This window comes from Octopus sinensis, linkage group LG2 (genome assembly GCF_006345805.1).
Source record: "Octopus sinensis linkage group LG2, ASM634580v1, whole genome shotgun sequence".
Classification (NCBI taxonomy): Eukaryota; Metazoa; Mollusca; class Cephalopoda; order Octopoda; family Octopodidae; genus Octopus; species Octopus sinensis.
The window spans coordinates 45582677-45654765 of record NC_042998.1 but is presented as its reverse complement, the minus strand read 5'-3'; the positions used below and the strand labels follow the sequence as shown (position 1 = coordinate 45654765).

General features: G+C 37.4%; 2 protein-coding genes across 7 annotated transcripts in view; one reads left to right on the top strand and one right to left on the bottom strand.

Moving 5' to 3' along the window:
- The window catches only part of LOC115223682 (rho GTPase-activating protein 19-like), a 31579-nt gene extending 22645 nt beyond the window's left edge, over positions 1-8934 (top strand). For 2 of the 3 annotated variants that reach the window (XM_036512893.1, XM_036512890.1), the window contains exons 10-14: positions 1015-1200; positions 1393-1437; positions 3114-3245; positions 4112-4366; positions 6345-8934. In XM_036512893.1, coding sequence (XP_036368786.1) covers positions 1015-1200; positions 1393-1437; positions 3114-3245; positions 4112-4366; positions 6345-6413 — 687 coding nt within the window. In that variant the 3' untranslated portion in view covers positions 6414-8934. The remainder of the gene's footprint in view (positions 1-1014; positions 1201-1392; positions 1438-3113; positions 3246-4111; positions 4367-6344) is intronic. The other variant, XM_036512896.1, reaches the window with a different exon arrangement.
- Positions 8935-19525: 10591 nt separating this feature from the next.
- On the bottom strand, positions 19526-64818 carry LOC118767772 (transcription factor Sox-3-B-like). Of its 4 annotated transcripts, none has more exons than XM_036512901.1 (7): positions 64172-64816; positions 49068-49322; positions 39753-40100; positions 30551-30790; positions 26415-26636; positions 21447-21552; positions 19526-19780 (listed from the first exon to the last, which is right to left on the bottom strand). In XM_036512901.1, exons 1-7 carry the CDS (start codon positions 64380-64382, stop codon positions 19681-19683), a joined length of 1482 nt encoding a protein of 493 aa, XP_036368794.1. In that variant the 5' UTR covers positions 64383-64816; the 3' UTR covers positions 19526-19680. The 4 variants fall into 4 exon arrangements, with proteins under 4 accessions (XP_036368794.1, XP_036368800.1, XP_036368804.1 ...); XM_036512907.1 differs by having other exon boundaries at positions 21447-21528; XM_036512911.1 differs by lacking the exon at positions 64172-64816 and adding an exon at positions 62607-62736.
- Between the last annotated feature and the right edge of the window lie 7271 nt (positions 64819-72089).

Genomic DNA, 72089 nt, shown 5'->3' with positions numbered 1-72089 from the left:
TGTTTTCATTATTAATGTTGGTGAGTGTCAAGACTGAATTGTCATTCTTGCAACCATATAAACCTTGAATCATCATTATTATTTTATTTATTATATATCTTAATTCGAGGAAGTCATTCAATGAGAAGATAAAAATTTGATGGGAGCAGGGAATAGTTGATGACAAATTTTAGGGGTTTATTTTTACATTTGGGCAAGTACAGACACAACTCAAGATGTATTTCAATTTTATTCAGCAAAGCATAACCTTCCCCTTCAGAGTAGTGAGGAATCACAATATATAAATTTTTTTTTAAATCTTATATATTAAGGATTTATTCATCTATACTCAAAAGTTTGAGAAACTATGCTTTACTAAGGACATCTGAGTAAGAGCAAAATATTTTTTTGTTTATTCATTCATTAAGATTGTTTATTTTCTTCTCTGTGCATATTTATTTCTTGTTAGCTTTTTATTGGTCCTAACATTTCTTTGTATGGTAGGCACAAGGCCTGAAATTTTGCAGGAGGGGGCAAGTTGTTTATATCAGCAGGTACTTAACACAAATCAACCTTGGCAGAATTTGAATCTAGAATGTAAAGCTGGAAAAAATGCTGCTAATCATTTTGTCTGGTGGGATAAAAATTCTACCAAACCCTACCTTTATCAGTCCCAATATTTAATATATGAAAGCTACATTGCTTAATTGTTTTTCAAGTGGGAATTGTGTTTCTGATTCACCTTTAGTTTAATTTGTTTTCAAATGATTGGACAGAAGATATAGAGGATGGGAGTTTATATTAAAAGAAAATTACCTAGAATTATTGCAAAGATCTAGTTATTTTTATAAACCAATACAACTAGATTTATCAAATTGTTTCTACACTTTCCTGGTTAATTAATTAGCGTGTCTCAGACATAGAAGGTACTTCCAGCTAGATCTATGCATTGATTGATTACAATCTTCTTTGATAGACAGCAATTTTCCTAAGCTATGCTATTTGAATTACTCTTCAATTTGTTGCATTTTATAGAGACATTTGCCTCGAATGAAAAACAGACAGAGAGATGGGGAATCCTATTTCTATGGCTCCAACTCAGTTTTCAAGTATAACAAAGTGAAAAATAAAGAGACCACCCCTTTTGCATGGAGTTCAGTTGTTAATAATTTAAGACGTGAAGAGGTGGCCTCATGTTGCTTGAATTCAACTTACAAGCCGGTAAGCTCATTTTATTTAAGTAATGCAGTATTTTGTTTTGTTTTTTTTAATTGATTTTCCTTATGCTTTAAAAGTTTTATATTAACACTCTCTCTTTCTCCTCCTCCTCTTCATCATCATCATCATCACCATCATCATTATACCATCCACTTTACCCTGCTTTCGTGTGTCATATGGAATTTGTTGAGGCAGAATTTCGACATCAGGATGGTCTCCTTGTTGCCAAACTATAACCAGGTATGTTTTCACTGAAGATTGAAAGCAGACACCACTTGAATAATGGTGATGCTCATTTACAACTATCACAGGATGTCAAAACAAGGGCACACATATATTTACAATGAACTTCTTTAATTTCTGCCTACCATATCTACTCGCAAGGCTTTGCTTGACCCTAGACTATAGAAAACACTTGCCAGGTTACACTGTGTGGCACCTGGTATGTGTATGATCATTTAATGTCCATCTTCTGTGCAAGCATATACTGGTTGGTTTGATAAGATTTGACAAGCCAAAGAGCTGTGTCAAGCTCTGTCTGCTTTGACATGATTCTACAGCTTGATGCCTTTCCTTATGCCAACCACTTTACAGTGTATTTGGTACTTTTTCATGACACCAATGAGGTTGTCAAGTAATACACAAAACCAAAAAATAGCTCACATTAAGATTTCTGAGATGTTGAATTTTATTATATTAATCATGTCATAGCACTGAACATTTTAATTTAACATTACATACTCCCAGAGCATCTTGTGATTATATGCTTCAAGATAAACATATCACATTGTGTTACTGGGAGCACATGTATCTTAACTTTCACACAAGTCTGTAGAAATGAATGGTATTTGATAGATTCCAAATGACGATTACTGACTTATATGGACTTGGGCTTGATTTGGAATTTCCAACTGAATTTGATGTTGTCATCAACTATTTAAACCAGCCAAATCTGGCCAAAATATTCTACCTGTTTTATGTTCAAACTGACCAGATCCAACTTTTCCAACATATTTTATAACAGAATAAAACTATCACATCATTGAAATCTCAAATTTATGAAATAATGCATGGTTAATACAAAACAATATGAATAAATAAGCATTACATTTAACATAATCACACTTATTATTTGTGTGTTATTTGGTCCAGAAATAAAATCTAGCAATCATGAGTGCAACACTAACCACTTGGCCACATGCTTTCACCAAACATCAGTTAATGTCCACTTTTCTGTGCTTGCATGGGTCAGATATTTTATTGAGGCAGATATTCTATGCCTAGATGCCCTTCCTGATGCAACCCTTACCTATTTCTAAGCACAGTAATGTTTTCAAGGAATATTTGAAATGATTGATATCCATTTAGAAGAATCATGCAATGTCCAAACAAGGAGACACAAACATGCATATTCTCATGTGCATACACATGCACACCATTTAATATAAACAATGCTCTTTTACTTGTTTCAATCATTTGACTGTGGCCATGCTGGAGCACCACCTTTAGTCGAGCAAATCGACCCCCAGGACTTAATCTTTGTAAGCCTAGTACTTATTTCTATTGGTCTCTTTTGCCGAACCGCTAAGTTACATGGATGTAAACACACCAGCATCGGTTGTCAAGCAATATTGGGGGGACAAACACAGACACACATATACGACGGGCTTCTTTCAGTTTCCGTCTACCAAATCCACTCACAAGGCTTTGGTCAGCCCAAGGCTATAGTAGAAGACACTTGCCCAAGGTGCCATGCAGTGGGACTGAACCCAGAACAATGTGGTTCGTAAGCAAGCTACTTACCACACAGCCACTCCTATGCCTGAATTTTGAAAGAAATTAATCTAAATTACGTTTTGTATCTTCAAGCTTGAATAATGTTCATTTCTTATTTAATTTATCTCTTTAAATTGTAGACATTTACTGACTACAGTACAAAGAATACAACAGAGTCTTCTTGCCAAACACTGGATGACACATTAATTCCTGAAGCACCAAGCTCTCTACTGAAAAAGAAGCTTGATTTTGACACTATCTTACACAGTGAGGTGAGTACTCTGTAAAAGTACCTTAGATCTGTTAATGTTGACTTTTCCTTTTAATTCTGTACTGTATTGCACAACTGTGTTGCACAGCTATCAATTTTTTTCTGTGAGAAGAGGCTGTTAATTCCTTCTTCATTTCTGAGGAAAAGGATTCTGTGAAAGCCTCCACCACCTCTTTCCCTACCTTCTCATAGTTCTGGTATCAACAATTAGAACTGTTTTATTTATAATACACAAATAATAATCCTTAAACAAAATTTCAGAGTGCTCGAATGAGATTAAATAGTTAAACCACAAAACTTAAAGACAAGTTGGCTTAATTTATTGTTCATCTCCTTCAGATTACCATTATCATCATCATGTCTTGTTTTCACATTGATTGACCATGTCCTATTTTTGTGTCTTAAATCATTATGGTTTATGATTTCACCACTTTTCAAAGTTATAAATAACAGCCTGTAAATATTATATTGAAAGCTCCTTTTGGAAAGACAATCAAAACAGTCTTCAGATTTGAGATCCACTGTTCCAAAAAAGTGGTGTTGGAGGGTTATTTCACATTTTCTCAAAAGTTTACAGATTCTTATGATGTTGACAATATTTTATTTATTTACACTTACAATACATTTGTGCAAGTCAATTTTCACAACCAATTTCTTTTATGCCTGTTATAAATTTGTGGCTTTGCCCATGTCACAGAAATTATTACTTCAGCAATATATCAATAAAATTTTTCCAAACACGAATTATAAGCATCTATATTTTCTTTGTATTGATTAGTTTAAAATTAATTTATCTTGAGTTTAAAAAGATTATGTGAAGTCTTGTAATCTCAAAATTCATATTTGTCATTTTTGTTTTCCTCTTAGACTGGGAGTCCACTTGTTCATGTGGTAGACCTCCATGAATCATCGGTCACTATGAATACTAGGAAGCGGAAGAGTGATGAATCTGAAGAAAATAAAGATAAAATCACAGAAATAGTTCCATCCATTGAGAATGAGATTAGCTACTTGGCTAATGACATCAAAAAGTTAAGAGCAAAATCATCGACACCACAGTGTAAAATAGAAGAGCTTACTTTTTACACTCCTATGACATCATTTCGAAAAAACCACTACAGAGTAAGTTAGGGCCTTTTTTTTTTCTGCTTGGGTTGTGGCTGTGTTGCTTTTGAGAAGCTTGCTTCCCAAACTTATGGTCTTGGGTACAGTGCCATTGCACACCTTATGCAAGTGTCTTCTACTATTGCCCCAGGCCAACCAAAGCTTTCTGAATGGATTTGGTCGACAGGAACTGAAAAGAAGTCTGTCATATACATGTGTGTGTGTTTGTGTGCACCCTTGCTTTGACATCACATGGTGGTTGTAAATGAGCATCACCATCATACGAGTGGTGGTGTCCATTTCCAATCGTTCATGAAAAACATGTCAAAATCTTAACCCCTTAGTATTCACGTTACTTTGTCAAGTGTAATTCTTATTTATTCACATTGTTTTGAATAAATCATACATTATCTTGTAGCTTTGAGATTTCAATGATGTGGTTGTTTACTTTTTAGAATGATATTGTAGGATAGGTGTGAGAGATTGGATCTGGCTGGTTTGAACATAAAACAAGAAGAGTATTTGTGTTGGATATCGCCAGTTTAATCACTAATGGTTTAAACACTAGTTAATATTAAGAAATGTAATATAAGAGGGTTATAGTCAGTAAAAATTGTAAGTGCTCTGCAAAGATAGTAAAAATTTCCACACACTTCAGTTGCTAGTGATTTTAATCAATTCATAACATCTTAAACACTTTTTTCTGTTCTCTGAATGCTAAAATAGATGCAGGGAAAAATATTTTATTGCTATTTGTCAAGTGCTTAGATTTTAGACCTTAAGTTACAACTTTGTCCATATGTGAACCACGGAGGCAATAACTAGTAACCAAGACCATTGGTGATAATCCATGCTTGACAAGACCCATCAAGCTAAGTGAAATCATAGTTGTAGCCGCTGTTGGTGTTGCATAACTGACACTTAAAAAGCACTTTTCAAGCATTGGGCCTCACAGAGGTAATGACAAATGATCGAGACCTTTGGCAATATGCTGTGCTTAAGAAGAAGACCCATCAAGCCAAGTGAAATCAGTCATGACTGATACTGGTGACAAATGACTGAGGCCTTTGGCAATATGCTGTGTTTAAGAAGAAGACCCATCAAGCCAAGTGAAATCAGTCATGACTGATACTGGTAACAAATGACTGAGGCCTTTGGCAATATGCTGTGCTTAAGAAGAAGACCCATCAAGCCAAGTGAAATCATAGTTATGACTGATACTGGTGACAAATGATTGAGACCTTTGGCAATATGCTGTGCTTAAGAAGGCCCATCAAGCCAAGTGAAATCAGTCATGACTGATACTGGTGACAAATGATTGAGACCTTTGGCAATATGCTGTGCTTAAGAAGAAGACCCATCAAGCCAAGTGAAATCATAGTCATGGCAGATACCAGTGGCATGTAAAAGCACCCATTACACTTTTGGAGTGGTTGCCATTAGGAAGGGTATCCAGCCATAGAAACCATGCCAAATCAGATTTGAATCTGGTACAGTCCTTCAGCTTACCAGCTCTGGTCAAACCGTCCAACCTATGCCAGCATGGACAACAGGCATTAAATGATAATGATATATATATGTATCCATTTGGTGTTGACTGTTGGTTAAAAAAGAATACTATAATAGAGATTAATAATACATTTTATTTTGGTCAAGTTATGCCTGAAGACTGTGCACCCAACGGTGAAATTCAGAATAGCAAGAGACTGACTCAAGCAAAATAGTATATATTTATAAAATGATCACAGGATCATCTTCATACACAAGTTCAAAAGTAATTGTCTTTACGTATCAAATTAACTTTTTACACTATAAACATTTACAATAATTATGAATTACATTGCATTTTTATTTTTTTATTCATTTTTTTTTTTTTATAAATAAAAAGATAACTTTGTCACTTTTAATATTTTCTTTTAGTCATAAATTTCTATAGAAACAATCTATACAGAATAAAATGTTTGGCTGTTATCTATCTCTTCATTTCTCTTGATAGACTGCTTGTAAACTTCCTCGTCGACCAATGGGTATTTGCAATACACCAGTGACTGAGAGCTGTGTCTGAAAATTTACTTTCACCTAAAAATAATCGATGTGCTGTAACCTATGAAACGAGGTAGTTTCCTTCTACCTTGCTCAAATCACAAACATGACAACACCACCACCACTTATTTCTTCTGGCTGATTCTGCAATTACTGTTAGCTGAAATGTCTAATGACAGTTTGCCTTCTTCCACATTTCCACAGCCTTTTTCTTTCTATTCGAACAATATCTTAATCTGCATTGTGTGATATAATTTTTTTTTTTTTTTTTTGACATATATATGTATAAACGTCTGCAATCCATCGCTTCTCTTTCCCACCTTTCATCAATATATTCGACCTTACTATCAGATCCCCATTCTCTCCTGTTGACTCGAATCTATTTAAGTGACACATGTGAGTGTATGTGGGTATGTGCATGCAATTTACACTACTGTGATGCAAGATGACATCCAAAACTCAATATAAAAATGTGATTTGTAAACTACACACATTGACACATATATACACACACATATATATATATACTTCATGTAAATTTGAATCTGAAACTGTTTTACATAAACCATATATTTCCATTTTAAATGTATCATATAACATACAATATCAGTTCATTTTCTTCATTTCTATTAAACATGTTTTTTTTTTTTTTTATCATTAATAATCCCTCACAGACTTCAGTGTTCATGTTTTTGCTGTCACTTCCCTTTTCTTTCATTTGAGATTTTGGTTCTTCAGTTAAATGGTTAAAACCATTGGGGACGTTCTGTACTACAGATAGCACTCTAATTATAGAAACAAAATGTGAAGAGTTCTTGTTGGAGAGTGTAAAATGTTTACAGATGTGAGCTGGGCTCCTGTAAACCAAATATCCAAAAAATTATACATTAAGAAACAACAGGTTATATTCAAAGACATCTTATTTACCTTATTTGACAGACTATACAGTGGAGAACTCTACCCCCCCCCACACACACACAGGAGTCCCAGAAGGTCGACCAGAGTTTTATAAACACATGGTCAGGGTGTGGGTTTCTGACATGTCATACTGTCAAAAATCAAGATGCACTGTATAAGCTTGTATACCTTGTAAGTCGTCAAATATTGTAGTTAGTTGCTGAAATTTAAATATGCTTTCTTCTTTGTTATGTATTTGTGCACAAAGAGTTAGCTATTTTACCTGTTCATTCCATGAGATTTGGTGTTTTAGAATTTTAGTTCTACATTTAAGTACAGCTAAGTATAGGGTAAATATTCTATAATGATTGCCCTGAAAATGTTTAATATCTACCCTTTGATATAAATTTCAGTGTTTTCATCTTTACTAACAAAAGAAAATATTAAAGCCTTTATTTGAATAATTATTCAAATCCAAGTATAAGACATTTTGGTGGAGCTGATTTGGTGCTGACTTATTTGACATCAGATGTTTAAATGTTTCCCTCCCTCTCTCTCTATCTATCTATCTACATGTGTGTGTGTTTGCCTCCTGTGCCAAAAAGTACTGTCACCAAAACATGCTGACTGTCCAGTCAGCCGAGCCAAGCCAGGCCAGATCATCAGCATCCAAATGGCTGCACCCAGTCATGTTGTTCCTTTCAAAGAGATTATTTTATCTTTCTATGAACTATTTCAGTAAAAACTGTCTCCCATTTTAGACAGATTCTTACAAAGTCTCTTAAATTAAGATGGTGCCAGGACTGTATGAAACAAATGAATATTTGTTCATTGTTCTTAGATTTTATCTTGCAACAAAACTCCCCAAATATGTAGCATCCTTCCAATGTTCTTTATTTCGTTTTTATTTATCAAGTATCCAATTCTTTTTTATATTTACAAATCACATTCTTCATGTATATAAACATGAAACCTGACAAATTTTTTAAATCCTTAATAAGTCTCTTAAAGGATATTATTAGTAATGTAAATTGAGAGAAATTATGAATTGGTTTTTCTTCTAAGTAAATATAATTAAAGAAACCATGGTTATGAATTGAGATTAAATACATTTCCTCTGCTCTTCATTTTGTTTTTCTGCTTTATTATGTTATTGAATATTATGATATAGAAGATGGCAACCTGGCAAAATCGTTAACATGCCAGACCAAATACTTAACAGCATTTCTTCTGGCTTTAGGTTTTGAGTTCAAATACCACTGAGGTCAACTTTTGCCTTTCCTCCTTTCAGGCTTGATCTAATTGACCCCACTTCACCAAAATTTCTGGCATTGTGCCTATAGTAGAAAGAATTGTTATTGAATATGTTTGCTTGCATTAATTTACAGCTGGTTACTTAACCTAGAGTAATGCTTTACATTCTCTAGTCAATTTCTTTACTTATATCATGTAATTATATCATTCACACCATAAATATGTGCAATATTCATTCATGTCTCACTGTGTAAATGAACTGTTGATTGTTACAAATTCTTTTGTAATGTTTCTGTTGTTTCTCATTGCATCAACACAGTATTATACCACATTTGTAAGCACAGTCTTGTACCATAGCATAATAAATTGAGGGACCAAAGTTGTTTGTTTTATTTTTCTTGTTTTCTGTTTCTTCCTGATAGAAAAGGTGTTTGATGGAAAGTATTCCAACTATGAACATCTCATCCTTTATTAGGCATAGCTGTGTGGTTAAGAAACTTGCTTCCCAACCATGTGGTCTTGGGTTCAGTCCCACTCTGTAACATCTTGGACAAGTATCTTCTGTTATAGCCCTCAAGCCAACCAAAGCCTTGTGAGTGAAATTGGCAGATGGAAACTGAAAGAAACCAGTCCTGTATGTATGTGTAGGTATGTGGTGTGTGTCTGTACCCTTGTCTAGATTGGAAATGAGCATCATCCTCACACAAGTAAGGTTGTTCGTGTCCAGTCTTCTATAAAAAAATAAAAACCTATTTGACCATAGGGAAATATTACCTAGCTTGGTAACAAATTCCTTCTGACCCATACAAGCATGGAAAACTGGGCATTAAATGATAATATACACACACATATGCAATACATTATGCCAATCTCTTAAAAGTTAAACTTAAAACAAAGTGAAATAACTACAGAAGAAACTGGGGCACAAATCTATTTACAAGATACAATTAATCTTTGTTGAGTGGTTTTTAAATAGTTCTCAAGATCAAGCTATTAAATTACATATATGACATAAATGTGTCTCTTTTTTTATATACTATTGTTCCCATTTTGTCCTCCCCTTCTATTCAAAGTGAAAGTTTTTTGGGTTTTTTTTAAAGTCTGTTGAAAGACACAGAAACATATACATACATGTGCAACAGGCTTTTTTCAATTTCTGTCTACCAAATTCACTCAACAGTTTAATTGCTCTGGAGCAATAATAGGCACTTGTTCAAGTATATTATATTGTCCAATATAATAAAAGGCACTTGTCCAAGGTGCCATGCAACAGAACTGCCCAAAATCATGTAGTTGGGAAGCAGATTTCTTAAACACTGCCCTTACCCAATGATTTATTGGGTAAGGGCACTTAACCAATGATTAATGAAACGTGTGCTAGTATCATAATGAGGTTGATTCAACTGATTCCTTCACTACAAAATATTACTGGAATTCACAAGATAATTTGTCTATATTCATTTTTCTCGTCTCTTAACCCTTTTGATACCAACCCGGCCAAAACCGGCTCTGGCTCTGTAGTACAGATGTCTTACTTTCATAAGTTTTGAATTAAAATCTTCCACCAAACCTTAGTCACAATTTATGTTCTCAACACTAGCTTAATGATAACTAAGTTCTTTTACTAAATTCTTCATTATATTTAAAATTAATTGAATGTAACACAGAGCATCTCAAAATAAATACAGTAACGAAAGGGTTAAAGATAGCCTGTCTGTTTCCATGCAGCCTGTTAAATCTAAGGGAGATAATTTTTCCATTGTTATAATTACTAAACTAAATGTAATTCCTTTTAGAAAAAAATAATAATCTAGGAAATCTTATCTCCAAATTAAATGCTCCAAAACTACAAGATAAAAAAAACAGTGCAGAATTTAATTAAATTAGACCTGTTTTTAAAGCTGCTTGAATGTTAAAACATAATACTTAACTGGCTATATAAGTTAAGAAATTTGCATCACAGATTTTTGGCAAATATTCTATACTAAAACCTCAGCTTGATTTGACCTCTACCTTGTGAATAAAATTTGGTAGATGGAAACTGTACCAAAACCCTTTATATATATATGTATGTATGAGTCCACTGCAGTTTATAGCAGATACAGCCGTAAGCTAATGACATTCATAAGATAATCATTTATTCCTTCATCATCTCATTCTGTTATATATATATTCTATGTGTTTATGTATTTGTTTCTGCATGTTTCATGTTGATACTGCTTGGGTAGTAATGTTATCTTTATGTCATGTATAAACAGAAAATCTAGTGGTTCAGCAATTTGATGTTGTAAAGAGATGAGAATAAGTGAAGGATAGTATCTAGAAGGGCATCTGGTTATTGAATACTGTCTCAATAAATCTCATCTGACACATGCCACCATAGAAGAGATAGACATACGATGGAGTGCTGAAAAGTTCCTGGTTTTAAGGGTATTGCAAAGGGCCTGGTTGGAGGCCCAACCTTCTGAATTCTTTTAGAGGGCTTAAAAAAACTGAAGGACTTCTGCAATAAGTGTGTGAATCTGAGAGGGGGATATGCTGAATAAAATCATAATTAACTGATCCTCCTGTATTTTCTTTTACCTAAAGCAAAGAACTTTTCAGCACCCCCTTGTATATAAGATATATATTTATTTTTCAGGCTTAGATATTAAATAATAATAATAATAAACATTGTGTACAGTGCTCAGGTGCACTACAACTCATCTAAAGTGCATATATAATCAGGTGTAGTTTCGACGGATTTCAGAAAGCATGAGGGCCTTAAAGGATGCAGTGTCATGGCAGTCAACAACTGACGCAGGCAGTTTATTCCATGCTTCAGCAACTCTGAGCGTGAAAAAATGTTTCCGAAAGTCATGGGAGCTGTGTTGTTTTCTGACTTTGTAGGCATGTCCATGTATGTTAGACACATGGAGATCAAAAAGGTGTTCAGTGTTGTTGTTGGTGAGGTGGTTGACAACTTTGTGGGCGTTTACCAAGTCCGTCCATATTAATCCTTTTGTTACCATATTTCTGATGAAATTCACTGCCTTTGTTGCAATTAATTTTAAAAATGACACTTTAATAAAATAACTTTGTCATTATTAACTTGATATCTGGCACAAAAGTTAACAGGAAATATGTATGGTTTAATTTAGAACATTTTAAAACTAGAATTTATTTCATAGAACCAGCAGTAGTTTCAGGAGGGCTGGTTTCAAAAAGAGCTGAACTGTATGTAGGTGTGAACCTCTATCCAGTTCAGAGGTTAAAGAGTTTGGGGGGAAGCATGGAATTACCCCTTAGTTATCACTGCTTCTGGGTCAGTTCTGACTTAAGGTGATAGTACTTATCAAGGGCTCCAGTTATGGGTCAAATTGCAGAAAATAGTCTTTTGGCTTGAACATATAAGACTCAGAGGGCACTGGTGTGTGTGAATATGTTCTGATGTTTATGTGAACCAGTCCTGCCTAGAGTTACAGATCCTGTACCTTAAAGGTTAGCTCAAGTAAACTAAATAAACTGACAGAAGGCAACAGAAAACCACTGCTGCATATTTCCCAAGACAAATCATAAATCTTCAGACTTTCACAAAGATTATAATCAATTATTTACATTCGACGGATATTTGTCTTCATCCTGTTTGTTAACACGTTTCGGCCTTCTTCAGGTGTCTTGGGAAAATTTCGAACCTGGGTTCTCATTCCTAAGGTATTCTTTGATATTATTATTATTGTTTAGGTCACTGCTTGGAATCGAACTCGGAATCTTGGGGTTAGTAGCCTGCACTCTTAACCACTACGCCATATGCCTGTAGTGGTTAAGAACACAGGCTACTAACCCCAAGATTCCGAGTTCGATTCCAAGCAGTGACCTGAACAATAATAATAACAACATCGAAAAATACCTTAGGAATGAGAACCCAGGTTCAAAATTTCCCCAAGACACCTGAAGAAGGCTGGAGGGTATATCAGCTGAAACGTGTTAACAACAAACAAGATAAGGACAAATATCCGTCGAATGTAAATAATGTACATAATTCCTCATCTCTTAAATATAGAACTGTATGATCACCATGCCTGTAGACATTCACACGCACACATATATACAATAACTGTTTGACTTAGCTACACAAATTAAAATAAGACATGTCAAGCTAAATAAAATCGCTGTCATCCATACATACACACTTGTCCATTACAGGTGCTGGTGTCATATAAAACAGACTCATACCAGTGCTGTGTAAACGCACCTGTGACACGCAAAAAGTACCCAGTATACTCTGTAAAATGGTTGGTATTAGTAAGAGCATCCAGCCGTAGAAACCATGCCAAAACATCAATTGGAGTCTGGACAGCTCCTATCAAACCATTCAACTCATGCCAGCATGGAAAACAGACATTAAACAATGATGATGATAATAGGTGACAGTGACTTTCATGTTTCAGCCTGCTGCTAATCTTTGTCAGATTATCTAACAGGTTGAACACTTTGGAGTCACTCACCCCTCTTGTAAAAGTATAATAACTATATACTTGACATAAAGTAATAAATAATTTAGTTGAGTTTGGGGAGAGTCGTACTACCTTAATATCTAACACAATCACCAGATCAATTTCCACTCTTTTTTTTTTGTGTGTGTGTCTTCCAAAAATTTTCATTGCTTTTGCAAGATACAAGGCAAAAAAAAAAGAGTGGATATTGAACCAGTGAATGTATTAGATATTAAAGCAGTATGACTCTCTCCAGACAACAAAATTTGTTTCAACACATAAATTCACATAAAGAATCTTGAAAAACAGATACAAAAACATAAATAATTCTTCAGTTTAATATTAAATTATTTTTACTGACATAAAAACAAACGTTTACATATGTGTGTATTATCAACATCATTTTTTATATCTCTGCTCTTATCTATTGGAAAAACACAACTTTACATATGTAAATTGAATTTCTTTATAATCAGTCTTAATTAGAAAAATCAATAAATACTGGAGCTGCTATCAGTTTGTGCTAGTCACCTTAGAGACATCAAGTCTTCTCAAACCCCATACTACTGATTTCTTCTGCAAAAGAGGGATAACTGCAGTCTTTTCAGAGAAGTGGGTCCTGCAAGGTAGAGTGTCACTGGCCATTCTCCTTGGCAACACCACCGCAATCATTACTGTGGGGCACGATAAACAACCATTTGTTCAGGGGTATATGACCCATCACCCCTTTCTTCTGCTGCTGCTTAACCACCCCCTCTCTTTTTTCTTTCTTATCTCTTTTCTTTCATGTTTCTCTCATAAGTTAAATTAAGCTAATATCAACATTTTTCAAAGGTCTTTCACCTTTAGGTAGATTTTGCCAAACATTTTCCTATCTATCACTATATTTATTTTTAAACTTAAGGAAAAAAAGCATTAAGGAGGTGTGTAGAAATGATATAATTTATTTTTACGACAACACTCAGAATGATTTATATTTCAAAGATAAAACAGAGCCTATAAGAAGAGAGCATATTAACACATTTCTTTGGTTGACTTTTGCTTACTTTAACAACCTGTTAATGAAGTATTGATGAAATTTTGTTTTTTTTTTGTTTGTTTTTTCTTTTTCTTTTAACAATTATGTCTACTGGTCATTTAGTTCTGAAAATTAATGTTCTGTTAGGTGCAAGCATGGCTTGTGGTAAGCTTGGTTTTGAGTTCAGTTCCATTGTTTGTCACTTTGGACAAGTGTCTTCTACTATGATCCTGGACCATCCAAAGTTTTGTGAGTAGATTTGGTTGGCAGCAATGAGAAGAAAGGCGGCGAGCTGGCAGAATCGTTAGCTCACCGGATGAGATGCTTGGCGTTATTTCGTCTGCCATTATGTTCTGAGTTCAAATTCCGCCAAGGTCGACTTTGCCTTTCATCCTTTCAGGGTCAATAAATTAAGTACCAGTTGTGCACTGGGATTGATGTAATCGACTTAATACCTATGTCTGTCCTTGTTTGTCCCCTCTATGTTTAGCCCATAGTGGGCAACAAAGAAATGAGAATGAAGCATCATGTGTGTGTGACTGTTTATCCCTCACCACCACTTGACAACCAGTGTTGGTTTGTTTGTGTCCCAGTAACTTAGCAGTTCGACAAAAGAGAATGACAGAATAAATACTAATCATTAAAATAAGTACTGAGGTCAATTTCTTCAACTAAAAACTCTTCAAGATGGTACCCCAGTATAGCCACAGTCCAATGACAGAAATGTTTCCCAATTACTTCTTACTTAGGCATGTAAACTGTGATCTTTAGATCACAGCTTTCGTTTCTGCCGCTCTCCCAGCTGAAGAAGATTGGCCTGCAAGAAACCTGTGCCAGTGCCACATAAAAGCACCCAGCACACACTGTAAAGTGGTTGGCATTAGCAAGGGCATCCAGCCATAGAAATTGCTGTCCAAGAATTTGGACCTGGATATCTCCATTTCCAGCAACTTTGAGGGCCACCTCCCAGTGGTGTCGGGCGTCAACGAAGAGCCCTCGACTGCAACAAGATGACCAAAGTTTTTTTTTTCCAAGGTCTGGGGTCTCCCACCCCTAAGCCCTAGACCATCACCTAATCAACCTTACCTGTCTTGTTGCTTAACGACAACAACAGCCATAGAAACCAACCCAAATCAGACAAACCTGGTGCAGCTCTCCAGCTTGCAAGCTCTGATCAAACTGTCCAATCCATGCAATCATGGAAAAACAGACATTAAAGGATGATGATATGTGTGTACCCTGGTCTGCATATTATGTGATGGTTGTAAATGAACATCATTACCATGCAAGCAATTTTGTTCATTTACCCCAGTCCTTTGTGTAAAATCTTGTCTGGCCATTGGGAAATGTTACCTTACCTAGAAACAGGTAAGAGCTGGCAACAGGAAGGTCATATTCAGGGTCAATAAATTCTGGCTGAAAAAATTCCATCTGACCCATGCAAGCATGGGAAAATTGATGATGATGCTGAGGTAACATAATGCTAGAAAAGGACTAGAGGAGTTATCATCATTAAAATTGCCAAAAACCCATATGGTCAACATAGAGACCAAATAATACTACAAAATTGATATGTATCATAGATTGATTTTTTTTTTTATACTAACCTGCCAGAAACTGCCTTCTGTTCTATGATACAAATTTCCTGTTTTAAAGTGAACTAAATTAAAAACATTGTTGTATTTAGGAATGGTCATTTTGCCAGTTTAGCCAATAAAAACACACGCACTATATATTTGGTGTTAATTTGCTTTAGCGTTATTTATTTTTTACATTAATCTTAATCTTATTTCGGCCAGAGTTCTTTTGTCACACTTCTGTGACCTCATCAGTGGTCAGCCTAATGGCTGACCGTTAGTAAGGAGAGACACACAAATAAGAAAGAAGAAAGCAAAGGACCACTGATGAGGTCACAGAAGTGTGACGAAAGAACTCTGGCCGAAATAAGATTAAGATTAATGTAAAAAATAAATAACGCTGAAGCAAAGTAACACCAAATATATAGTGCGTGTGTTTTTATTGGCTAAACTGGCAAAATGACCATTCCTAAATTCAACAACATCTGTTTCAACACACGATTTCACATCAAGAATATTGCAAAACAAATATATAAACGTAAATTAAAAACCTTCCATCAAAATTTCATGTTGATTTGTTTTAAACACCAATTTAAAAATTCAGTGCTATTTTACTAAATTGTTCATTATTTTCAAAATTAAATAGTAATAAAGAAAATATATCTCAACAGAAATATGGTAACAAAAGGGTTAAAATAACTTTAGTACGAGTATAAATGAATGGGTCAACATCCAGATTTAGCAAAGGAACATCAGCATCATAATTATTTTTGATATTTCACATGACAAACCAATCAATGACTAGACAAGTTTTTATGACAGACACAAACAATAACACTTCCATCTAAATGGTGACATTGTTTTATACTAAAGTGCATAAACAATGAATACAAGAATACAAATGGAAAGACAAACGCATACATATACATATATATATATACACCACCCAGTAAGTTAGGAGTTGTGGATCCAACCCACTAAGGGATAATACTTATCCAATATAATGTTGGTATAATACCCAAATTATTAATACACAAGTGTTTTTACTTGCAATGCAATAGACTTACTTATTGTATTAAATGGGTGAAGGTAAAGAAATATTTTACCATTAATTTATATTACAAATAATAACATGTATGTTATTATGGTTGTCGTTTTGATAAATAAATAACTAATATCCTTAAGCTGATAAACCAACTAATGTGTTTCTCCATTTTCTTATTTGTAATATATATATATATATATATCATCATCATCGTTTAACGTCTGTTTTCCATGCTAGCTGGGGTTGGATGGTTCGACCGGGGTCTGGGAAGCCAGGAGGCTGCACCAGGCTCTAGTCTGATCTGGCAGTGTTTCTACAGCTGGATGCCCTTTCTAACGCCAACAAGAGTGTAGTGGGTGCTTTTTACGTGCCACCAGCACGTAATATATATATATTATACTTCAACAGGAATAGTATTAACAGTTTACTTCAACATTTCAACCATCTAAGTCATCATCGAACTGTAATTACAGTCCAATGACGGCTTAGCTGGGCCAAAACTTCAAAGTCACTGTCAGTACTATTCTTATTAAAGAATAATAAATTTGTACTCTACAAAAAATATTGAGTAATCCTTCAATTTACTGTAAAATTGTTTTTATTATAACATAAAAACAAAAATTACATATATACATAAGGTGGTGCCCCAGCTTGGCCACAGTCTAATGACTGAAACAAGTAAAAGATAAAATATATGTATAGTGAAAATTTCAGAGCTAGAATTCAATAGGTTGGTGGGGTTCTTAGATTTAAAAAGGATTAAGCTCTTTTGACTATACAAAGTATATAGTTCCTTGACCCATTATGTATGGCACAGACCATTCTATGATACTCCACTCAATACTGTATGGAGTATTGTTGGCCTTCAGGTCACAGATATGGCTGACTAACTTAGTAGTTTTCTTCTTGTCTATGTGTTGAAAAGAAGACTGATGGTTAACATTTATGTTTTTAAAGTCACTTTCTCATAGACCAATATACTTTTCCTTTTAAGTTTCATTATTTTGTAGAATTGAGATGATCTCAGCTTCATAAACCACTAAGTTAACCATGCATGCCTGGTTGAGTGGGCAAGTGTCTGGGTCTCTACACTTACATTTTAGAGTAGGTGCCTAAATTTGAAAATGAATGGTCATGAGACCAACACCCTAACCTCTTTGCTATTTTCCTACTCTATATCCAGATCTATATAGACTAGGAAAACAGATATTGAAATTATAACAAGAAAGAAATATATATAAGTGATGTATTTTATGGAATATCTCGAAAGAAGATTTCCCTTTGATCTGAGTTTAAATCAGTAATTTTTATCTTAGGCAGGATGTATAGCAATATCTCACATTCCAGCCACCTTTCAAGAATAGAAAGTAGGTACTAGATGTGTTGACAACCTACCAAGATATTATATTAATTAATACTTCCAACCCATGCCAGCATGGAAAACAGACATTAAATGACTCAAGTGACTAGATGCATTTGACAGCAACACTTTCCCATCATCCCTTACAGTTAAGGGTCCTTCAAGACTGGTGGGGGGTCAAGGAAGTTCTCTTGAAACCAGGGTCCTGGCTGGCCTAAATACTTGCGACAGAGTGGATTACGCTAGAGACACTCAACCAGGTAGCTGTGGTTGAACCAAGTGATGGGATAAGTCTAACACCTAAGTAGACCATGACAGGATTTGAAGTCAGAACACAGCTGGAGCAAATACCACAAGGTATAGTTCCACTAATGCATCACCCTGTATAGTTCTTTTGCTTTATTGATCCAAAATGAATGGAAGTTTCATGTTCGGAACATGCACTCAACAATGAGTGTCAACAACAGCTACAACATGCTGCTCTCCCAGTGGGGAATTTGTCAAATTTACAAATTGGATTTTTGGGCCACAGGCAGAAGCATGGCTTTGCTGCTGGAACATTTGAGCTGGCTGTCAGATGTGGTCAGCATTCATGAGGAATGTGATGAAGTTGTTGGTCAGAGCCAGCTCAACCCCCACCCTGAGTGAATGACACTGCAAGTACAAGTATAAATGTATGAAAGACAAATTTGAACTCAAAACACTGGATGTCACCTACCTGATGAAGACAATAAGAAACTCATCTTCCCATCAGAATTACTACAAAATAGACTAAATTATTTACATTGGACGGATATGTGTCCTCATCTTGTTTGTTGTTACCACAATGTCTCGGCTGATTTACTCTCCAGCCTTCATCAGGTGTCCTGGTGGAATTTTGAACCCAACCCTGAAGGCTGAAGAGTAAGTCAGCCGAAATGTTGTGGTAACAACAAACAAGATGAGGACACATATCCATCCAATGTAAATAATGTACAGAATTCCTCATCTCTAAAATACAGAACAACAAAATAGACTTTATTATCATTTATGCTTTCATTGATGTTGGTAATGAAATTGTCATCATCATTTAACGTTCACTTTTACATGGTAGCATGGGTGGAATGGAATTTGTTGAGGTGGATTTTCTGTAGCCAGATGCCCATCCTGTTGCCAAACTTCACCTGTTACCAAGTAAGGTAATATCTCCCCATGACCAGACATTTCTCAGATGGAAATGGACAGCACTTGCTTATAACTATCATATAACCTCAAGGCAAGGAGACAACAACATACATACACACACATATGTATACAAGCTTCACTCAGTTTCCACCCACCAAATACGTTCACACGACTTTGGTCAGCCTGGGACTCTAGTAGAAGACACCTGCCTAAGGTGATACACAGTGGGACTGAACCTGAAACCATGTAGTTGAAAAGCAAACATCTTACCAAAAAGCCATACCTGCACCTAATAATATAAATAACTAATAATACAAAAAATATATTATAAAATAATATAAACATATAGTTTCAAGATTTATTTGAAAATGTTTCTTTATGATATGTCAATCAAACAGCATGAACTATGGGAATAGCTTTGCAAAAGATTTACTGATGCTTGCTAAAACTGACCAGTTTAATGCAATATCTATAATGTCGGTATCAATCTTATCAAACCTTAGTAAGTATCAGTTAATTCTGGGTCAGATGAGTTACTAAAAAACAACTCCAGTGTCTGTTCATCAAATTGCTCTGGTTGGTTCAAGTATGCCATCCATCTGTAAAAAAAATAAAGGAAGAAAAAGTTAATAACCTTAAACTTAATTACCAACCATTATTAATTGAGTTTATGTAGTGAGCTGGCAGAATCATTAACATGCCCAAGACCTTACATTAGATGGCAGAGTTATAACATAGTATTTATTTACTTCTAAATTTTCTGACTATTATTCACCCTTTAACAGTTAAAAATTACTTTAATTTCAGATTACTCAAATGTAATGGTTATTAATTTACATTGTTTTGAATTATCAAAACATGCATTATCTCGTAGCTTTGAGTTTGTTATAATGGGATTGTTTACTTTTATAACAACATTGTAGTGTAGGTGTAAGAAGCCAAATCCAGCCAGTTTGAACGGTGCACCTGAGCATTGTGGTGCACCTGAGCACTGTATACAATAATTTCATTATTATTATTATTATAAAACAGGTTGTTGTTGTTTGTTCCTTCTCGAGCCATGTCTGGCTCATAAGGGCTGGTGTGTAGGTTTCCCACCTGGACGTAACGCTGGTCCGTCGCAGGTGAGCTGCAAGATGCAGGAGAAAAGAGTGAGAGAAAGTTCGCCATTACGTTCTGCTGGAGCCATGTGAAGCTTAGGTGTTTCACTCATAAACACACACATCGCCCGGTCTGAGATTCGAACCTGCGATCCCTCGACCACGAATCTGCTGCCCTAACCACCAGGCCATGTGCCTCCACTCATAAAACAGGTAGAATATTTGGACTAGATATGGCTGGTTTAAAGGGTTAATGCTTTACTTTTTCAAATGTTGAGAAACTGTGAAAAGACTCTCTCTTGGCCAAAGTTTTGATTGGAATATTTCTTTATCAGGAGATTTGCCAACTGACCAAATTATCAAAATATAAGTTTGCCAGTTAAACAGACTACAGTTTATATATATACTAGCAATATCGCCCGGCATTGCTCGGGTTTGTTTCGACCCTTTAGAATTGGAATTTTTGAAAAGTAAAAATTTTGCATTATGTAACTTGTTATTCTCTTTAAGTGAACATTTAACTGGTTGAAATACACTGAAAAATGGTGACACAGCAGTCAAAAAATCGTAAAAAGTAGGGATTTTCATAGAAAAAAAGCACCTTTTTGATGTAAATAATTTTTGGTCTTAACATGGTCCGATTTGAATTTTTTCTTCTACGGAAGGAAGAACAAGCCTTTTTCTATCATACTCTCAATTTTGGTCAACTTACACCACAGGGTCTTGGAGGAGATAGTGTTAGTTGAAAGCTACCAAACCTGCCATACACAGACAACTTCAGCTTTATAAAGAGAGAGATTTACTGGTACTGAACAGTCAGAATACATAACTTTCACTAATCCAATAGACATATTTGTGACTTAATATCATAGGCAGGTGCTACTCATTATTGTAAGCAGTGTAAGCACTATATACCTGAGGAGTGTTTTGTGAATTTGAAAGGATGGGTTCACTATTGTAGTAGAGGAACGACATCAATTGTATTATAATCTCAAGCACTCAGAATCACTCGCCTAATGATTCTTTAATTATGGAATCAGTAGAATTCTGGTGTTATATAAGAAATTGGTATTTTTGTAAAAGTGATTGTCATAATTATCATCATCCAATTTGGAGAATTATATTGGTAAACCTCATTAAAAATTATTAGAATAACAATACTCACCTGCCAATGTCAAGCTGTGGTATGTTGTCAACTGAAAGACAGTCGTCTAACTTTTCTTTTAATCCATCCAAGACATCTAGATCTTTAACAGAAAAAAAATTCTCACCTGTAGATAATCAAATCATAACCCAAAATGAATTTATTATTATCATTATTATTATTATCATTATTATTATTATTATTATTATTATTATTATCATTATCATGATGATGATGATGATAATGAGGAGGAGGAGGAAGATGACGACGACTATGATGATGATTGTTGCTGCCACTGTTTAATATCCACATTTTAATGTCATTGTGTAATGTCCACATTTCCATGCAATTTGTTGAAGGAGATTTTTCAATGGAGATTTTATCTGCCTCCCTTTGGGAGTTATAGAAATCTACAATATAGGATTTCTTCAATTACAATTTACCTAGCATTTTTAAGAGTAGAATGCATCGCGTCATGCCAGGTCCAGTTTTTAAAATTTAAACTCCAATTAAGCAAAATTTACAGAAAACTCACATTCTGGTGTGTGTGTCAAATGCTTTTCTTAGTCTGGTTTACACCACACGCAAACGCACACACACAGTGTGCAACGAATAAAATGAAAGTAAATAGCGACAGAGTGATTTGAGGAAGACTAAACTGAAAGTATTCTGTCTATGACGCTGATAGATACATGAGTAAAATGTATGGGAAGCTAAGAGCTAAGAGTGAGTGAAAATGTTCTTGGAAGAGAGTAAATAGCGAGAGAGAGAGTGATTTGAGGAAGACTTTACATTAAATAACCGTAGTGGCTTGTGTTAGTAATAAAGTAAACATACACTCATACATACATACATACATACATACACACACACACACATACACAAACACATACATACACACACATACATACATACACACATACATACATACATACATATACATACATACATACATACATATACATACATACATACACACACACACATACACACACACACACAGTATTGAAGCTTGAGAACAATCAGATACATTTGCAACACATCTGTTGAAAATATTATTGTTCACACACATACATATACATATATACATACAGACAGTCAGACAGATAGACACACACACACACACACACACACACACACACACATGATCCAGCATGGCCACAACCTCAAGGCTGAAACATATAAAAGAATAACAGAATATAAATGTGTGCAAAGAATATTTAATGCAGTATATGGGGATTGGACAATAAGCGTAAGGCAGTGTCAATGGTGGTTCCAGAAATCCCGAGCCATAAACTACAGCCTAGAAGACGAGCCTCATCCTGAAAGATCTGTAGAACTCGACAAGGACATCCTGAAAACCCTGGTGGAATAAAATCTCATCGTAACTGTTGAGGAACTAGCAGAGAAGCTTGGATTTGGTCATTCAACCATTCATTGAGACCTGTGTGCTATCGGAAAAGTCAGCAAATTGGGTCAATGGGTTCCTCACGAACTTTCCGAGTCTAATTGCATGCAGAGAGTGAACGTATGCTTTTCTTTGCTGTCACATCTCACCACTACTGCACTATGTATATCTATATATATAAAACTGTAGTTGTGTGAGTGTCTGTCCCCTTCGATTTAGATTCCTAACTACTCCCACATTTTGCGGTGCAGTTTCACCAAATTCGGGTAGCTTATAGTCGTGATTCATATCGAGCCCGTCTGAATATTAGCGCGCGTCTACGATGAGTCTACGATTTTAAAAATAATTTAACATCATTTTTTATTCCATTTTAATGCATAATTTTTCGTGTGTCGATGGCGGCAGAGTTGGCGTCCACGCTCACACCTGCACCTGTGGGGAAGGGAGTGTAAGGAAATCAACGTCGTAATGCGTTGTCAAGGAGACCAGTGTTCTTTTAGAACAACGACTTCATGGCTTGAAGACACCAAAACAGAAATGGCTAAGAAAGCGTCTACATGAGTCTACGATTTTAAAAAAAAATTTACCATCGTTTTTTTTCCATTTTAATGCATTTTTTCGCTATTATATAAGGGAAGTAACTCTCTAAAAATGTCTACGATGAGTCAACGATTTAAAAAAAAATTTACCATCATATTTTTTCCATTTTTAATGCATTTTTTGCTATTTTTTGGCTATAACTCTCTAAAAATGCTTATATAGTTATTTCCCTTACAAACCCGAGCAACGCCGGGCGATACTGCTAGTACATATATACTCTTTTACTTGTTTCAGTCATTTGACTGTGGCCATGCTGGAGCACTGCCTTTAGTCGAGCAAATCAACCCCAGGACTTATTCTCTGTAAGCCAAGTACTTATTCTGTCGGTCTCTTTTGCCAAACTGCTAAGTTACAGGGATGTAAACACACTACCATCGGTTGTCAAGCGATGTTGGGGGGGACAAACACAGACACACAAACATATACACACACATACATACAATGGGCTTCTTTCAGTTTCCATCTCCGAAATCCACTCACAAGGCTTTGGTCAGCCCGCGTCTGTAGTAGAAGACACTTGCCCAAGGTGCCATACAGTGGGACTGAACCCAGAACCATATGGTTGGTAAGCAAGCTACTTACCACACAGCCACTCCTGCGCCCATATATATATATATATATATATATTGAGAGAGAGAGAGAGAGAGAGAGCATGAGTCAAAAGTAGCACCCAGCTTCTGAGAAGTAATGCCTTTCTTTGTTGTTTTACAGATTATTACTGGCAGTCTTGAAGAACTTTTTAGTCGAGTGAATCGACCCCAGTAGTCTTGTTTGTTTCTTTTTTTGTTTTTTTTTGCTGAACTAAGTTATGGGGATGTAAACACACCAACACTGGTTGTCAAGCAGTGATGGGGGACAAACACACACACACACACACACACACAGAAAAAAGAAGTTGAAAATGTACTGGGATTCATAAATTTTTAAAGACTTAACCATTTTCACAGATTTTTCTGATCTTCAAAAGTTGAGATAGAAAGACGTGGAGCCATGCTGCAACTGTTTTGCAAGAGAAATCTGTGAAATGAACCTAAACAAATCCTAGTGCATTTTCAACTTCTTTTTTCTATTTTTCTACCTGTGTAGAATAAAATAATTTTGTTTTCTATATATCTATATTTTAATATATATATATATATATATATAGATAGATAAGAAAGTTGGTTTGTGAAAGCACATGGGTGAATATATAGAAAATAGTAGAGTGAAAAAACGACAGAAGGCTTGAATGTTAAAAAATATATATATTTGCGTCAATATGTCTGAAGAATATTAGAAAATTAAAAAAAAAAAATTTCTTCCTCTTATAATGACATAAATTAAAAGAAATACCGGTTTCGCATGTAGCTTTTCAAATTTCTCACAAGAATTTGAAAAGCTACACGCGAAACCGGTATTTCTTTTAATTTATGTCATTATAAGAGGAAAAAAATTTTTTTTTTTAAATTTTCTAATATTCTTCAGACATATTGACGCAAATATATATATTTTTTAACATTCAAGCCTTCTGTCGTTTTTTCACTCTAGTATTTTCTCTCTCTCTATATATATATATATATACACGACAGGCTTCTTTCAGTTTCCATCTTTCATATACAGTTATAAGGTTTTGGTTGGCTGAGGCAATAGTAGAAGACACTTGCCCAAGATGGCATGCAGTGGGACTGAACTCAAAGCCATATGGTTGGGAAGGAAGCTTCTTACCACACAGCCACATTTGTGCCTATATATATATATGTATATATATATTGTATATGTATATAATATATATGTATATATATATATGTATATATATTATATGTATATATATATATATATATGTATATAATATATGTATATGTATATATATATATATATTGTATATATATATGTATTATACCGGAGTAAACACATAAATGTGAAACAAGGTGGAAAAAAGAGTACTCAAATACCAGTGGTAGAGTAATATGCTTTATTTTAAGCAGCAGAAAATTCAACAAAATCTGTTACTCTGAGTTTTTCGTTGCCGTTCATCAGACAGTTTCATATACATTCTAGCAAAAACTGTCTGATGAACGGCAACGAGAAACTCAGAGTAACAGATTTTGTTGAATTTTCTGCTGCTTAAAATAAAGTATATGTATATATATGTATATGTATATATATATATATGTATATGTATATATATATATATATATGTATATGTATATATATATATGTATATGTATATATATATGTATATGTATATATATATATATATGTATATATATATATATGTATATGTATATATATATGTATATGTATATATATATATGTATATGAACCTGCATCAACCCTAGCTGTCATCGTTCCTCACCCCAACCCTCCCCACTGGTGCTTCCCTATATTACCTGCACCCCCAAAAAGCACCATCCGAACGTGACCGATGCCAGCGCCACCTTGGCTGGCACGTTAAAAGCTCGAACCGATCGTGATCGATGCCAGACCCACCCTGGCACCTGTGCAGGTGGCACGTAAAAAGCACCCACTCCACTCGCAGAGTGGTTGGTGTTAGGAAGGGCATCCAGCCGTAGAAACTCTGCCAGATCAGACTGAAGCCTGGAGCAGCCTCCTGGCTTCCCAGACCCCAGTCAAACCGTCCAACCCGTGCTAGCGCGGAAAACGGACGTTAAACGATGATGATGATGATGATGGATGATGATGATATATATATATATATATATATATATATGAAGGCACAAATGTGACTGTGTGGTAAGAAGCTTGCTTCTCAACCAAATCTAAACCTTGATACAGGGTAAAAAGGAGACAAAAAGCAACAGTAATTCAAGTAAACAAAGACAGCAATGAAAACCTAAAGTGCATACACAGTACAGAGAACAAAATACAAAGAAAAAAGAAAGAAAAGTTATAGCTAAAAGAGCTATAAAGAAGAAAGGGTGTGCAGAACCATTAAGAAGGTAAAATAAAAAAATTTGAAATACTTTGGCATAGATTATTACCTTTTGAATTTGAATAGCTTTCAGGAATTTCCAATATACTTTGGTCAGAACACTTATGTAAAATAGGAGACAGCTTATCAGGAGAGATAAATGGTTCCTCAGAAACGGGCATTGTTGAATTGAAGAGGTATTCCTGACCATGCATATATTCAAGAAAAGATAAATTTTCATTTGATTCACTGCTTTCGTCAGTTTTTAGAGTTGTTGATAAACTGGAAAGGTCTGCAAGAGAAAAGAAAAAAAACATGTTGTGGCTGTGTGGTAAGAAGTTTTCTTTCCAACCACATGGTTCCAGGTTCAGTCCTACTGTGTGGCATCTTGGACAAGTGTCTTCTACTATAGCCCTGGTCCGACTAATGCTTTGTGAATAGATTTGGTAGACGGAAACTGAAAGAAGCCCATTGTATGTGTATGTATGGGGAAGTGTCTTTGGGTTTGTATTTGTCCTGAACCACCACTAGACAACTGGTGTTGGTTTGTTTACATCCCTATGATTTAGCAGTTTAGCATAAGTGACAGATAGAATAAGTGCTAGGCTTAAAAGAAAAATAAGTACTGGGGTTCATTCAAGTAAAACCCTTCAAGGACAATGTCCTAGCATGGTCACAGTCCTATGACTGAAATAAGTAAAAAGTAAAAGATAAATTATAAGTATGAGAATATTGGAATTTAATATGCAATTGCTGGTTTGTTAGACAGGCAAAGAGAATATAGATAGGCAAAGGGAATAAAGTTTGTAGTACAAGAAAGAATATATTCTTTTCTACTCTAGGCACAAGGCCCGAAATTTCAGAGAGGGGCAGTCAATTAGATCGACTCCAGTACACAACTGGTACTTAATTTATCGACCCCAAAAGGATGAAAGACAAAGTTGACCTTGGTGGGATCTGAACTTAGAATGTAACGACAGACGAAATACCTATTTCTTTACTACCCACAAGGGGCTAAACACAGAGAAGACAAACAAGGACAGACAAACGGATTAAGTCGATTATATCGACCCCAGTGTGTAACTGGTACTTATTTAATCAACCCCGAAAGGATGAAAGGCAAAGTTGACCTCAGCGGAATTTGAACTCAGAACGTAGTGGCAGACGAAATACCGTTAAGCATTTCGCCCGGCGTGCTAACGTTTCTGCCAGCTCGCCACCTTATCGTTTTGGAATATTCTTTTCTACTCTAGGCACAAGGCCTGAAATTCTGGGGGAGGGGGCTGGTCAATTACATCTACCCCAATATGCAACTGGTACTTAATTTACCGACCCCGAAAAGATAAAAGGCAAAGTCAAACTTGGTCGAACATAAAGACAGACAAAATACCGCTAAGCATTTCGCCCAAGTGTGCTAACATTTCTGGCAGCTAGCTGCCTTGGGAAAGAGTATATTGTGACACTCTTGCATTTCTCAAGGTATGTGACAGCCTTGCTACCCAATTCATAATTCCCATGCTGGCATGCGTTGGATAGTTTGACAGGAGCTGTCCAGTCGCAGAGCTGCACCAGACTCCAGTTGTCTGTTTTGACATGGTTTCTATGGCTAGACACCCTTCCTAATGCCAAACACTTTACAGAGTGCACTGGATGCTTTTTACACAGTATTAGCATGGGTGCTTCTTACATGGCACCAGCACAGTGACATGACATTGGCACAATGTGGTACTGGCACAGTGTCACACTAGCACAGCGTGGCACCAGCACAGTTGTTTCTAATTTAGATACAAGGCAAGCAAATTTGAAGGAAGGAATCTGTTAATTATATCAACCCTCAACTTGACTGGTAGTTTATTTTATCAACCCCAAAAGAATGAAAAGCAAAGTCGACCTTGGCAGGATTTGAACTCAGAAGGTAAAGAGCCAGAAGAAATGTTGCCAAGCATTTTGCCTGATGCACTAACGATTCTGCCAGCTTGCTGCCTTTTCATAATGGTCTCAAATTATGAAACAAGGCCTGTAATTTTAGAGGCGGGGAAGAATCGATTATATTAACTCCCAGTACCTGATTAGTACTTTATTTTATCGACTCTGAAAGACTGAAAGGCAAAGTTATGAACTCAGAAAGTAAAGACCCAGAAAAATTGCTACTTAGCGCAAAGCATTTTTTCTGATACATCAACAATTCCACCAATCCACTGCTCTGTAATCAATCAATAAAAAATAACTGGTTTATAGACTTGGCCCTATTGTTCTGTAATGTTCACCATCTTTGTTACATAACAGAAGAGAATGAGTGAAAGAAAGAAAGGCAAAAGAGAAACTAAGAACAATCTCTTCGATTTATTTCTTTACAATATGTAACAGAAATGTCGTAAAAATGAAACTGGAGAGGTTTTAACCTTTTTCTAATACCAACTCATCTGAGACCTACCACATTAAAGCTCGTTATAATATGAATTATATCTTGAGATTTCAATTCGTCAATACTAAAATAATATACTATTATACAGAACTACAGATAGTTTACAAAACTCTTCCCAATCGTTTGTTCATCGTTTAACATCCACTTTCCATGCTAGCATGAGTTGGACGATTTGACTGAGGTTTGGCAAACCAGATGGCTGCACCAGACTCCTATCTGATCTGGCAGAATTTCTACAGCTGGATGCCCTTCCTAACTCCAACCACTCCAAGAGTATAGTGGGTGCTTTTATGTGTCACTGGCACGAGGGCCAGTCAGGCAGTACTGGCAACGACCACGCTCAAATGGTGCTTTTTATGTGCCACCTGCACAGGAGCCAGTCCAGCGGCACTGGCAACAACCTCGCTCGAATCAAATTTCATTATATTAAAAATTAATTGAAACAGTCTATTCATTAGAAATATAATCACAAAAGAATTGAAATATAATTGCTAACTATTGTACAATGTTACACATTTTCGAAAAAATCCTGTTTTTAACTTGTATTATTCATTCAGAGGGTGATCCACAAAATTAGTGATGAAAACTTCATGGCCCATCAAATATAAATTTATATTAAACTGTATTAAACAGGCACAGGTGTGGCTGTGTGACAGGGAGTTTGCTTTCCAATTACAATCACATGGTTTCAGAATCAGTTCCACTGTGTGGTACCTTGGATGTATGTCTTCAACTATAGCCCTGGGGCTGACAAAAACCTTGTGAGTAGATTTGACAAAAGGAAACTGAAAGAAGTCTGGTGTGTGTGTGTATGTATGTGCACGCGCGCACATGCGTGTGTGTGTGCATGCATGCATGTGTTATTGTCATCTTTCCTTGACATTGTGTGATAGTTGTAAACAAGTGTCACTGTCATGCAAGTGGTGTCTTTTATTTCCAGTTTTCTGAGACATGTCTTGTCATGGGAAAATATTACCTTACTTGAAAATAATTGAGGGTTGGCAACAGGAAGAGCATCCAACCATAGAAAATGCACCCCCAACAAATTCCATCCAACCCATATGAACAGGGAAAAGTGGATGTTAAACAATGATGACAATAATGCATTATGCAGGACATAAAACTCACATTTGACCACCAAAAACGTTGGTATGGATCACTTGTGGTCCATCTGGAGCACACTGTGTATCATTAGTATAAAAGACAAACTTAACCTCTACTAGGACTTAAATGTAAAACAGAAAGGGATGTAAAGAAATACCACTAGGTATTCAATTTCACAGTACTGTTTCTTTACTTTTGGGTTCAAATTCTACCAAGATTGACTTTGCCTTTTATCTTCTTGGGATCAATAAAATAAGTACCAGTTGAGCGCTGGGGTCGATGTAATCGACTTGCCCCTCCCCAGAAATTACTGGCTTTGAGCTAAAATTTGAAATCAATATCTAAAGCAATCTAGCAACATACTGCAAAATATTACAGTACAAGTAACTAATATAATGTTTATGTAAATATTATTATTATTATTATTATGAAGTAAAGCTAAGGAGAAGAGGCTGTCTGGATTAAAATTAGTCTATAGTAGTGAGTGTCAGAGAAAAAAATTAGCTTATGGAAGGCCTAAATTTGCATAATGGACCCAGGGTGATTTTGTTTGAGATACATACACACACTCACACACATAGATATATTGAGACTATCTTGGTTATATCTTAGTTGAATCACAAAAGAATTATGAATTGATCAGAAGATGTTGCATGAAAATATTGATAATTGCTTACCTTGAAATGAATCCATTGGAGAAGTTTGCTGAGCTTTATACTGTTCCTCGAGTGGCCAATATTCAGGAGGACTAGACTGAATTTGGTCATTTAATAATGCAGGACTGTAGCAGTTTGCATTGAGAGTAGCAGCAGAACTTAGCATATATTTAGTGCTATACTGAAGACCTTGAGATGTCTCAGCTGTGGAATATGACACTACACTTCTTAGGTTTGTCCAAGGAGAAATATAACTGCTTCCTAAAATTATATAGAGAGAAAAGGAGTCGAATGAATAAAATATTGGCTATCATCATTATCACCATCATCATCATCATCATCATCATCATCATCACCATCATCACTTTAACATCCACTTTTTCATGCTTGCATGGGTTAAGTAGAGTTTACTGAGGCTGATTTTCTATGGAGTGATGCCCTTCCTGCCACAAACCACCTGTTGACAAGCAAGGCAATATTTCTCCATGACCAGACAAGTTCCCACAGAATACTAGAAACAAATGACACTGCTTATATAACTGTGACAATCATTTTACAATTATCATGCTATGTCAAGACAAAGAGACACAAATACACACACATCCATATGTGTATGTATGTATGTATATGCATATGTATGTATGCATGCATGCATGTTTGTATGTGATAGCCTTCTTTTAGTTTCTGGCTAGCAAATCCATTCCATGGCTGGAAAGTAAACTTCTCACCACACAGCCATGCCTGCATCACACAGCCACTACAACTAATAATAAACACATAAAGTTTTCAATATATATAAAAGTTAGTAATATTAACTGTGTGGAGGCGCAACGGCCCAGTGGTAAGGGCAGTGGACTCGCGGTCGGAGGATTGCAGTTTCGATTCCCAGACCGGGCATTGTGTGTGTTTATTGAGCGAAAACACCTAAAAGCTCCACGAGGTTCTGCAGGGGGTGTGGCGACCCCTGTTGTACTCTTTCGCCACAACTTTCTCTCACTCTCTCTTCCTGTTTCTTGAGTAACGCTGCGATGGACTGGCATCCTGTCCAGCTGGGGGGAACACATACACCACAGAAACTGAGAAACCAGGCCCATAAGCCTGGCTAGGCTTGAAAAGGGCGATGTTTATCGTTTTTAATATTAACTGTGGGAAGATGAAATAGCAATGGATCTTATTTCACAAGTCTTGACCAAGCATGGACAAGATTTTATTTCAGAACTGTAAGCCACCAATTTATTTAACATTTCCCATTTATTTTGCACTGTACATGTATAAAAATTATATACACTTTACACGTATAAGAATTATGACATGCACCTCTTGGGTCATAGTATTTTGATATATTTTTTGACAAAACACATGCTTCTATATATGCCGGTTTACCTTCTGGGAAAATTACCTCGTGAGATCTAGCATCGTATGCAAAGAAAGATTAGCTTTTCTTTTCATAACCATGCTTATAGAGCAACCTTCATGAACTATTGTAGGTTATGAGAGGATTAACTTATGATTAAAGCAAAGAGGCATGAGAATATAATGCAAAATCTGTGATTAATGTTTGGAACTATAATTCAACATTGTACTCAAAAAATTTATCATTGATGTCTTCTTATTCAAGGAAAAAATCCTACCCAATACATAAGTTCCTACTTTATTTCATGGTATAATATATTATCTTCTGTTTTCTTACAAACTGCTTTCTAAGCTTAAAGAAATCTCTAAGATTAAAGGATAGTTAGTTGTTTAAGAAGGAAATCACAACAAAAACAGAGAAATGTTCATAAATCAGGAAAGAAGAAAAGGAGAAAGCCTTTTTAAAAAAAAAAAAAAATATTGATTTCATTTAATTTAACATAGGAGTGGACAAGGCTGTGTGGTTAAGAAACTCGCTTTGCAACCTGATTTTGGGTTCAGTCCCACTGCACAGCACCTGGGGCAAGTGTTTTTTACTATAGCTCCTGAGTCAACAAGTACCATGTGTTTGTGTTTGTCCTCCACCACTGCTTCACAACCGGTGGTGTTTCGTTTACATTTCCATAACTTAGCAATTCAAACAAAAGAAACTGAAAGAATAAGTTTCAGACTTAAAAACAAGTACTGGGGTCAGTTAGTTTGACTAAACCCTTCAAGGTGGGGCCCCAGAAACACTGCAGGTTCAATAACGGAAACAAGTAAAAAATAAATTTTAAAAAAAGATAGAAGCAACTTTTAATAGAAATATATTATGAATTAGGCGCAGGAGTGGCTGTGTGGTAAGTAGCTTGTTTACCAACCACATGGTTCAGGGTTCAGTCTCACTGCGTGGCATCTTGGGCAAGTGTCATCTACTATAGCCTTGGGCCAACCAAAGCCTTGTGAGTTGATTTGGTAGACGGAAACTGAAAGAAGCCCGTCATATATATGTGTGTGTATATATATATATATATATATATATATATATATACTAGCAGTAATCGCCCGGCGTTGCTCGGGTTTGTAAGGGAAATAATTATATAAGCATTTTTAGAGATGTAAAGTATAATAGCCATCTCAATATGGCTAACCACAAAGGGGGAGGGGTGTTACTGTAGCTTTTTACGTTCTGAGATTTAATAATAAATTTTAGAGAGTTACTTCCCTTATATATGTCAAAAATGGATTAAAAATGGGAAAAATTGATGGTAAATTTTTTTTAAATCGTAGACTCATCGTAGACGCGCGCTAATACCCAGACGGTCTCGATATGAATCACGACTATAAGACACCCGGTTTTGGTTAAACTGCACTGCAAAATGTGGGAGTAGTTAGGAATCTAAATCGTAGGAGACAGACACACAACCTCACTTTTATATATAAAGATTTCCTCTATTTACATAATATTGAGGTCTCTTTCTTTCTTTTGTTATCTTACTGTTTTTACCAATATACATATATATATATATAAATATATATATAGTTACAGAGATGTACATGCATAGCAAGTGACTTGATCTGAGATCGTGTGCTGGAACGAAAACAGTTGCAGCGTTGAAGGTGTTTATAAGCCATTTAAGAAACACACAAAAACCGTTAGATTCACTTCAACATTTAAATTTAATTTGTCAAAATATTTTCGTCGCTTTGAGACCGCGACCTGTTAGCACGATATTTTTGTCAGTGAACAGGTTGCGGTCTCAAAGCGACGAAAATATTTTGGCAAATTAAATTTAAATGTTGAAGTGAATGTAACGGTTTTTGTGTGTTTCTTAAATGGCTTACAAACACCTTCCAGGCTGCAATATATATATACACACATATATATATATGTATGTATGTATGTATGTATGTGTGTATATGTGTATGCATGTATGTGTGTGTGTGTGCGTGTCTGTGCTTGTGATTGTCCTCCACCACTGCTTGACAACGAATGTTTGTTTACATCCCTGTCACCTAGTGGTTTGACAAAGGAACAGATAGAATAAGTACAATGCTTACAAAAATAAAACTGGAGTTGATTCATTAAACTACAATTCTTCAAGGCATTGCCCCAGCATGGCCACAGACCAATGGCTGGAAAAAGCAGAAGAATAAACGAATACATTCTCTGCTTTGGTCTTATGTTCAAGGCATGAGAAAGCTTGAGTTTACATGAGAAGGCCTAACAGACCTGGTAGAAACAGCAGCCAAATCTCCCTCAAATCACACCTTACTGTCTTATGTATGTATATATATATATGAGCCAATGAGGGGGACCTCTACATGGTAGCTAGACCTGGTAGAAATAGCAGCCAAATTTCCCCCAAATCACACCTTACTGTCTTATCTATGTATATATGTATGTATGAGCCTATGAGGGAGACCCCTACATGGCAGCTAGACCTGGTAGAAATAGCAGCCAAATTTCCCCCAAATCACACCTTACTGTCTATCTATGTATATATGTATGTATGAGCCTATGAGGGAGACCCCTACATGGCAGCTAGACCTGTAGAAATAGCAGCCAATTTCCCCCAAATCACACCTTACTGTCTTATCTATGTATATATGTATGTATGAGCCTATGAGGGAACCCCTACATGGCAGCTAGACCTGGAAGAAATAGCAGCCAAATTTCCCCCAAATCACACCTTACTGTCTTATCTATGTATATATGTATGTATGAGCCTATGAGGGAAACCCCTACATGGCAGCTAGACCTGGTAGAAATAGCAGCCAAATTTCCCCCAAATCACACCTTACTGTCTTATCTATGTATATATGTATGTATGAGCCTATGAGGAGACCCCTACATGGCAGCTAGACCTGGTAGAAATAGCAGCCAAATTTCCCCCAAATCACACCTTACTGTCTTATCTATGTATATATGTATGTATGAGCCTATGAGGGAGACCCCTACATGGCAGCTAGACCTGGTAGAAATAGCAGCCAAATTTCCCCCAAATCACACCTTACTGTCTTATCTATGTATATGTATGTATGAGCCTATGAGGGAGACCCCTACATGGCAGCTAGACCTGGTAGAAATAGCAGCCAAATTTCCCCCAAATCACACCTTACTGTCTTATCTATGTATATATGTATGTATGAGCCTATGAGGGAGACCCCTACATGGCAGCTAGACATGGTAGAAATAGCAGCCAATCTCCCTCAAATCACACCTTACTGTCTTATCTTTCTGCTACTTGGATATAGGTGTTATATTCGTCATAAAAAACTTTCCTGTCACACACTCACGCACACGCACACACACACACACACACACATGCACCCTCACACACACACACGCACGCACACCCACACACACCCACTCACACACACGCACGTTAGCTTACAATTTTATTTATATATTTGCGTGTCTATGTGTTGAAAGAGGAAGTGGGAGGCAGAGTGAAAGAATCACTCACTACAGTAAGTCAATTACTTTCATTTTATTCGTTGCCCACTGTGTGTGTGTGCGTTTGCGTGTGCTGTAAACCAGACTAAGAGAAGCATTTGACACACACACCAGAATGTGAGTTTTCTGTAAATTTTGCTTAATTGGAGTTTAAATTTTAAAAACTGGACCTGGCATGACGCGATGCATTGTACTCTTAAAAATGCAAGGTAAATTGTAATTGAAGAAATCCTATATTGTAGATTTGTATAACTCCCAAAGGGAGGCAGATAAAATCTGCCTTTTATAATAAGAGATATATATATATATATATATATGTGTGTGTGTGTGTGTGTGTGTGTGTGTGTGTGTGTGTGTGTTTGTGTGTCTGTGTTTGTCCCCCTAGCATTGCGTGACAACTGATGCTGGTGTGTTTATGTCCCCGTCACTTAGCGGTTCAGCAAAAGAGACTGATAGAATAAGTACTAGGCTTACAAAGAATAAGTCCCAGAGTCGATTTGCTCGACTAAAGGCGGTGTTCCAGCATGGCCACAGTTAAATGACTGAAACAAGTAAAAGAGAGAGAGAGTAAATTAAATCTAACCAGTGTATTATTACTACTAATAATAATAAACTGATAAAGTTTTGATACATTTAAAGGTTAGCAACAGTAGTTGTACGGCAGTGAAATAACTGCGGATCTTAACTTACAGGTCACAAGTTCATGTCACATGCAGAACATAAACTCACTTATTGTGTCACAGGGTAGAACATGTTATTCTACATTCCAACCAATAATTCATCCAGCAGCAAACAAACAGATCTTATGGAAATATTGTTTGTCATCTTTTGGAATCTTATTCATAGACTGATCTGTAACTTCATCTGCTAAATGCTACTCACTCTGAAGTACGGAATTAACAAATACTTTGCAGCTGTTGACATAGTAATAGCAGCAACAGCATCAATAATGAACTCTGTGCAACAGATGCACTAGTTTGACTATTTCATGTCATTAATGATACAAAACAAACATTCATCCATTCAAATTGTAATCTTTATATATAAAGCTGAAGTTGTCTGTGTGTGGCAGGTTTGGTAGCCTTCAACTAACACTATCTCCTCGGAGACCCTGCGGCGCAAGTTGACCAAAATTGAGAGTATGATAGAAGAAGGCTTGCTCTTCATTCCGTAGAAGATAAAATTCAAATCGGACCATGTTAACACCAAAAATTATTTACATCAAAAAGGTGCTTTTTTTTTTCTATGAAAATCCCTATTTTTTACGAATTTTTGACTGCTGTGTCGCTATTTTTCGGTGTATTTCAACCAGAAAAATGTTCACTTAAAGAGTATAACAAACTACATAATGCAAAATTTTTACTTTTCAAAAATTCCAATTCTAAAGGGTCAAAAAGAAAACAAACCCAAGTAACGCCGGGCTATACTGCTAGTTTCTAGATAAAAAGGATATCAAGGTGATAAGGAGTTTATTACTCTTACCAGAAGTGATGAGTTTCATAACTCCATTTGGTCATTAGTATCACTGCTTGAAGACTTTGGCTTCATGTGATGTTTTTAGGTTAACTTTTAGCATTCAGATTACTCTGTCAAATGTCATGTATATTTATACTCTTTCTTTTGAATTAATCATGCATCATCTCATAACTTCAAGATTCCAATGATGTGATTCTTTATTTTTAGAATGATATTGTCGGATAGGTGTGAGAGGTTGGATTTGGCCAGTTTGAACACAAAACAGCTAGAATATTTGGGTCTGATATGGCCTGTTTAAACGCTAAAGGGTTGTCAGCTTGGCAGAGCTAATCCTTCCCCAAGCTGTAGATCCAGTCATGCGCAAACTACAGCCTTCAGGGGCCTGTTTAAACGCTAAAGGGTTGTCAGCTTGGCAAAGCTAGTCCTTCTCCAAGCTGTAGATCCAGTCATGAGCAAACTGCAGCCCTCAGGACTTTTGTGACCGGTAGGCCTAACGAAATTTTTTGTTAATTTTTTTTAGTAGTGCGGTCCCCCTGATGATGAGCCATGCCTTATGCAGCCTGCTTCTTGCAAGAAGGTTCCCCATGCCTGCTGTTATCTCAAGAACTAAACTTGCTACTCTTTTAGCTAATCACACATCCATCAACATTACAGTGTTACATTGCTGATAACAACAGTGTCTCACCTTGCAGCATCTCTACATAGTTGGGTGGACTGAAACATCTGAGAGTTAAGTGTCTCTGCTGGCTATGGACACAGTGTTGTGCTAGTGATAGGATACAAACCACAAACCTCTCATCTGGCTGTCCAGTACTCTATCAATTTGGCCATCTTGAAGACTCCTCTCTCTTCATAAAGATGGTGGAGAGACTGTATAACTGACGTGTATTTTATTGGATTGTATTGCTGATCTCAAATTTCCTCATTGGCAAAACCTAAACAGAAAGGAGAGAGGGAGTTGCAACAGGGGTACAGGTATCTAATTGACCCAGAATGGTTCGGAATTTGGCAGCTTATCCTTGAAACAACATTGACAACAGAAACAGTGGCAGCTGTTTTCAGGAAATAAAATTAGCTTGCTTTAACACACACACACACACACACACATACACATATGGAGCAGCTATGAATCTCCTCTACAGCAACACACTTGTTTTTGTCCCTCTATCATACTCTAACATCTCATTACCTAGCACAAAGCCACCGCTATTCCTCACTCAGTTGAAGGATCTTGTCATGCAAGTTACTCGGTGACCTCATTGGTGCTGGTGCCACATAAAAAGCACCCAGTACTCTCTGTAAAGTGGTTGGTGTAGGGGGAAGACATCCAGTCATAGAAACCATGCCAAAGCAGACAGTAGAGCTTAGCACAGTCCTCTGGCTCACTGGATCCTGTGAAACCCTCTGACACATGCCAGCATGGAAAATGGATGTGAAATGGCAAAGGCAAATGAGTGATTGATAGACAAACAGAGAGATACATACATAGATACATACATACATGCATGCATGCATACATACATACATACATACATACATATATATATTCTCGCATCTTTTTTTAGTGTCTTTCACAGAGAGAGAGAGAGAAAGAGGTGTTATGCTATCACTCTCTCTCTCAGTCAATCACTCAAAAAAGATGCAAGGAAAAATAAATTTTTTAAAATGTATGCTGTCACTCTCTTTCTCCCTCACACACACACACACGCACACACACACACACACATCAACACACACAATACTGTTCACCATTGCAAGGAGACTTAACTCATGTTAGCAAACTTACAGATTTCACCGACATTCAAAATTGGTAAAAGTTATGGTTGAAAATCGATTTTTACCGCTATCCACGGGTGCCTCAAGAAAAATAAGTTGACAGACAAAAGCACAGCCATGGTTGTGACCAATGTCCTCCTAGTGCTAATTTGTGGATGTGCATAAATTCATTCCCATACACACACACACACACATATCCTACCTTTTATAGATATAGATAGATGATGATATATATAACCTTTAACCTCGACATCAATGTCCTAACATCTTTCCAGACTAGCATAGACTGAACAGGTTTACCATATAGGTCTTTTCTCATCTCACTTGTGAGAACCAGTAGTCTTAGATCTAACTTCACCACTTCTTCCTCATCTCTTAAATCTTTCTCTGTCATAGGTATACTCCTCTATCAGTATAGAGACCTTTTCCCTCCAACATTCATTCTCCATTAACATCAGAAACGATCTCCTTCAGTCATGAATGACCATGGGATTGCACCTAGAAAGTTCCCCTCCAAAACACAAGTCCAGGCAAGGTTGTTTATGGAAGAGCTGAGTGAACTGAAGTAACGTGAAATAAAGTGTTTTACTCAAGAGTACAATACACAACCCAGTCCAGGAATCAAACTCACTACCTCATGATTATGAGCCTGACACTCTAACCACTGAGCCACCTGCCTTCAATTAGCATCATATATCAAAAAATCAAATGGAAATTGTAGATGTGATACCTGTGCCAGTGGCATGTAAAAGCACCATCCAAACATGGCTGATACCAGCGCCGCCATGACTGGCTTCCATGCTGGTGGCACATAAAAAGCACCAACTGATTGTGGCCATTGCCAGCCTCCCCTGGCACCTGTGCCGGTGGCACATAAAAAGCACCCACTACACTCACGGAGTGGTTGGCATTAGGAAGGGCATCCAGCTGTAGAAACACTGCCAGATCAGGCTGGTGCCTGGTGCAGCTTCCTGGCTTCCCAGACCCCAGTCAAACCATCCAACCCATGCCATCATGGAAAACAGACATTAAATGATGATGATGATGATGATGATGATGATGATGATGATCCATACATATCAGTACAATGCTCTCCTCAGTTTACATGAATCAACTTACCAGAAATATCTTGGTTTGACCAACTGGATTCCCATGAACAAACATCTGAATACATTTGATCTTGGCACATTTGGACACTATTAGCAGAAACAAACTCAGTATTGAGCATCGGATTTTCTAAGTTGTTGGGTTCAGGATTAGAGTTAATTGATCCTTCAGCTGGCATTGTTAGGGTCATTGTGTTGTTGGAAAGGGGATAAATAATGGGTATTACTGCCATCTGAGGGATTTGTTGCTTTTGGTCACAGATTATTTTGGGTAGGATTGACTCTGTCAGTTTGTTGTCAACTTGGATATCATTAAATGTACCTTCAAAACGTTGGCGAATATTCGGTCGATACACCCATCCTGTAAAGATAAAATATCAATTACTTTTGACAAGGCAGCAGAGAAAGTTTTTGCAGGAGAGTAGGGTTTGCATGACACTCTGTTGGTTATGATGATGAGGGTTCTAGTTGATCCAATTAGCAGAACTGCCTGTTCATGAAATTAACCTGCAAGTGGCCAAGCACCCCACAAACATGCATATCTTTAATTTAGTTCTCAGGGAGATTCAGCATGACACAGAATGTGAGAAGGCCAGAACTTTGAATTACAGGTACAACTCATTTCTTATTTCTTTACTGCCCAGAAGGGACAAACAAGGACAGACAAAGGAATTAAGTCGATTATATTGACCCCAGTGCATAACTGGTACTTAATTTATCGACCCTGAAAGGATGAAAGACAAAGTCGATCTCAGTGGAATTTAAACTCAGAGCGTAATGGCAGATGAAATACCGCTAAGCATTTCGCCTGGCATGCTAACATTTCTGCCAGCTCGCCACTCATTTCTGCCAGCTGAGTGGATTGGAGCAACATGAAATAAAGTGTCTTGCTCAAGGACACAATGCACTGCCAGGAATTGAACTCATGACCTTACGATCATGAGCCCATTACCCTAACCACTAAGCCACATGCCTTCACTGGGAGAGTGGGGTACTGTTATCTGAATTGAGCACAGCAAACTATATCTTCCAAATTATAAATAGCTTTCATTTGCTTTTGAAGAATTTTGCTTCCCAACCACAAGGTTCTGGGTTCAGTCCCACAGCATAGCACCTTGGGTAAGTCTTCTACTATCACCCTGAACCAACCAAAGCCTTGTGAATGGATTTGATAGACAAAAACTGAAAGAAGCCTAGTGTGCATGTGTGTGCATGCACACATGTATGTGCATGTGTATGTGTGTGTATGTGTGTGTTTGTGTTTGTTGCCACCACCACTTGACAATCGGTGTTGGTTTGTTTATGTCCTTATAATTCAGCAGTTCAGAAAAACAGACTGATAGAATAAGTACCAGGCTTTAATAAAATAACTACTAGATTCGATTCCTTTGACTAAAACCCTTCAAGGTAGTGCCCCAGCATGGCCACAGTCAAATGACTGAAACAAGATAAAAGATAAAAGATATTTTAGAGCTTAATTACCATAAATCCTCGAGTATAGTCCACCATTCAGTATAATACACAGGGGATTTTTAGGGATCTATACCTCTGAAAAACCTAAACCTTGTGTATAATATGCACCCCTTCTCTAACTTGAGTCAAGGAGGTCTATATAACATCCTTGGTTTGTAAAAATGTATACAGTAACGTTCTTTATTATTATTGTATATATAACATAATGCAAATGTTTAGCTTTTTTGTGCATTTTGTTTGCAGAAAATAAAGAAATAACAGTAATAACATTTAATAAATGTTGCTTACTGCAAGTTACGGATGATTCTTTTATGACTTCATTGATATCTGGCTTAGCTTAAGGTATTTTCGCGCCCGACATTACAAAATGCATCTGAATAAACATTGCCGGACAGCAAATAGAGACTCGGACATTGCTTAGAAAATATTTTTCTTTTTTAACCTCATATGTAGTACACACTAGGGATTTTGACTTTTAAATTTTGGGGGGGAAATGCGGATTATACACGAGGATTTACGGTAAAATTTTCTTCATTCCGCTTTTAAAAAATGTGTTTGTATATGTGTGTATATGTGTATATGCAAACGCAGGCTGAGGAGTTAAACATGGCTAAGTAGTGAAATAGTCTACTTCACAATCATTAGTTGCCAGGTTCAATCTCACTGAGTGGCATTTTTGTAAGTGTACGATAACCTTGGGTTGATCAACACCTTGTGTGTGAATTTGAATAAACAGAAACCATAAAAATCCCATTAGATGAATTGTACCTGTAATTCAAATGTCCAGCCTTTTTGCACTTGTGTCACACTGATTCTAGCAATGAGTGTATATGAAGGTTATATGTATGCAAGTGATACTCAGCCATTTTGTATGCTAATTCAATGAGAGAATTGTTTAGTTGATTGAACATCAGGATGCTCATATTTTGAAATCAATGTCAGAGTCTTCTGTCTCCATCAGTATGTAAGAAAGCACAAGAGAGAGAAAGTGAGAGAGGGGGACAGACAGACAGTCAGTCAGACAGATTTTAAAAAGAAGGAATAGAATCCTGCTTCTTGTGAGTATTTAAATATAGGCGTAGGAGTGGCTGTGTGGTAAGTAGCTTGCTTACCAACAACATGGTTCCAGGTTCAGTCCCAATGCGTGGCACCTTGGGCAAGTGTCTTCTACTATAGCTTCGGGCCAACCAAAGCCTTGTGAGTGGATTTGGTAGACAGAAACTGAAAGAAGCCCATAGTATATATATATATGTGTGTGTGTGTGTGTGTGTGTGTATGTTTGTGTGTCTATGTTTGTCCCGCCACCATAACTTGACAACCGATGCTGGTGTGTTTACCTCCCCATAACTTAGTGGTTTGGCGAAAGAGACCGATAGAATAAGTACTAGGCTTACAAAGAATAAGTCCTGGGGTTGATTTGCTCGACTAAAAGGCGGTGCTCCAGTATGGCCACAGTCAAATGACTGAAACAAGTAAAAGAGTAAAAGAGAGAATTCTAAAAAGAAAGAACACTAGCAACACTTCATGGAAGTCACAGAGCATACTAAGCGTTGCACTTAAAGTTCATGTACATGCAAAGATCAATTAAATCAACACGGACCATGTATTTTAAACAAAAGAGTGAGTTGTGTTCCACGTCAATCTAGACTGCATTCACAAATCACAATAGACAGATTAAATACATAATACCAGGTCTTCAAAAGAGATAAATTCCTAATCCTTACTGGGCACACTGAGATTATGTAAGCAAGTAAAATTTCATCATCCTCATCACTGCCGCCGCCGCCACCACCACCACCACCACCACCACCTTCATTTAACGTCTGCCTTCCATGCTAGCATATCTATCTATCTATTTATCTATCTATCTATCTATATATACATACACACACACACACACACACATATATATAAATATATATATGGAAATGACTAGAGACCGAGACCTATGGAAGTATGCTGTGCGTGAGAAGACCCGGCAAGACTAGTCAGGCCATAACCCGTGGCCCCTACCTGGGACGTAGTCAGTCCACCTGTGCATACCTTCCTTCTTGTGACACTTGTGAAGACCTGTGGAGGCAAGTGAAAATCGAATCAAATCAAATCAAAAAATCAAAAAATCAAACAAAATCAAAATAGATGAACATCAATGGAATTTGTATCTATGTGGTACCAGTGCCGGTGGCACACGAGAAAACCATCCGAACGTGGCCGTAACCAGTGCCGCACCGACTGGCCTCCATGCTGTGGGCACGTAACAATCACCATCCGATCGTGGCCGATCGCCAGCCTCATCTGGCTCCTGCGTCGGTGGCACATAAAAAACACCATCCGAGCGTGGTCGTCTGCTAGCCTTCTCTGGCACCTGTGTCGGTGGCACATAAAAACACCATCTGAGCGTGGCCGTTCGCCAGCCTCGTCTGGCACCTGTGTCGGTGGCACATAAAAACACCATCCGAGCGTGGCCGTTCGCCAGCCTCGTCTGGCACCTGTGTCGGTGGCACATAAAAACACCATCCGAGCGTGGCCGTTCGCCAGCCTCGTCTGGCACCTGTGTCGGTGACACATAAAATCACCCACTACACTCTCAGAGTGGTTGGCGTTAGGAAGGGCATCTAGCTGTAGAAACACTGCCAGATCTGACTGGCCTGGTGCAGCCTTCGGGCTCCCCAGACCCCAGTTGAACCGTCCAACCCATGCTAGCATGGAAAGCGGACGTTAAATGATGATGATGATGATGATGATATATATATATATATATATATTTAGAAAAAGTGTAGGTGGCATACAAGTGGGTATATATTTATAAAAAAGAAGTTTGAAAACGCCACTATATAAGATAAATTTTAATTTTCTTAGAGATTTCACATGTTTCAGTTCTTCTTGAAAAAACGAAACTTAGCAAAAATATTTTTAAAAGTTAAGAGTAATAAAAAAGTTCATAATTGTTTCTTACTAGTCTCAACAGAGTCCACATGGTGGTGTTTTGTGGGGAGGAGCATAATGGCTGTCTTGTGCGTTGACTAGATTCGTTGGCTGTAATCGTGAAAATGACCGTTGGCTATAATATATATATATATATATATATATATATATAATACAAAATGGGACAAGAACGCAAAACATCTGAACAATACAAAAAAACTAGGACGGGTCATTCGAAGCTTTCTATCCTCAGTCAAAAACCAGATCATCCTCGCAATTTCGGCCGATTAATCTTGAGATTGCTCCAATCTGGCCAGCCCCAAGAGCTTAGTTATGTATATATATAATGAAGCTAGCATGCTCTGCTAGATGTTCAGTGTCAGTGTGCATGTACAACAGAGTGTAAGTATCTTAAGAGAAAAATTAGGTGTAAGAGGCATCAGATGTAGTGTGCAAAACAAAAGACTGTGCTGGTATGGTCATATTATGTGTATGGATGAAGACAGCTGTGTAAAGAAATGCTGATCTCTACTTGTGGTGGGAACTTGTGGAAGAATTAGATCCAGGAAGACGTGTGACAAGATGGGTGAAATGTGATCTTCGGACACTGAGTCTCACGGAGATGATAACAAGTAACCAAGACTTCTGGGGAATCGCTGTGTATGAGGAGAGATATCAAGTTAAGTGAAGTCATGGCCAGTGCTGGTGACACATGAAAGATACACATACCAGTGACACGTAAAAAATACCCATTACACTCTGTAGAGTGGTTGGCATTAGGAAGGGCATCCAGCTGTACAAACCAAGCCAAAACAGAGTAGAGCTTGGTGCAGCTCTACAGCTTACCATCTCCAGTCAAGCTGTCTAACCCATGCCAGCAGTGGAAAATAGACATTAAATGATGATGATGTTGATGATATAACAGGAAAAATGAACAAGGGCATAACCTGGTACTCCTTTAATGTGCTTGACATTAGAATTGATACCTATGTTGTTTAATTGTCATATCCAATCATACATATACTAGCACTATGACCCGGCGTTGCTGGTTTTGCGGGGTGACTGGAGAAATGTAAAGATGTGCACGACCACCCTTGAACGGTTTTGAATGACCATAGAAAGTGTGAGCCCTCTAACTGAAAAATTGTGGATTTGTATAAAGGACACACGCACAGACATTTTGCCGTTTATATATATAGAGATATATATATAAATATTAAAATACACACGCATACACACACACTCACATACACAGCTGAAGAATACTGCAAAATCAACAGTCTGATACCTGTTGTTGAAGAATCTATTACACCAGGCTGATAAATATATACAGATGTCTGGCTATCTTCCTCCTTTCACAGGATGCTAGATAAATATTATTTAAATCCTATGAAAGAAACTACTCAAACAGATAACATGAAAATATTAGACAACACGAATAAGATATAGTAGGTTAACATCCAACTGAAACATAACAATATTCAAACCACTTGCAAGCTTTACACTACATTCCAGAAATACAAACCGATGAAAAGGCCTCTATGCATGAATTTTTATCAAATAACATCCTACCATCTTAAAAGGGAAAGGGGGACATGTTGGACAATAGAGTCCTTCAAAGCTTCTGGGAAAAATTTGGATAGGTAGAGCAAGAGTACATTCAGGCTGTGGGAAGAAGATGTCTTGTCAAAATTCAAAGAAGCTGTTTGTTTTTGTTTTAATAATGATGGGAACCAGATAGTTACGGGCTCCTCTTTAGTTCTCAATCTGCATACTAATTTACCAGACCTACCCCACGCTTATACAACTTTGGTCCTAGATACGCTCATCATTTTTCATTTAATGTGGTGTCCATGCTGGCATGGGTTGGACGGTTTAACAAGAGCTGACCAGCTGAAGGGCTGTACAGGCTCCGTGTCTATTTTGGAATGGTTTCTTATTTCTTAATTGCCCACAAGGGGCTAAACATACAAGGGACAAACAAGGACAGACAAAAGGATTAAGTAGATTACATTTACCCCAGTGCATAACCGGTACTTAATTTATCGACCCCGAAAGGATGAAAGGCAAAGTTGACCTCGGCGGAATTTGAACTCAGAATGTAATGGCAGACGAAATACCTATTTCTTTATTACCCACAAGGGGCTAAACATAGAGGGGACAATCAAGGACAGACAAAGGTATTAAGTTGATTACATCAACCACAGTGCGTAACTGGTACTTAATTTATCGACCCTGAAATGATGAAAGACAAAGTCGACCTTGGCGGAATTTGAACTCAAAACATAATGGCAGACGAAATACCTATGTCTTTACTACCCACAAGGGGCTAAACACAGAGAGGATAAACGGATTAAGTCGATTATATTGACCCCAGTGCATAACTGGTTCTTATTTAATCGACCCCGAAAGGATGAAAGGCAAAGTCGACCTCGGCAGAATTTGAACTCAGAACGTAACGGCAGATAAAATACCACGAAGCATTTCGCCCAACATGCTAACGATTCTGCCAGCTTGCCGCCTTTCATTTTGGAATGGTTTCTACAACTGGATGTCCTTCCTAACACCAACTACTTTACAGAGTGTACTAGGTGCTTTTACGCAGCACCAGCATGGATGTTTTTTATGTGGCACCAGCACCTATGAGCCTGCAAGATTAGTAATGTTCAGCTGGAGAGGTTTGCAGGGACAAGCCTGTATGCAAGTCACATCTGGAGTGCCTCTTCATCATGGATCTACTCAATCATAAATAGCCTGGGGTTAAATAATAACATTTCTGAAACACAATTCTACATTATCCTACAACACATTGCAACTCTCTCTCTCTCTCTCACACACACACACCAAAGATGTTTCAATATCTCAAAGTATCACCACCACCACCATCATCATCATCATCATCATTTTAATGTCTATTTTCCCATGCTTGCATCGGTCAGATAGAGTTTATGGGAGCAGATTTTCCACAGCTGTCTCTCCTTCCTGTCACCGACCCTCACCTATTTCCAAAAACAATTAATATTTCCCCCATGGCCACACATATTTCCACAGAATATTGCAAATGAACAACAGTGCTTGTATGATGCTGACAATCATTTTCAACCATCACATGATGTCAAGACAAGGAGATACAAATGCTTACACATATACATATACATACACATACACATATACATATATAAATATGACAAGCTTCTTTCAGTTTCTGTCAACTAAATCCACTCACAAAGCTTTGGTTGGCCCAAGACAAGAGCAGGGGATACTCGCCCGAGGAGCCATGCAGTGGGACTGAACCCAGAACCATGTGATTAGGAAGTAAACTTCTTACCACAGTGCCATGATTGCGCCAATCAGTTTCATAAAATTATTTACAACAGCAACGACAAACTAGCAGATGAAAGATCAATAGTATGGTGAATGGAAAGTGCTTTCTCTTATTTTAATAAACATCAAGAGGGAGAGATACCTTCTTTTCTAAGCTTGAAAAGTTGTAATGAAGCCAATAATTGAAGCACACCCCTTTTGATATCACCACCACCATCTGAGCTATCTCTGATTTAATTTTGCAAAGTCTTTCATTTCAAAATATTCATATCAAATTACAATCTTCCATCATATTTTTAAATCAGACTCATTGGTTATATTCCAGACAGTATCTTAATAATGGTTTCAAATTTTGGCACAAGGCCAGTAATTTCAAGGAAAGGGTAAGTAGATTACATCCACCCCAGTGCTCAACTGGTACCTATTTTATTGACCCTGAAAGGATGAAAGGCAAGGTCAACCTCGGTGGAATTTGAACTCAGAACACAAAGCCAGATGAAATACTGCTAAGCATTTTGTCTGGTGTGCTAACAATTCTGCTAGCTCCTCGCCTTAGTAATAATAATATTGGTTTCAAATTTTGGCACAAGGCCAACAATCTCTGGGAAGGAGCTAAGTCGATTATATCAACCCCAGTGTTCAGCTGGTAATTATTTTATCGACCCTAAAAAGATGAAAGGCAAGGTTGATTGAACTCTGAATGTAAGGACAGACGAAATACCATGAAGCATATTGCACAGTGTGCTAACAAATCTGCCAGCTCATCACCTTGCAGTATCTTAATAATACAAAAAGTCACTGATCTTGCAACAAGTAAAATAGCTAGCTTGAAAATCTCTATAAGAGATGAAAGTAGTAACTATACAGAGAAGTAATATTTATTGCCACTTCAAATATATATTGCAAATGATAAACTTCTTTCAGTTTCCATTTGCAAAATCCATTCATAAGGCTTCAGTCAGCTTGAGTCTATGGTAGAAGACACTAGTCCAAGGTTCCACACAGTCTATCTACATTTAAAGCTACATGGTTGCAAAGCAGACTTCTTTACCACACACCCTTGCCTGTGCCTATGGTTTATATTTTCTCACTGAAATGCAACTTAACCAAATACCTACCTCTCACTGGTTCAGTCTACCCAATAGAAAAATAAAGTCATAGAGTAGGCACAGCTCAGTACTAAAAACAAACCACCCTATTATTGGTTTCAAATTGTGGCACAAGGCCAGCAGTTTTAGGGTTGGAGCTAAATTGATTAAATTGATCCCAGTGTTCGACAGATACACATTTTATTGCCCACCCCCCAAAACAATAAAAGGTAAAGTGGACCTCAGCAGAATTTGAACTCAGAATGTAAAGATAGACAAAATGTCACTAAGCATTTTACCCAGCATGTTTACAATTCTGCCAGCTTGGATCACCCTATTATTGACAAGCGTTTTATTTATACTTGCAATACCCAGTTCAAATCTTCCTATAGGTCCTAGTATAGCAATGGGAACCCGCTCTAGTTTACCTTATCTTGAATCACCACATGAAAAAACAAATGAGTTTTCAACAACCAATAACCTAATAGATTACAGAGCTAAATTTGTAATATAATTACCTGGATAGTCTTTGCGGTGTTTATATTTAATTCGATTGGATTCATCAAAATATGGTTTCTGTTGAGCTGGAGACATTTTATGCCAAATCTCCCCCAAGTAAATGCTGATTTGGGAATTGGATGCTGTTGGAAACATTTTCATTAAAGTCGATCTGTAGGTACGTCCAAATACCATAAAAGCATTCATTGGACGCTTAATGTTCCCATTTTTATTACGAGAGCTACTTCCACTTGCCTTGTAAGTTAGCTTGGTTCCTGTAAGGGCAAAAATCAATAATAATAAATGTAAAATAAAATTATCAAAACAGTTTTTAAAGAATTTGGAATTGTGGAGTTAAATTTTTGTTATATTTCCGAAACTGCTGTCACAGATTTTGAAATTTTAAAAGTAAGTGTAAATTTTCAAATTTGGTGTATTGATGTACTTTTCCACACTGAATCTGATTTTGTTATTTGTTTGTTCCAGAAAAATTTTTTAGAAAAATATTACAGAGGTTTAAAGTTTGATCATTTTTCCCAATCAGAAAACAGGATTTAGAAGCTGGAATTTTTTATGTGATATTTGTCTATCAACAAAATGAAAGCAAAAACATTACAACAAATTTTTTATAAAACAAAATGAAAGCAAAACTTAACGATGACATAAGTTGTAAGAAGTTTTGAAGTTTTAATTAGTTTTAATGAATAAAGTCATGTGAAACACTCAAACAGGAATGTAAATAATTTAAAAAGGAAAAAATTGTCAATGAAACTTTTTTGTGAAAAGTTACAATAAAAACTGTACATTAACCCTTTCCTTACTGTATTTATTTTGAGATGCTCTATGTTTCATCATCATCATCATTGATGATATATATATATATATATATATATATATATATATATGTGTGTGTATATGTATGTATGTATGTATGTATGTATGTATGTGTGTATGTATGTATGTATGCATGCATGCATGTATGTATGTATCATCATCATCATTTAACATCAGTTTTCCATGCTGGCATAGGTTGGAAAGTTTGACAAGAGGTGATTTTGACATGGTTTCTATGGCTGGATGCCCTTCCTAACATCAACCACTTTATAGAGTGTATTGAGTACTTTTACACAGCACTGGCATGGGTGCTTTTTACATGGCACCAGCACTTATATATCCTTATAAAAAGCAAAGTTTGTTTGTTTGCTTCTACATTGACTGCCGAAAACACCTGAATAAAATTGATATTTCAGGTTTTTCGTGTCATTTAAACTAATCTAACCTTTCCACAGATAACTGTGCATTTATTTTCCATAAACGGAATGGAAGGGGGCAAGTTGGTGGTGTATTAGCTCCTATTTCTAGCCATCCATGTACTATCTATTTCACCGTAATGCTTATTGCAGAGCAAAAGAATACTCCACCTATCACTCAGTCCACCTTCAACTTTCTCTAACTTTATACATTACATTTATTCCTTTGAAGTTGCTGCTGGACCTCTGATTTCTCTCTGTCTATATGTCCCTCTTTATGTCTCTATCTCTCTCACTATCTCCCTCTCTCTCTCTCTCTGGTTGTATATGTGTGTGTCTCTCTCACTACCTCTACTCTTTTTCTCTCTAGAGAAAAAATAACTGTGACAGATAGAAAGGGGGTTAGTGAGAAAAAACAAGTGAGACAGAGGGGGAAGGAGGTAGCCACATCTATAAATCTATCGACAAAGCTATTTCTTTACTACCCACAAGGGGCTAAACACAGAGAGGACAAACAAGGACAGACAAATGGATTAAGTCGATTATATCGACCCCAGTGTGTAACTGGTACTTATTTAATCGACCCCGAAAGGATGAAAGGCAAAGTCAACCTCAGCGGAATTTGAACTCAGAACGTAGCAGCAGACGAAATACCGGTAGGCATTTCGCCCAGCGTGCTAACGATGGAACCATCCGTTATGCTGCCACACCACCTTGGATTGAAGAGGGGCACATTTATCATATTTCTCAGAAACCTGGATCAGGCAACATTGCGCAATGGTTCACATATGGGTGTTACTGAACTACAGCCTCACATTATCAAAGCAAAAATATTCACTGGATGTCATAAGGGAGACATTGTATTTATACCTAGAAGGAGGGGAAGCACTCCGTCGGTTACGACGACGCGGGTTCCGGTTGATCCGAATCAACGGAACAGCCTGCTCGTGAAATTAACGTGTAAGTGGCTGAGCACTCCACAGACACGTGTACCCTTAACGTAGTTCTCGGGGATATTCAGCGTGACACAGAGAGTGACAAGGCCGGCCCCTTGAAATACAGGTACAACAGAAACAGGAAGTAAGAGTGAGAGAAAGTTGTGGTGAAAGAGTACAGCAGGGATCACCACCATCCCCTGCCGGAGCCTCGTGGAGCTTTAGGTGTTTTTCGCTCAATAAACACTCACAACGCCCGGTCTGGGAATCGAAACCGCGATCCTATGACAGCGAGTCCACTTCCTTAACCACTGGGCCATTGCGCCTCCACTATACCTAGAATACCACTAATACTAACAGATATCCCCTTTCATTTCAAATGATTGCAATTCCCAGTGAGAATCGTTGACCATTAACAAGTCCCAATGCCAAACACTGCAGGTTGTCAGTCTCCATCCAGAAGAGGGCTGTTTCTCACATGGCCAATTGCATGTAGGTTGCTCCAGAGTAGAAAGCCCACAGAAACTCTTCATATATGTTCTAAAGAAAAAAATTAAAAAACATTATATATCGTGAAGTTCTGTTAATATTTTATAATTTTCGTACAATACATTTCTCTATTGCTCTGGCAGGGGGTAGTGGCGACCTCTGTTGTACTCTTTCACCCCAACTTTCTCTCACTCTTTCTTCCCGTTTCTTGAGTAACGCTGCGATGGACTGGCATCCCGTCCAGCCGGGGGAAACACATACGCCACAGAAACCAGGAAACCAGGCCCATGAGCCTGGCCAGGCTTGGAAAGGGCGCATAAATAAAAATAAACATTTCTCTATTATAATCTATATTACTTTCAGCATTTAGATACACTAAATAAATTTGTAAAAGTATGTTACGCAATATTTGAATACTTTTTAACAACTTTTATTGTAAGGAAAATAGGCATTACAATTCATGCCAACATATGCCTTATGAATGCATTTCAACACTGTACAGACCAGACTGAAGGCCAGGTGGCCTGCTAATATATATATATATATATATGAGACGTCTTTCAGTTTCTGTCTACCAAATCCACTCACAAGGCTTTGGTCAACCCAAGGGTATAGCACAAGACACTTGCCCAAGGTGCCATTCAATGGGACTGAACCCAGAACTATTACCACAGAGCTACACCTGTTAACTTACTATTTATTAATTTTTGGCAAAAACGAATTTCATTCTCATAATTAACATTATGTATCCCAAATTTGAAAACAAATGGAACAAAATTTTTTAAAAATAGAAAACTGACAGCAACAGAAAAGATGCGAAAACTGTAATGTATATCATGTTTGTTGTTATAAACTAATTATACTACACAATAAATATTTATTTCATACATGAATACAAAACAAAAATAGCCATAGAAAAACAAAACGAAACCTCAACATTCACATTGTTCTCAGTAGTAGTAGTAGTAGTAACAGTAGCAGCAGCAGCAACAGCAGCAGCAGTATAAGTGAAGTGAACTGGCCTTAACTTAGCAATTTTAACCCAATTCACACTAAATAAAATAGGTTCTGGAACATGCTAAACATAGAGTATTTATTTTACCATTTTATTATTTTTTTTTACATGATTTTGTCCCAAAACAAGGCTTGAAGCCACTGAAGCATAAGGGATAAAAAGAAGGAAAAGAAGAAACCTGCAAATTCAAAAAATGTCATTTTACAGAAGGATTAAAGGAATGAACATTGTAAACCAGAGAAAAACAAAATGATAGTAATGAGTTCCAGCAAGCAGCAGTTCAAAGGAAGAAGCCATTAAAATAAAAGGACTTATGACTAACAGGAAGCTGACAGAGAAAGAATGCCCCTGAGAAGAGAAGTGGGTGACACATTTAAAGGTCTTGGCAGAGGATGCTACACCTGAAAATTCATCAGAGCAATGACAATGGAAATTCCTATTGAAAAGACACAATGGAAATAGATTCCAATGGTGACCAAAAGACTCAACCTATGTTGAAAGAAAAGGACCTGCCATGTTAACAATGCAATTCCATGGGCCAAGAAACAGGGTGTGCAAACACATCTCCTAACATTTGGGGGGGGGGTGCAAAAACTGAAATTTACACAATTACTTATTTCTCTCAAGTTTAGAAAACAGTATGTAAAAAGTAGCTTGAAGTTAGGTTTCTTCTCAAAGAACAAAACCAAATAAAAAAAGAACAATAAGACCTTGTTTGTAAAAAATTTTGGAACTGGGTTTGCACCCACTAAGCAAATTTCATTCCTGAGCTAGTGTGCAATTCTGAAATTATCTATAATGAATGCATGATTGGATTCTTTTCTGTTTGCCTGCACCTGTGGAAATTCTAAAGTTTAGTGAAAATTTGAAAATTTGGTATATTGATGTAATTTGCCACACTGAATCTCAGGGTCTAATTCACTTTTTCCAGAAAATTTTAAAAAAAAGTTAGAGGTTTAAAGCTTGATCATTTTTACACAGTCAGAAAAAAGGATTTGGAAGCTGTCATTTTGTGCCTGACTGCATGTGTTGTCCACTGTAAACAAATGAAATATTGACCATATAACCCCTCATAACATTTTATTTTTTGGAATTTTCAAAAAATTTTACAAATTTGTATTCCAGACATGGGAATTCATATGATTACGTATGTATTATATGCATGCTTTTAAAGCCTAGCCAGGCTAATGAGCCCAGTTTCCCAGTTTCTATGGTGTATGTGTTCCCCAGTCCATCACAGCGTTACTCATTTTCGCCAGCTGAGTGGACTAGAGCAACGTGAAATGAAGTGTTTTGCTCAAGAACACAACACATCACCCGATCCAGGAATCAAAACCACAATCTTATGATCATGATGCTGACACCCTAACCACTAAGCCACGCGCCTCCACATGATTACATATATTAAAAAAAAAGGATTTTGGTACATGATTTAAGGACTATTTAGCTATTATTTTTAGCACATGTCATGACCACCACATCCCACATGTGTTCTGAATTTTTAATAAGCGAAAAATGACCAAGTAACTTGGTAACAGCTTGGCTTGTTACCATGGAAACAGGCACCTCTATGTCTGTGGCTTTTGACTGGCTAAAATTACCGAAAATTTGCAAACTTTAAAAGCTATCAACTCTTTAATTATTGATTTATGGTGGAAATGAATTTCGTGTCAATACAAAACTAAATCAACACATCAAACATGAAATCAATTTGGAACAAAAGTCAAAGAAATTGAAAAGTGGCGGCCAAACAGAAAAGATCAATGTGATCTTGTCCTACGTCATGTGTGACCTTGCTCTATATTATATGTGACCATGTCCTATATTATGTGTGACTTTGTCAACAATATTATTTACTAAATTAAAAGTGAATGCATCAGAATGGAATTTCCCATTTGGAGGTACTTCTGGTTTTATTTTCAGTTTCTATTTACAACTATTATTTGCTTTAGTTGAGTCATTAATTCTGCTGAATAACATGAATATAACAATTTTCCAAATGTCATGTTTATGTATGAAACACAAAAAAAGTCAAGAAATTGAATTTAAGGCAAATAACAGCGGCTGTATGTCTATTTCAGTAACTATTATTTTTCTGAAATAAATTTATCCCAATATTCATCATCATCATCATCATCATCATCTTTTAACATCCATTTTCCATGCTAGCATGGGTTGGACTGTTCGACTGAGGTCTGGAAAGCCAGGAGGCTGCGCCAGGCTCCAGTCTGATCTGGCAGTGATCCTACAGATGGATGCCCTTCCTAACACCAACCACTTCGTGAGTGTAGTGGGTACTTTTTACATGCCACCAGCACAGGGGCCAGAGGAGGCTGACAAACGGCTATGATTGATTGGTTCCTTTTTACGTGTCACCGACATGGACGCCAGTTAGGCAGCGGTGGCATCAGCCACGTTCAGATGGTGCTTTTTACGTGCCATTTGATTTTTATTTTGATGTTGATGTTGACGTACTTGACTCAATAGGTCTCCTGAAGCACAGCGGGTCACCCTACTTTATTTTTTATACCTTATAAAATCTCATATTGCTTCTGAAGTTAAACACCCCAAGATCAACTTTTCTCTTCATACAAACACAGGGTCAATAAGTGCTAGTTATAAATTGGAATTAATTTAATCAAAGATGAACATCAATGGAATCTGTATCTTTGTGGTACCAGTGCCGGTGGCACACACTTTGTGGTACCAGTGCCGGTGGCACACAAGAAAACCATCCGAATGTGGCCGTAGCCAGTTCCGCATCGATTGACCGGCCTCCGTGCTGTGGGCACGTAACAAACACCATCCGATCATGGCCGTTCGCCAGCCTCATCTGGCACCTGTGTCGGTGGCACATAAAAACACCTTCCTAAGACCCGGCAAGACTAGTCAGTCCACCTGTGCATACCTTCCTTCTTGTGACACTTGTGAAGACCTGTTGAGGCAAGTGAAAATCAAATCAAATCAAAATAGATGAACATCAATGGAATTGTATCTTTGTGGTACCAGTGCCTGTGGCACACAAGAAATCCATCCGAACGTGGCCGTAGTCAGTACCGCATCGACTGGCCATCGTGCTGTGGGCACATAACAAACACCATCCGATCGTGGCCATTCGCCAGCCTCATCTAGCACCTGTGTCGGTGGCACATAAAAACACCATCCGAAGACCCGGCAAGACTAGTCAGGCCATATCCCATGGCCCCTACCTGGGACGTAGTCAGTCCACCTGTGCATACCTTCCCCCTTGTGATACCTGTGAAGGCCTGTTGAGGCAAGTGAAAATCAAAATGAAATCAAAACAAATCAAATCAAATCAAATCAAAACAAATCAAAATAGATGAACATTAATGGAATTGTATCTTTGTGGTACCAGTGCCGGTGGCACACAAGAAAACCATCCGAACGTGGCCGTAGCCAGTACCGCACCGACTGGCCTCCGTGCTGTGGGCACGTAACAAACACCATCCGATCGTGGCCGTTCGCCAGCCTCATCTGGCACCTGTGTCGGTGGCACATAAAAACACCATCCGAAGACCCGGCAAGACTAGTCAGGCCATAACCTGTGGCCCCTACCTGGGACGTAGTCAGTCCACCTGTGCATACCTTCCTTCTTGTGACACTTGTGAAGACCTGTTGAGGCAAGTGAAAATCAAAACAAATCAAAATAGACGAACATCAATGGAATTGTATCTTTGTGGTACCAGTGCCGGTGGCACGTGGCACACAAGAAAACCATCCGAACGTGGCCGTAGCCAGTACCGCATCGACTGGCCTCCGTGCTGTGGGCACGTAACAAACACCATCCGATCGTGGCCGTTTGCCAGCCTCATCTGGCACCTGTGTCGGTGGCACATAAAAACACCATCCGAGCGTGGCCGTCTGCCAGCCTCGTCTGGCACCTGTGTCGGTGGCACATAAAAACACCATCTGAGCGTGGCCGTTTGCCAGCCTCGTCTGGCACCTGTGTCGGTGGCACATAAAATCACCCACTACACTCTCGGAGTGGTTGGCGTTAGGAAGGGCATCCAGCTGTAGAAACACTGCCAGATCTGACTGGACTGGTGCAGCTTTCGGGCTCCCCAGACCCCAGTTGAACCGTCCAACCCATGCTAACATGGAAAGCGGACGTTAAATGATGATGATGATACTCACTGAGAATAAAAAATTTAACCCTTTAACATTCAGATTACTGAGTCAAATATAAAGTTTATTTATTCAAATTGTTTTGGGCTAATCATGTATTATCTTGTAGCTTCAAGATTTCGATGATGTTATTGTTTATTAGCATAGCATTATAGGTTAGATGTGAGTGGTTGGATCTGGTTAGTTTTAGCATAAGCCAGGTAGAATATTTGAGTTACATATGGCCAGTTTAAATGCTAAAGAATTGAAGACATCATCATCATCATTATCGTTTAATGTCCACTTTCCATGCTGGCATGGGTTGGATGGTTTGACTGAAGGCTGGCAAGACAGAATGCTGCACAAGGCTCCAATCCAATCTGGCAAAGTTTCTACTGCTGGACGCCCTTCCTAATGCCAACCACTCTAAGAGTGTAGTGGGTGCTTTTTACATGCCACCGGCTTGAGAGCCAGTCAGGCAGTACTGGCATTGACCATGCTTGAATGGTGCCTTTTTATGTGCCACTCAAGCAGTATTGTCGTTAGTCACCTTTTTTAAAAATTATTGTTAGTCAAGCCAATACCATAGGGCAAAGAATTTGAAGATTTCAATCTTAGTGGAAACTATTTCACTTCATAGTAGTAATGTTTTTGGCAAAGGCATGGATCTCGTAACCATACATATATTCTTTTCTATTGAACTAAAACCATGTGTGTTGACAAAGTTGGTTCTGTTCCTCATTCTATCAAAACCAGTAGGCCCCAGGGTTCAGCTTTGTTGCCCATTCATTAATAACTTATTTGCCATCACACAACAACATACATTCTTACAATTACAACACTACTCTTTATTCCTACTCAATATTCCCCAACCATTCATCATCCATTTACACCACATGCCAAACCAAAACTGATTCCAAGAATAGAGACCTTGAAAGCACTCTCCAATGGAGATATTCTAACTTTGTAACTTTTAACAGCAAGAGAAGACAAACACCACTAATCATATATTTAAAAAAAAAAATACCATCACACCACACTCCTCATAATCATGAGTAACACTCAGCTAGAGCCCTCAAATTTGCTTCAATCGTTGGGTTTCACTATTACCAAGGATCTTCCCTGACAAAAGCACATACCAACACTTGGCCCTTCTCTTCAGGGGCGTAAATATATAAATACATCAATACAAGTTGTCAAGGGGTGGTAGGAGACAAACACACACACACACACAATGGGCTTCTTTCAGTTTCTGTCTATCAAATCCAATCACAAGGCTTAGGTTGGCCTGAGGCTATCGTAGAAACCACTCACCCAAGATGCCATGCAGTGGAACTGAACCCAGAGCCATGTGGTTAGGAAGCAAACTTCTAATCATGCATCCATGCCTCCACCTATACACACGCACGCACACACCACACACACACACATACACTTCTACACAGTTTCCATCCACCAAATTCATTCAAGTAAAACCACCAATAGAAGAGAATATGACCAAAGACTGTGTGTACTCCATCCCATGCAGCTGTGGTAGGTTATACAAAGGCGAAACATGCTGCCCCTTAAAACAAGGGTAGAGGAACATCGCAAAGCTGTGACACGAGGAGGTATTAATAAATTGGCTATAGCTGATCATGTATGGAAAAATGGAAACCACCTCCCCCTGTGGGATGAAGTTAAAATAATAGACAGAGAACTAAAAGAAGCAGCACATATGCTAGGACACAACAACCTCCTAAGCAGACCAAGTGCAGATATGAGCAGCATATAGGAACCGGTATTAAGGAAAGATAGAAAAATATTAGATTTATAAGCCCTAAAATTCACTCCATAATTGCCCACAGGCATATGACATAGTGATTAAGAGGGCGGGCTACTAACCCCAAGATTCCAAGTTCAATTCCAAGCAGTGACCTGAACAACAACAGCAACAGCAACAACATCGAAAAATACCTTAGGAATGAGAACCCGGGTTCGAAATTTCCCCAAGACACCTGAAGAAGGCTGAAACATTGTGTTAACAACAAACAAGATGAGGACAAATATCCGTCAAATGTAAATAATGTAAATAATGTACTTGTTCAAGATGTTGCACAGTCGAACTGAACCCAAAACCACATGGTTGCAAAGTGAAGCTTTATTCCTAGTCAAAATAAACCATCATTATTGGGTAAATCATACTCTGTTAATGATATCATTTTATGAGGACATGCATTAAGAGATAAGAGTGAGTACCATGTTTAAAATTGGCTGTTTATCTAACAGATTGGTTAATTATACCTATATATAAACTAGTATGCAAAATAGCTAGTTATAATTGTATATTAGTTGTATTTCCTAAACATTATCAGTGCTTTAACTTGGGATTTAAAAGTCCAATGTTCAAATTTTGCCATTGTCATTGTGCTACGTGTTATTTTATAGCTTGTTCAATAGCAATCATTCATCTAACCTGTTATGTGTGAAGGCATGGGACACAGTGGTTAGGCTTATGATCATAAGGCTGTGAGTTTGATACCTGAGAGTACATTGTGTCTTTGAGCAGAGCTCTATATTTCACATTGCTCCTGTCCACTCAGCTGGCATAAAATGAGTAGTACCTGTATTTCAAAGGGCCAGCCTTGTCACATTCTATGTCACATTGAATCTCGTTGAGAACTACATTAAGGGTACACATGTCTGTTAATTTCACAAGTAGGATGTTCCGTTGACCAGATCAACTGCAACACTCATCATTGTAACCGATGGAGTGCCAGTATAACCTGTTGTATAGACATGTATGTATATCTGTATGTGTACACATGTATGTATGCATGCATGTATGTATGTGTGTGTGTGCGTCTGTGTGTGTGTGTGTGAGTGTGTGTGTATACATGCATGTGTGTGATAATGATGATGATGATAATGATTATGATATATATGTTATCATCATGGTCATTGAATGTCCACTTTTTCATGCTTGCATGGTCAGATGGAATTCGTTGAAGCAGATTTTCTTCTGACAGATGACCTCCTTGTTGCCAACCTTCTCTTTCCAAACAAGGTAATATTTTCTCAGACCTAAACATGTTTTGCATGCAAGACTGGAAATCGTTAACCTTACTTGTATGACAACAATGCTCATTTACAACCATCATGTGATTTTATAAACAAAGATACACACACACACACATACACAGGTAACAGTTTCTGTTTACCAAATCCATTCACAAGGCTTCGATCAGCATAGGGCCATAGTACAAGAGTCCAGTTTAGTAGTTGCTAGGAGGGACAATATCTAGCTTTAATCAAAAAATCACAATAACTTGCTTTAACTATAGCTGTATTAATATTTTGGGGAACAAAAAGTTAATATTCATCATAAATATATTTAGAAGGCAAAAATAATCCTCTCAAATTAAAACTATGATTTCACAAGCCCACAGGGAGGACAGACAGGCCTACCTACAGGTGCAGGCATGGCTGTGTGGTTAAGAAGCTTTGCCTTCTGTTATAGCCTTGGGCCAATGAAAGTCTTATGAGAAGACATAGTGCATAGAACTGTTGACTATATATGCATGCAAACATATGCATGTTTGTTTGTATGTTTGCCTTGGCATCATATGATGGTTGTAAAATGAGCATCACTGTCATACAAGAGGTGTTGTTCATTTCGACTCTTCCATGAGAAACATGCCTCAGCCATGGGGAAAATATTACCTTGCTTGGAAACAGATGAGGGTTGGCAACAGAAAAGGCATCCAGCTATAGAAGATCTACCTCAATGAACTCCTTGAGACCCATGCAAGCATGGAAAAGTGAATGTTATATAATGATGAAGATGGCAATGATGGTGGTGGTGGTGGTGGTGACAACAATGAAACCTCATGCCAACCAATGATGATGATGATGATGATGATACTATGATGATGGTCATCACCATCACCATTTTGACATTACATCATTTTTTCTAATAAAAGACCTCAGTTGAACATCAATACCTCTTTATATACCAACAAATATATCTCTTACAACATTATTATTGCCATTTTCTGTTATTAAATAAACCACCTGTTTTGAATCTGTTTTAAAATCATTCAGATTTCAGAATATGGTGCACTTAATATTTTGAATTAGTTGAGTTTGACCTAAATCTCTATGATACTAGTGACTGATAATTGTAGACATGGATGCATAGTAGGAAGCTTGGTTCCCAACGACATGGTCTCTGATTCATGGCACCTATGGTAAATGTCTTGTAATATAACCCAAGGAAGGCCAAAGCCTTGTGAATGAATTTGGTAGACAGAAACTGAAAAAAGCGAGCTGGCAGAAAAGTTAGCATGCCAGGCGAAATGCTTAGCGGTATTTCATCTGTCTTATGTTCTGAGTTCAAATTCCGCCGAGGTCGACTTTGCCTTTCATCCTTTCGGGGTCGATTAAATAAGTACCAGTTACGCACTGGAGTCGATATAACCGACTTAATCCATTTGTCTGTCCTTGTTTGTCCACTCTGTGTTTAGCCCCTTGTGGGTAGTAAAGAAATAGGTATTTCATCTGCCGTTACGATCAGAGTTCAAATTCCGCCAGGGTCAACTTTGCCTTTCAACCTTTCAGGGTTGATGTAATCGACTTAATCCCTTTGTCTGTCCTTGTTTGTCCCCTCTAAGTTTAGCCCCTTGTGGGCAATAAAGAAATACATATTAATGGGTATTAGTAATGGGTGTCACACTAAGGTGAATGTTTGTGCATTGGATAAAATACTTAGTGGCATTTCTTCCAGCTCTTACCGTTCTGAGTTCAAATGCCACCAAAGTCGTCTTTTCCATCACTTCGGGGCCACAAAATAAGAACCAGTTAAGCACTGGATCTCTGTAATCAACTAATCCCATCCCACTAAAATTGCTGACCTTGTGCCAAACTTTGAAACCGTTACTAATCATCACACGATGTCTGGTTCTCTGATAAATTTCTACAACTAAATTTAGAATGGGGTCCACAGAAGCTATTTCTTTTAAATCATAATTCATTTTACTATAGAAGTAAAAGTATGTATGTGAAAATTATGCAGCTTGTGTTCCTGTCCCTAGAATCAATAGTTTGTAAGAACATTCTGTTCGCCGATGAGGTTAATGAGCAATCAATAGTAAATGATTCCTTTACATCAAAGCTGTTATTTCCCAGTGTTCAGCACAATTACCTCCCCTTTATTTTCATGGCATATACCATCTATCTTATCTGTCCTTTGTTTTCTTTGAGATATAAATGTATGATAGCTAATAAATGTAGAATAAAAAGTATGCTTAAGTCGCGCAAAGCCATGAACTAGTTTTTGATTTCCAATTTAAGCTATTTGACTTCACTCATGCTGTTACCATTTATGATGTCAGGCAACTTGAGACTGCTCCCGATTCTATGATACAAACAGCTTGTTGTAAAATGATCGAAATCAAAACTTCCATGAATATTTCATGCTAATTTGTGTTTCAAATACTAGCTTAATAACGACAAAGTTATTTTACTAACTTCATTATTTTCCAAGTTAAAAATCATGACAGTGTGTTTTAACAGGAATAATGGCAGTGTGTTTTAACAGGATTAATGGCATAGGAAAAGGCAGACACGTCAAAACCTCTCATTTAACTCTCCCATCGAATATAAAGTGTGCGATGGGAAAAAAAAACAATGAACAATAAAAGGCCAATGAGATTCAGACGGTGGGCAACTGGTTAAATGTCCATAACTTCAAACCCTGTAACCTACCTTTGGACAAGTTACATAATCCTGCTTGTTTAAATTAAATGGCACTGTAGAAAAAACATCACCATCATCGTCCTCGTCGTTTTAATGTTCACTTCTCCGTACTCAGACGGAATTTGTCAAAACAGAATTTCTATGGTGTGCAAGAGAGACGATTGCGCTGGTATGGTCATGTGGCGAGAATGGATGAAGATAGGTGTGTGAGAAAGTGCCAATCCCTAGCAGTTGAGGGAACCCGTGGAAGAGGTAGACCCAGGAAAACCTGGGACGAAGTGGTGAAGCACGACCTTCGGACGTTAGGTCTCACCATGGAAATGACTAGAGACCGAGACCTATGGAAGTATGCTGTGCGTGAGAAGACCCGGCAAGACTAGTGAAGCCATAATCCGTGGCCCCTACCTGGGACGTAGTCAGTCCACCTGTGCATACCTTCCTTCTTGTGACACTTGTGAAGACCTGTTGAGGCAAGTGAGAATCGAATCAAATCAAATCAAATCGAACCAAATCAAAATAGATGAACATCAATGGAATTTGTATCCTTGTGGTACCAGTGCCGGTGGCACATAAGAAAACCATCCGAACGTGATCGTAGCCAGTACCGCAACGACTGGCCTCCGTGCTGAGGGCACGTAACAAACACCATCCGAGCGTGGCCGTCCGCCAGCCCCGTCTGGCACCTGTGTCGGTGACACATAAGAAAACACCATCTGAGCGTGGCCGTCAGCCAGCCTCGTCTGGCACCTGTGTCGGTGGCACATAAAAAACACCATCCGAGCGTGGCCGTCTGCCAGCCTCGTCTGGCACCTGTGTCGGTGGCACATAAAATCACCCACTACACTCTCGGAGTGGTTGGCGTTAGGAAGGGCATCCAGCTGTAGAAACACTGCCAGATCTGACTGGCCTGGTGCAGCCTTCGGGCTTGCCAGACCCCAGTTGAACCGTCCAACCCATGCTAGCATGGAAAGCGGACGTTAAACGATGATGATGATGATGATGATGATGTATATCCTTTCTCTTTCCAAGCAAGATAATATTTCTCCATGGCTGGTCATGTGTTCATGGAAGATTGGAAACAATGATATCGATTGTATGATAGCGACACTCGTTTAAAACTATCACGATATCAAGATAAGGAGGCACAAACACATAGAAATATATGTATATAACGGGCTTCTTTCAGTTTGTCTTACTAATCCTCTCAAAAGGCTTTGGTTGGCTCATGGCTACAGTAGAAGACATTTGCCCAAGATGTCACGCAATGGGACTGAACCAGAAACCACGTGGATGGAAAGCAAACTTCTTAACCACAGTCATGTCTGCGCCGAGCTATTAAAACAAAGCAATTGATTTTTTTTTAAATTTCCCCTTTACCCAATTAGTACTTTGACCTTTCGGTCACTGCACTTCTTTTTCCACTTCCATAGGTAGTGAAGGTTTAAATTACATACGGAAAAAAATTTCACTATTTCTATAGAAGTTTGGGTTTTATGAAAGAATATAAAGAAAAAAAATATGAAGAAATCAAAAGAGAAAAAAGGGTAGGGAAGGGAAATGATAAATATATTTACCGGGAACATATTTATCGTCAATTGCTTTCTCTGTCTTGTTCATTTGAACAGACAGAGAACGTTGTTTCCTCCGAAACTTTCGCATCGATGTTTGAGTATTAATGTCATCAATGTACAGTCGATGTTGATTATTCAGAGATTCTGAAGTCGAATTCGTTTCAAATTGTGTATTTCCGTGAATAGGATGAATCATGTTTTGTGTCGTTTTCATATATTGAAGTCGATTGTTTATAATAGAAAATACATGGACGATCTTTTTGGGGCGTGCAATAATATTTATATATAAAATATGTATATTATGTATGTATTAAAAAGTATGCGTACATGTGAAGAAAGGTTTATGACGATGTATAGAATTACTAAAATAAAATAATAATAGATATAAAATTCGTTTTGTTGTTTAAAAGTAAAATCGTTTGATTTTGTATGTTTTTGTTTTTGCGTTTTTTTAACGTTTTAGTATTTTAGAGAATCGTTTACATTCTTGACATTTTTTTGTTTTGCTTTTCTCTGGTTCTCGCTTGAAATCAATGTAAAACTGATACAAATATCAAAAGTAGTCATCATTAATATTAAACTATAAAACAATAAACCGTTGAAGTCGATGGCAGTTTGAATGTGACAGTCAAATGACTTATAAGCACGTTACAGAACTCAAGATATTCTTCAGTCGCGTGCAAAAGCAATAGATCTTATTGCGCTTCTCGAAACAGCCTGTTTCTAGAAATAAAAATGATGAATACAAACTATTTTCCAAACATTTCTCCTCAAATGTACTTAATTTTTGGTTCGAAATAATTTACTTCTCCGTCCTACTACGTGGCACCTTGGACCACGCAGTAGGACTTCTACAGTAGCCCCGGGCCGATAAAAGCCTTCTGAGTGGATTTGGTAGATGGAGATTGAAAGAAGCGTTGAGTGTGTGTGTGTGTGTGTGTGTACTTGCTTGTACCTCACTACCGCTTGACAACCGATGCTGGTTTGTTTACGTCCATGCAACTTAGCAATTAGGCAAAAGAGTCAAATAGAATAATACTAGACTTTAAAAAAACCATAAGTGCTGGGATCGAGTTGTTCGACTAATACCCTTCAAGGCGGTACACAAGTATAGCCGCAATCTTATGACTGAAACACGTAAGAGATAAGGAATAAAAAACAAAGAATTAAAATTCCAACAAATATATGAGTAGACATTTGTGTCGGAATTCTTAAACTGTAAAAAAAAACCCATGTTTTAATAACTTGTATTGGTTAGGTCGCTTATTTTTAACCGTTTGTTGACAACCAAATTCCGAATACGAATCATAATTTTTTGATGACCCAGAAAAAAGGACGTTTCACACAGTCTGAGATAGCTTTCCTGAAGTGAAAGGTTGGAGATGAATGGATGCATGTGATTGGAATGGTTTAATGATGATTTGAAAGACAAAAATTTGTAGAAGTGGAAGACAGAGAATTCTAGAATGATGCAGTTTTGAAAGGGGTGGGTTTCGCGTTAATAATTGCCATAGATTCATGTTCTCATTCAGGTTTCCAAATCTAAATTAACAACATATTCGAAATAAAAATACTAAAATTAACAACAACAAAAAAATCCCGATTTGTTTAATATATTCCTAGCTGACATTTTGGTATGTCGAGAAGTTACAATATATAACTTCTCGTAACTCCTTCAAAAACAGCACGTACAAGTCAATACAATTTATTCCGCTTTAAATTTTTAATTATACAGCACAGTATAGTTGACTGGATGAAGAAATAGACATTAGTTTAGAGCAGCAGTTATCCATGCAGGTAGAAGAGCCTGTGGTTGGAGAGTGTTCATGAACGAAAATTTACCAGCCAGTTGAATAGACTTTTGTTTGCAGTCCAAGATGTTTACTGGTACTTGTTTGACATTAGCAGACGATTATATATGAGATGTACTCCAGTGTATTGAGCTTTCATAAAATTTCTGCAACAGAGCAGGGTGGAAATATTTTCAATAAGACAAAGCTTCGATAAAGGGGAAGCCTACCTAGTTTTTGTGATAAGAGCTTCAGTAATATTAGATATGTGAGATAGCTATATTAGTGATTAAGAGGTTTAGCATTCAGTTTTTTTTACACCTTAATTAGATCCTCATCAGTGGCGTGGCAAGGGTTCTCAAATACCTTGTGATGATAATTTTGATAAGCAAGAGGATATTTTGCGACCTTTCACATATGCGCTCGTGGATGGAGATTCCCTTTCGCCGTACCACCACTGTTATATTTAGTTCTCAGTATCCTTTTTGTGGTTTTAGTGAATATAATAAGTCCAATGCTCTTAATTAGATTATACCTCTATTTTGTACCTTCGCTTCAGAACTAACAAAGTTCGCCATCTTTATTCTAGGGCAAGCAGTATCATAAGCGGTTTTCGATACCAAGGCGCTGAGTTGCAGATTGCCGTTCTGTGGACCATTCGCGTGTCGCAGTCAATGCTCGATCAAAACTGACTTCCATTACACAGTAAGAACAAAGTCCTCCGACCAACGATGGCAACTCTTATGCGGTAGTTCCTCCTGCGATATATTACATACAACTTTTTCTCAAGTTATCCTACCACCTTATAAAAGGACACTTATAAATAATGTCAATAGGGCACTGTGCCTTGGGGGGGGGGACTGGATCTTCACGGAGGAAATGCCTTAAGTTCGTAGATCGGTTATGGTGGGGAATGAATTAGGGTTAAGCAACATCAACAACGAGTCGAGGTCCGCAATAATATAAAATTCCTCCAATCTGAAACGAATTTGTATTCAAACATTAAAAGAAAATGTCTTGCTACGATGAGGTTAAAATTAAGGCTAAAAATACCTAACACTAAACCAATAGCTTTGATATTACAACATTGTTATGAAGAGCGATGAAAGACATTAGTTCCATTACATTTTGTTATGTAGTTCAATGCGTGGAGTAGAAGTTGAAGTCAATGTGTCCATGAATTGATTCTTACTTGCAACGAAAATATGTGCTAACACACACATAAACACGGAGACACTCACAAACCTAAGCACACACATGCATACACACACAACGTGCGCGCATTTATACAGTTAGTATGTTGAGGTTTATCAATTTAGAGTGATAGTTAACTTCACAGGCTCCTCAGTGTAATTGACCTTCGCTTTGAATGAAAACAACAAATTATGTAACACTGTTCGACTTAACTAGATATAGTTAAATAGTTCCTTGTATTATATTCTAGTAAATCTTCGTATTGTTCTTTAACTCTAGGTAAGCCCTAATGAGCATAGCTATGATCAAGGTCATTCCAGCCATAAGCATCCCATCCAACTCTCAGATACTATGTATCTTTGACTACCTCATCCGACACAACTACAGAATTGAGCCTCAATGACTTTGTTTCCTCATAAATTTCTGAAAAATTGATATTTTTTTAATGAAGTTTTCTGCAAAATCCTTTCAAGTGCTGTCGGTGACGATTATATCGTGGTGAAAATTTTCTGCGGAGGGTGTCGAGGGAGAGGAAGAGTTTCGAATAATTCACACATCTCGATACGAATGTAATTATTTTCTCGACATAATTGTAAACTACATCATGAAAACGTATGAGGAAACAAAGTTGAAGTGCAAGAAATATCCGCGCCTGCCTCCATTTTTTTTTTCACATCAAATTCCAATATAATATTAGGTTGTCAAGAAAGTTCTTGCGGAATTTTAAATTTTGGTTTTGAATGATGTATTTTCAAATAAATTACTTTGACTTTATATATAACTAGCAGTATCGCCCGGCGTATGCTCGGGTTTGTAAGGGAAATAACTATATAAGCATTTTTAGAGAGTTATAGCCAAAAAATAGCAAAAAATGCATTAAAAAGGGGAAAAAAATTATGGTAAATTTTTTTTAAATCATTGACTCATCTTAGACATTTTTAGAGAGTTACTTCCCTTATATAATAGCGAAAAATGCATTAAAGTGAAAAAAATGATGGTAAATTATTTTTTAAATCGTAGACTCATCGTAGACGCGCGCTAATACCCAGAAGAGCTCGATATGAATCACGACTATAAGATACCCGGTTTTGGTTAAACTGCACGGCAAAATGTGGGAGTAGTTAGGAATCTAAATCGTAGGAGACAGACACACAGCCTCTCTTTTATATATAAAGATTTTAAATCCCGTTTTTCGCTCTATCTAATCGTGTTACTCGTTTTCTTTTTGAATAATTAAGCCATTTTCCCCCGGAAAGTTGAGTACAACATGGGCAAAAAGCAAATTCGCACAATTTTCTTATTCCAGTTCAAGCTAGGCCGAAAAGCTGCTGAAACAGCTCGCGAATCGATGATACGTTTAGTCCAGGAACCACTAATGAATGTACAGCACAATGGTGGTTCAAGAAATTTCGTAGTGGTGACGAGAGTCTTGAAGATGATAAGCGTAGTGGTCGGCCATCGGATGTTGACAACGATCAACTAAGAGCCTTATTCGAAGCCAATCCACGCACAACTGTTTGAAAGCTTGCTTCTGAATTAGACGTAACGTGTATGACAATTTCCACCCACTTGAAAGAGATTGGAAAAACAAAAATACTTGAGAAATGGGTGCCGCATGAATTGAGCAATAACCAAAAAAAAAAACCGTTTTGAAGTGTCGTCTTCCCTTCTTTCACGCAACAAGAACGCCCCGTTTCTTGACCGGATTGTGACTTGCGATGAAAAGTGGATTCTTTACGACCACCGGCAACGTTCAGCTCAGTGGTTGGACGCTGGCGAAGCTCCTCGGCACTTCCCGAAGCCAAAGTTGCACCAAAAGAAAGTCATGGTGACTGTTTGGTGGTCTGTGGCCGGTCTCATCCATCACAGCTTTTTGGATCCAGGCGAAACCATTACGGCGGAGAAGTACTGTCAGCAAATGGATGAAATGCAAAAGAAACTCCGACAACAACAGCCAGCATTGGTCAATAGGAAAACACCAATTCTTCTCCACGACAACGCTCGACTGCACGTCGCACAACTGACCCTGCAGAAGTTGAACAAATTGGGCTACGAAACTCTGCCTCATCTGCCATACTCACCAGACCTCTCGCCTACCGACTACCACTTTTCCAAGCATCTCGACAACTTCCTGCGTGAGAAATGCTTCAAAAACCAAGACGATGTCAAATACGCCTTCAACGTCTTTATCGCCACCAGAACACAGGATGTTTACGCTACTGGTATAAATAAACTTGTTTCGCGTTGGCAAAAGTGTGCTGATTCTGATGGTGTTTATTTCGATTAATTAAGTTTTGTTTGAGCCCAGATATGTGCATCTGAATTTAAAGGTTAAAAACCGCAAGAACTTTCTTAACAACCTAATAGTAATCTACGCCATCTGAAAAAGTATTTGTAGAAATTTTTTAAAATAAATACCCATTTTTCTGAAAGTTAAGATCAAACAAAGTCGAAGCATATGAATTATCCAAAACTCCATCCCCACCTAACCAACTCTGAAAAAGTTTTTTTACGACAAATATTTGATATGGTCGTAATCTATACCACCTTGAAGATATTTGTAGAAAGTTTCATTAAAAAAAATCCATTCTCAGAAAGTCATGAGGAATCAAATTCGGATGGGGGGGGGGCACTTCTATCGCCATGCCTCTTATCCAATATTTCCTTCCCTTTTCAAGATGGAATGGCATACTTTTATGAAGATTTTAGCTTTTAGGAAGATTATAGCAGGTTGAACGACGGTTTAGAGCAATGGTTCTCAATACTTTTGACTTCGTTGCATACTGAAGATCGAACAAAAAAGTCACTAGTACATAGAAATTTTAAACTTACTGGCGCACTTCATATAAAATGTTTAGGCGTAGCAAGAAATTTTCTTACCAACTACATAGTTCCGGGTGCAGTCCCACTGCGTGGTACCTTGGACAAGTAACTTCTACTATAGCTCCGGGCTGACCAAAGCCCTGTGAGTGGATGTGGTAGACAGAAATTGAAAGAAACCTGTCATGTGTGTTTGTCCTCCCCACCACTACTTGACACACCGGTGTTGGTTTGTTTACGTCCACGCATTTTATCGATTCGGTACTTATTCCTTGGTCTCTTTTTAAAGAGATCAAGAGAATAAGTACCAAACTTTAGAAAAAAAGAAGTACTAGGGTCGATTTGTTCGGCTAAACCCTTCAAAGCGATGCCCCAACATGGCCGTAGTTCAATGACAAACAAATCTCTATATATAAAGCTGAAGTTGTCTGTGTGTGGCAGGTTTGGTAGCCTTCAACTAACACTATCTCCTCCGAGACCCTACGGCGCAAGTTGGCCAAAATTGAGAGTATGATAGAAGAAGGCTTGTTCTTCCTTCCGTAGAAGAAAAAATTCAAATCGGATCATGTTAACGCCAAAAATTATTTACATCAAAAAGGTGATTTTTTTTCTATGAAAATCCCTATTTTTTACGATTTTTTGACTGCTGTGTCGCCATTTTTTGGTGTATTTCAACCAGAAAAATGTTCACAAGCCACATAATGCAAGATTTTTACTTTTCAAAAATTCCAATTCTAAAGGGTCGAAACAAACCCGAGCAACGCTGAACGATACTGCTAGTAAAATATAGTTATAATTCAGAAAAAAAAAAGAACATAGGAAAATTATTGCTTGTTTTATTCTATTAAGCATAGTTGTTGTATATAACAAAATTAGGGATAACTCGTTTTTCAAGATACCGAACCATTAGTATCGATTTCCTAAAGCCTTAAATTGTATATTTTACTTCTTTGCCGCACCTTAAAATACTTTTTTCACTATATTGTTTGAGGATCACTTGCTGTTGATTCATTGTGGTGCAAGGAGGGTGCAGTTTCAAATGTAGTGAAATTTGCTTGCAACAATGCATAAATAACCGGCTTAGTAACATAACTGACTGGTAGTTGATTTAATTGAATTGGGTCAAAATTGCTTTTCGATCATTTCTGTGTCTAACAGTGCTGGTTTCGATAAATTCGGAAAAACCCCAAACTGCGAATCTAATTATTAATAACATTAACCTCGGTGTTTAGTGTTTTCCGCAAATCCAGTATTAAGTAGATCACTTTTCATTGTTGAAAACCTCAGTCGAAATCCAGGCTGTGCTCATACGCCCATGCGTTTTTTTACAATTGAAGAAAAAATGTACATGCACACATATATGTATGTTTGTACGAGTATCCTTCTACTTAATAATAATGAAATTATTGTATACAGTGCTCAGGTGCACTTGTTTATATATATATAAATACACACACTTCTACATGTTTATAAACACATACTTCTACTTGTTTAAACACACACACACACACACATACACACGCGCGCGCACGCACTAGCTGAGTATCCCGTCGTCACCGGGCAAATTTCGCAATAGAATACCTTAGCGGGAATTTTTTAAAATTTTTTATCCATACCCTTACAAATGACGATGAGCTTTTTATGGAGAAAAAAAATTTGGAAACACTTCTGGACCGATTTTGTTCGATTCTTTTTCGCCTCTGCACTTAAAAACGATGGGAGAAGCCTTGAGGGTAAAAAAAAAAAGACATTTGATATTGGCGATCAGCATTACAATCTCCACTTCCTTTATTTTTAAACAGAAAATGAAACGTAATTTTTAAAAAAATAATTTTTTTTAAGCAACAACAAAAAAAAATGTAATTTAAAGATTTACCCCTTCCCCATCAAGCGATTGATGTGTGTGTGTGTGTGCGTGTGTGTGTAAGAAAAAAGATTTACTGACAGAAAAGGGTACTACTTAAAAAGAGTGGTCCCGATGCGCGCACTCGCGTAGTCGCGCATCCGCGCTACCTAGTCGATCCTAACTTTGTGCTTTTGTATTTTATTTGCTTTGTTTAGAAAATTATTTATTTTGTGTTTTATTTAGTTTGCCAGGGAGTCGTTGTAGTCACAAC

What these genes read in the sequence shown, in the direction of transcription:
- LOC118767772 (XM_036512901.1), bottom strand. Translation starts at nt 64,382, where the DNA reads ATGAAAACGACACAAAACATGATTCATCCTATTCACGGAAATACACAA. An exon ending in ACACCGCAAAGACTATCCAG is followed by an intron (nt 40,101 to 49,067) that starts GTAATTATATTA and finishes TTATCTTTACAG; the next exon opens with GATGGGTGTATCGACCGAAT. An exon ending in TCCAATGGATTCATTTCAAG is followed by an intron (nt 26,637 to 30,550) that starts GTAAGCAATTAT and finishes TTTCTCTTGCAG; the next exon opens with ACCTTTCCAGTTTATCAACA.